This window comes from Cuculus canorus, chromosome 2 (genome assembly GCF_017976375.1).
Source record: "Cuculus canorus isolate bCucCan1 chromosome 2, bCucCan1.pri, whole genome shotgun sequence".
Lineage (NCBI taxonomy): Eukaryota > Metazoa > Chordata > Aves > Cuculiformes > Cuculidae > Cuculus > Cuculus canorus.
The window spans coordinates 126020647-126092735 of NC_071402.1; the positions used below are offsets into that span (position 1 = coordinate 126020647).

At 40.6% G+C, this 72089-nt stretch overlaps 1 long non-coding RNA gene across 2 annotated transcripts; it reads left to right on the forward strand.

The window, feature by feature from the left end:
• Positions 1-26571: 26571 nt before the first annotated feature.
• On the forward strand, positions 26572-43426 carry LOC128851093 (uncharacterized). Of its 2 annotated transcripts, none has more exons than XR_008448349.1 (3): positions 26572-26964; positions 41462-42898; positions 43014-43426. It is a non-coding gene; the product is annotated as an uncharacterized LOC128851093 (long non-coding RNA). The 2 variants fall into 2 exon arrangements; XR_008448350.1 differs by having other exon boundaries at positions 42697-42898.
• The last annotated feature ends 28663 nt before the right edge of the window (positions 43427-72089 follow it).

Genomic DNA, 72089 nt, shown 5'->3' on the forward strand with positions numbered 1-72089 from the left:
TATTATGAGATATTTTGTGAAGTATTTGCAGTATTCTGAGCATCAGAAACTAAAATTCTTTTAAAAAGAGGAAGGAAATAATGTCAGGAAAATGTATAAATAATTATTTAGATGTCATCTGGTATGAGGTCTTATGACACTGGAAACATGACATGACATTTAGCAAGAGAAGAGACCACTGTTTTAAGATAATTTGGCCCATCTCAGCCTTGTCTATAATTTCCTATGGATGTTTATAACAAGTGTTACAGTAACCTCACCATGCGAGGAATGAAATGCTGCAAAAATGAAGCAGGAAAATAATCCTGCCTTTTCTAAAAGTCAAGAATGTTTTTAAACCAGGCATTAGTCACCCATCCCAGCAATAAGTTATGGAAAAAAGTTTGTGTTGAGTTCTGAAAAGTCACCAAATGCTGCTTCTTGGAAGGCTGGAAAGAGCTGCAAATGTCTGTGCCAGGTAATACCTTGGGCTGGGAACAAGACTCAGTTTTAATCTGAAACAGCCTTATGTTTGATTTTGTGTGCCAGCTGCTGCTGGGCTGTGTTAGGCAGCAATACAAGTCCTCCTGTGCAGGGATGGGAGGGAAAAGCCTGACTTTCTGCAAGGGGCCACGGGGAGTCCAATGCTGACTCAGATGGGCAGATGCTTGGAGAGGTGGTAACCTATAAATAGAGGGTTTCACACGAGCTCTTCGGTAGTACGAAAAAAGCCAGCCTAGCCACATCCCTGTCAGGAGAGGTGAAGCCTGAACAGGTAGTGGCGTTGGGAAAAACCTTTGCCAGCTGAAGAGGAGCTGCTGTTACCTGAGCCAGGAGGCTGTGCTCTGCTGCTCTTGGCTGGAAGCTGCTTGCTATCCACATGTGGTAGTACCTTTACAATAGTTGACTTTACAAGACACTAAAGCTGACTCTCCTTATAGGTCATCAGCTCATATTGGCTAATAAAATCCACACTCTACCCACAGGCAGTCTTGGTCAGTGTGCCTCCTTGCTTATGGCTGCATAAAATGATACCATACTGTTTGGCACAGCTGTACTTAGGGGAATTACAGTTAAATTCGCCCATAAAAGAACGATTAATTTACAGCAATATTAAAAGACACCATCTATGAGTGTTAAATCTTTATTCAAATATAATCTTTTCCATGTGTTGTGTGGAAAAAGGCAGCAGTCTGTAACATAAAAAAGATATACTTAGTATGTGGGGTTTTAAAAGCACTTCCATTTTCTAGATTTTTCTTGAGGGAGGTCTGGCTTGGCTGGGAGGAGCCCAATGTCTGGCTGGCCCAACCATGCAAGAAACTCTTGATTTATTTATTTATTTGGTCCTCCAGAAGCATAATGTTAGCTGTATTTATGTGTCTGAGATCTGGCATATGAAAGAACGGAAACGAAAGGGCTGTTATGTCCACCCCTGGCCCAAATATAATCTAATACAGGGTATACGCTGTGGTCAAACAACGTGGAAGCAGATATGCTCTACCTCCCTTGCTATTTCTCTGCACTCTATGGCTTCCTTTGCTGTATGTTCATGCTGTGTTCACCATACCTGCCATGCTTTCTGATTTTTCTCCAGTACTCACATAATATAGCTTTATGTGGTGACAGCTAGTGCTCTTCTGCTGATGCTACGTAATAGGTTGTTTCAAAAGGCACCTTAAACTCATGCAAACTCCTTGCCAAAGCTGCTATATAAGTCAAGAGCTCACAGTTGTCACATCTCGAAAGAATGAACAGGATTCATCTCAGGCTGAAATCCCACCACTAAAAGGGGCAGTGGGAGGCTTGAGGATAATACAGCTGGAGAACCTGATATATACTCAATATAAGCAACGGTCCTGAGCAGCACAGCTTTCCCCTGCTGTATCCCATATTGCTCTTTCAGAAAGACTCAAGCACCCACTGCTGCTGTTTTACTCTCCTTTTCCTCCCCAGTTGCTCTGTCTACAACCTTACTAACAACTATAACTGGCCAATGTTTATTCATTAAAACTGGTTTTCAACAGGAGGCTTAGTTTGGACTTGAGTAGAAGATTCTTTGAAAAATTTTTGAGGAAACTTTCAACATTTTTGTCAAGAAAGAGGTGAAAAATCACGCAAGCCAAAAAATTTGTAAAAGGAATTCCTGAGTGTCAAAATTTTCCACAAGAAACATATTTGACCATCTCTTCTCATGAATGTAAATGCTACTGGAAGCATCCAATGAGTCCTTTACGCAGGGAAACAGAAAAAGGAAGAGCAAGAAAGATCCCTGTAGCCTTTTCATTTTTAAAGCATTGTTTCAGGAGGGTGCAGAGATTTCTTCAGAACCTGTAGTGCAAAATGGAGCAGTTGCCATATTTAGTTTGCAGATCTCCAGGACAACTGGGAAGATTTATTTCTATTGGCCCAAATAAATCATATCCCACTAATCTAATTTATACCGAACTGTTTAGAAAGCAGGTGCATCCAGCTCATCTTATTATCTATGCAAATATTGAACTAAAAATCTGTGTACAATAACAATGTCATTTTTACTTAGCAAGACAAAACTTGACAATAAACTAACCATGTTTTTTTATCTCAGCATCCATGTCTAAAGACATTTTCATTCCTTACCGGAGAGTAACAAAACATGGTAGGCAATACGAATAATAAATTGTCGCGGAAAAAACACAAGGTGGAATACAGAGAATAAAGAAAATAATTTGTGGTCTGGTGTTTATTCTGTAGTGATGCATTTGTACCGTGCGGTTTTCCATGCTTTTATTGTAGCATATTTTTTTTTGTGTTTGTATCTTTAAAATGTTACAGAAATGAAGGAAGCATGGCAGAAAGGGTGAATGTAAAGCGCTTCTCAGTTTATATACTTAGGATTGGATTAGGACATAAACATGGATTAAGCAAGCAGAAAGGAGAAAACAGTAAAGCTTGTTAAGCATTATGCTAGCTAGTACAAAGCATTTCATAATGCAGTGTTAATAAAAGCACTGTTATATTTTTCTAGGTTAAATTCTTACGCTGGAATAACCAGCTATTCCAAAGTTAGTGGCTATCTTTGAATCAGGCCCTAAATCCAGAGTGGCTCTGTCAAAATCAGTGCTGGTACTTCAGATTAACACCGCGGTAACTGAGATCAGCATCTGATCCACTGCCTTAGGTCATGTTATTCCTGGAAGAGTAAATCTTCTTAAGTCCATGGCATTTTTTTGCCTGATTTTGTGGGTTCCCTCCCATATTCCAGCCATTCTTCCTTTTGCCTCTGGTTATATGGTGATTATTCTTGTCAACAGGACACAATTGTGCTGAAAAGTGGCAGAGTAGAACAGCAGTTAAAGTTGCTCCTGCAAATGCATCCAATGACTTCAGGAAGATTAATCTGACTGAAGTACCTGAAAATCTGGAAAAGCCTCCATATACTTCTGAATGCACATATTCATTTGAAGCTGATTGCTGTTCCTCTGGTGCCCTGTAAATCCTTGAGGAATGCAGTTGAGGTCTGGGATCTTCCGCAAAGGGATTTAAGAGAGGCTGTGAACAGTAAAATGGAGGATTTGTCCGACTTTTATAAATCTGACAGTTTTAATATATTTTTGTAGAGAAATTTTTGGTCATACATATAGTATGAACACTATGCAGCTTGAGAGAATCCTCCATGAACCAACCAGTCCTATTGGCCATGGCTATATTCAAAAAAATTCACTAGAAAATTTGGGTCAATAATTTTCAGACTAGAAGTTTGTTCATGAGCTCCTTACTATTTATTATTTGTGACTGGTTAGATCGCCTGTCTTTCCCTCCTTACTGGCTTGCTGGAACTCATAAGAAGGAAAAGAAGATAGGACAATAATAAGTACAAATTGTGAATAATGGTTTTCTGTGCTCGTGTGCACCTAGTGGTCACAAAACCCCACAAAAAGGAGTCGCATTGGGATAATGCAGCTCATGTACAAGATGCACAAGTGTACTTTTTCACTTCATGCCTCCTGTGTCCTACACAGAATTATCTTCTTGGCTTTTTGATGAAATGGGTTAATTTAATTCTTATCAATCCATGTGCAGTAGTGAGTGTGATTCAAAGACAAGGGAAATCCAAATGCTCAGCTTCAAGACCCTCATATATTATTTAGGATCTCAGTCTGCCTGAGCTATTCATGTAGTCAGAAGCATTACCTGAAAAACAGGTTACGGACACCTTCAGGAAAAAAAATTGTGAATATTCTGAATTTGTTGAGTCAAATTCTTTCTCATTTTTGGGTATCAAAACAGTTGTTGATGCAGGTCTAAAGGTATTTGCTCTGTGTACCGTAGATTCCATGAATTTAATATAGATGTACAAATGATTGTGTACTTAAAACTTTCACTAGAATCTGTGTCTTATACGGTGTACTTCTCTCTGTTTCTGAAGGGTTAGTTTTCCAGTCATGACAGTGAAGCAAAACAAAAAGGGCTGAGTAATGAATCTCAAGCATAAGAAGTTCGACATTTTTTTGACAAAGTAGAGTATATTTTGGGATGATCAGTGATGATTTGCAAATGCATTCCTGTTTTGGCAAAAATGTCACAGAGAGAGAGAGAGTGCAAGTTCAGACCAGAATTCCTGGACAACACGCGGAAGAGAAGCCAGAGCACTCCGTAATCCAGAGGGCTCTCCTGAAACCTCAGAGGCACGGGGTGTCCCATATCTCTAGCTCTTGGGAGAGGATGTTTCCTGGTCTCTCCCGTGCAGGAAGTTCCATGTCATACAAATGACTCAGTATGTCCTCCAGCAGGACACCAAATCTGAGATGTTATGATTCTGGGCGAGTATCTGAATTGGTAGTGTGTCATGTCATTATTAGCAAGCATGGAAAGAAGAAGACTTCTGTCTGAAGTGGAGTGAGAACATTTTTGAAACTTTTTACTTTCTCAGAGAATGAGAGAAACATTTTTTACACATCACCAGTAATGGAGAGGTAACGTAAAAAGAGGCCATGGTCTATAAGCTGATATGAATTTGTGTCAAAAAATAAAAACGTGTATATGGGAGAACCAGTTCCTCTCCCTTTTCCATTGCAAGGTGCCTCATTGAGACAAAGAACTGCTTCTGCTCTGTTCTGTGGCTTTTCTGCACTGCATTTCTGAGCATTTCTGTATTTCAGACTACCTCTGATTCTTCTTTAGGACAATATAGGTGTTCTGCTGCATTTCTGTATAGGCTAGGTGTAAAGACAGACCTAACATCTGTGGATGATTTACCTCTTGCCAGAGGAAAAAATAGTTGTCTTCTCCTGACTTAGATATGGCTTACAGTTCAGGCTTTAAAAATAGGTCTAAGCGAGAGAAAATGTGCTGGTAGAGTTTTATTATTTAGTGCTCTGTAGAGCTTGGGCTTTCATTTAAAGATTTTTTTTTTCTTGAACTGAATATTTTAAAATTGAGTTTGACTAATGACCTTTCAGAAAAGTCTGACCATTTGTCATCTTGAATGAGAGAATGTAGCTGGTTGTAGTCAATTTTATTTAGAGATTTTTTTCGTTCCCATGCTGCTTACAGAAACCAGGTAATTTGAATCTCATTCCCTTGAGGAGAAAAAAAATAAACATACTTTTGATCACTTGCTAATATGATTATCATCCTGAGATGCAGAGGCTGACCTGCTTGGTACATATCTTTGCTTGCATACTTTTGCATGTCCTCTGACAGGATGGAAAATGCTCTCTGTACTGACTGTTTCCCAGGATGAGCCCAAGAAACAGTGAAGATTTATTGCACAAAATCATTTGTGGAAATGCTTCCTTTCTGCAGAGATAGCCAAGGCATTTTTCTTCTTGTTCTTATTGTTGCAGATGATTTGCATAATCGTTGTTATCATATCTGATAAACCCCACCATATATCACTGCATATGTGGTTTGTGCTACTGAAAGAGATGGAATGGTAGAAGCTAAAATTCTGTGGAATATTGAAGTGGTTGTGGACGTATTACTTGACCTTGGGTTACTGAAATTTTTTAGAAAAAGGCCAGCAAATCTTGGTATGTAGTGGATAAAACACTAACTTTTCTCTTTGAGTATTTTTATTAGAAATTTGGATCATGGTTCAAATCACAACTAGAGACCTAAATGAAATGAGTCCGTGTGTTCATCTCAGTCCCCCGATGAACAATAATCCAGATCATAAAATATACCACTTAAACTTTGGCAGTCTTCTGTTCTCAGTAAGCTTTATTGCTTTGTATTACCTTAACTCAAAGATAGTCCTTCCAGGACTCAGTTCAAGCTGAGGTTATTCGAAGAACAAAGTTTGTATTTCTAACTAAAGCTGGTCTGTGGATAACTGTAAGCTCTAATAGGGTCACAAAGAAAACTCACATACCTTTCTGCTGTATCTTAATGAAATTTAGCTGTTTGGCAGGAACATGTGTCAGATCACTCCCTCCCTATCTCTAACATGGAGCCAGAAGGAGGTGGGGACGCTTCAGGAAATTTATTATTTGAATCCCTAGAGCCAGAAGACTTCTGACATCATCATTGATGGCTCAGATATTTTAAAGGAATTCAGCTCAATTTGGGATTGATTAATGAAAAAGGTCACAATTTGCAGCCTATATTTTTTGATCCTGACACCTCTCCTTCTTACCTGCGTGTCTGTGGGTCACAGTATGGCAATCTGCCCTGTGTCTTAAGGGTGACCTGTGTTGTTCCTGTGATGCCTCCTGACAGTGCAGCAGCTCCCAAGCCACAGGACCCATGCTGAGGCCAGCTGCACCACGATAATGGGATCCTAAGCAACTAGAGCTCTTCTGGATTTAAGTGATGTAACTAGAGTCTCACTTCAGCCCTCAGCATTGTGTGCCAGCTGCATTTGATGTCATGAAGGTGAGCTATTTTTCATGCTTTGATAATAAAAGCTGTGCCTGGCTTCAAAGGAAATCTGGCTTGGAACATCCTGTAGCGTCTCAGAAACAAATATGTTATCAATATAGACACCTTTTCCTAATGACTGATCTAAGACATAGTAGTCTTTCCAAAATAAAAGGCATGGATGCACTGTGAATTGAAATCTGACATCTTTCCATGCCACCACAAATAATGGAAAAAAGGTTCATGCAAATGTCATGGATTATGAATGGATCTCATCCAGGTAAAATTTCTTCTGGTTATTTTAAATATAACAAAAACTGACATTAGTAGCATTTTTTTTTTTTTTTTAACCTGAAGGTGAAACACTTCTCAGGCTGTAGCTTAAAACCACCTCTCAGTTACACAAGTGTAAATCTGTGCCAAATAACTCCGGTGAGGCCAGTGGAGTTATTGGGGATTTACACGGGTGTAATACTGAGCAGAGTTTGACCCTTTGTGGATACAGATATGCACTCAATTTATTACACTATTACACTGCAAGCAGGTGTGCAGGGACATCCACTGGGGAAGGAAAAATATAAGTCCCAGCTACAGGTCACTTCATATCCCTCTCCTCAGGCTTGCTGTATTTTCAAGTCAAAACTCACAGGCAGAACAAATCAACTTGAACTACTGGGTAATAACCACTCAAGGCCATCTCAGCCTCAGCCCTATGCAAGGCAAAGGAATGTGTCTTTTCTTTTAGCACCTTCTTTTTCACTTTCTCTCCTTCCCCAGCTGCAATCTTACCTTGATCAGGGCTTTCATGGAAGGAACCAGGTAACTTATTCCATGCTGGGCTGTTATGGCATCTTGCTACGTATATATGTGTAAGTGAATGGCTAAAAGTGCAGATGCATACGCAGGGAGGGGCTGTTGTGCTTGTGATGGCACCTTTGATGATCTAAAATAATTTGCGTGCATGTAATTTTCTGGATGGGTCCTGACTGAGAGAGATATATACAAAGGCAGAGCTGTGGAGCACATTTATCACTTATCATTTGGTATTGATTCTAGATTGTGTGCTGCCACATTGGCTACTTAAGAGTGTTTCTAGGAGCAAGTGCTTTACCTGCAATGATGGGATGAATTGTAAGAAAATAACATGTGGAGACCTAAGCTGGAGTTTGACCAGCATGCCTGGGTTAAAATCCCAGTGGTCAGCAGACCTTTACTGGGTCTAAGTGATCCAGATTCTTGTTTTATGCTTCCATTGAAATGATGGCATCTCCAGCACCTCATAGCTGCTTTCTTAAACCCTGTGTTTAAATGGAAGCATGATATTTTACATCCTGACTCATCGTCATGCACACTTTTGGAGTGCTTCTTCTTCACTTTGTATTTGTCCCCTTGCAGTTCATTCTCTCTGGCTCTCTCCTCTGTTCATTACGTGTCAGAAATCTTTTCCTTCCTCACAGTCCTACAGTTTCTAGATCATTGCATTTCTGCCTTGGACAGCCTGACGCCCTCACCCAGCTACCAAAGTTCTGCATATTAAGAAAAAACAGTTGCAAATTTCCCTTTCTATGCCTTGTTGAAATCTCAGTTCATGAGGCTGAGACACAAGACTGACAAAATAAACCCAGTCGTCTTTACTTGGAGCAAGTCCTTTCCTTTCCTTCCTGCCAGTGTGCAATCATCACTAAGACCCTTCTTTCTTAACATCAGCACACTTTGGGGCAAAGATCTAGCTTTTCATAGTATTAGATACCATCATAGATCTCCAAATAGGACCTAACAATTGATGACTCCAAATATGAATAATCATTACTCCCCAGATCAGTGCTGGCTAGGTGAATGTGCAGATGGTGATCAGTTTTGAAACTCTGATCCCTGGCAATTAGAAATGACCTTTTATGTTTTGTGGATTTGAAAGAAGAACATAATTTCCTGAAACAGCTTTTGCTCTCCTGGAGCAATTGGTGATGATTTTCTCATGAGATGCTGGGTAGAACTGGGGAGATCTACATGCCCGCACTGCTGGCTGCAGGCCAGAAGCCCAACATGAATTCCATGGGAATGTCAAAAAATACAGAGTTTCCTTTTGAAACAATAAGAAGAGGTTTTTATATTTTATTTTTTTTTCAATACCTTCTTAGCAAGTTTTAGTTTAAGGATCACCTTTTAAGTATTAAAAACTAAAACATAAAACCAGAAAATATTCACATCTGTAGAGAACTGGCTTAGCTCTTTGTTGTCCCTGTGGGTGAAATATCCAGCGGCCTGTGTACGCAGAGCAGACTGCATCAACTATATTGTCGCCTTATTAAGCTAAAAGTAGTACTGTGGTGCCCAGGGCAAAAACTGCCTAATCTGTCCACAAGTCAGGTCAGTCTTATACCAAGGTGGTTAAAAATCATTAGTCTACTCAACTGAAATCTTCCCTAAGTAAATTACAGACAATTTGTTAGTGTCATGGATTATCCAGATCTATTGCCTTTAAACCTTTATAAGAAGAGGGAGATGCCATGCAAGCCTTCTCAGAGCCTGGCTTTGAACTAATCATCTTCTACCAAATGTGCATACTATTTACAGAGCTGTTCAGAAAACAGATACAGGTTACTTAAAGTTGAAAAGACTTTTTCATTAATTTTTTTTTAAATGGTCAGTTCTCAAAAATATTAAACAAAACAGTTCAGGATTTTCACCCACCTTCCCTACAATCTTGTAGATATTAATTGTTTATAATTCATCTTATAATTTTTTTCTCTTTTGTCCTTTTGTATCTCTTGCATTTCCTCTCTTCTGCTGTTTTTTGAGAGAAAACTGAGAAAAAAAAGTAACCAAGAGGAGAAAGAAGGAATGGAAAAATGAAAGAAAGCAGCTAAGGGAAAGAAGGAAGGAAGGGAGGAAGGAAGGAAGGAAGGAAGGAAGGAAGGAAGGAAGGAAGGAAGGGAGGAAGGAAGGAAGGAAGGAAGGAAGGAAGGAAGGAAGGAAGGAAGGAAGGAAGGAAGGAAGGAAGGAAGGGAGGAAGGAAGGAAGGAAGGAAGGAAGGAAGGAAGGAAGGTAGGTAAAAGTCAACCTTTGGAGACACATTTATGAAAACTGTATTTGAAAAGTCTAGTGGCTTTGTTTTTTCCCTTTTTCTCCTTTAATTGTGGACTTCTAGGGAAGGTTGGCCAAGTTTCTTCCCGGGGAGCAGACAACAAGATGGAGGTGTTACTTCCTCATGGCCAGTCCCAGCTGAGGAGAACCAAGCCGTCACGATTGCCAGCACGTGAGCAGAGTTACTTGCAAAGTCCTATGGACAACCAGGGACTGGGGCAGAACTTTTAATGACTTCTGGCAGGAGGTAGCTAATATGAAAAAATATCTAAGGTTAGAAACTGAGAGGTGTCAAGGTGTTTAATAAAAATTCTGCTGCCCATGCAGAAAGACGGTGGACCCCTGCCTGTTTTAGGCCAAAGCAACATACGAATTGGTGGTTCTGGTACATGCACAGTCTTTTCTAGTCCCGACTAAGGACCTTGCAAAACCATGTCCCGTGTCATCCAATGTCAAAGGTTACAGTTTGGCTTATTTTGGAAAATGGTCTTGCTGCAAGTGTCTGCCCCATGCAGGGCTGCCAAAGGCAATTTAATTTTTTTGGCGGAGGGATTCACTGGAACAACAAAATGCAAAAGTACTGAAGCCAGGGCACAGCATCAGACAAGCACAACGGTTGGGCCACTCTACAAGCAAATGAAAGCCAAGATCTTAAGGAAGAAGGAGGTGCGTCCTTGGAAACAGAATGTGAAGGTTGGAAGTGTGCTCCACTGCTGTGGCTCACTGACAACTCCTTCAGTGCAGTGTTTGTCTCCTGTAAACATTTCTCAGGAAGACAATTTGAAAGTGGCTTGCCAGCCCTCAGCCGTTTCATCCCCGTACCTTCACTGTGTGGCTGCTGTGGGGTTGAAGCTAATGTATCAATGACATGCATTAACTAATACCCCCATCTAACTTCATGTGTTTAGTTTACAGGTTTTACTATAGATTTTACTAGACTGTGAATCAAATCCCAAACCTGCCATAGCTGCCAGGTTTCTCCAGATGCTTACAAATGATAATAAAATGGAAATACTTAATTCTAAAGCTATTTAGTATCATGTGAGGATAGAGAACGCAAGCTGGAACACTGTGCCATGAGTGTTTTTACCTTAAGTTTGTTGTGGGATGCTTGCCTAAAACTTTACTTTATTTTATTTTATTTTATTTTATTTTATTTTGAATGGTCTCAAAGGATGGAGAGAGATGTAGAACCTGCAGAATTTCCCTTCAGTTCTTCCTGGAACACTTCATGCTTCTAACTATGAATGTCAGAAGGATTGCTAGACCCATTGTGTGAGGCAGGATACTGGGCCTGACTGGAGCAGTCTTCGGAATGTGAAATGGATTCATCTTGTGTGCCTGACAGAGTTCTGCTGCGGCCATGCCTAGATGCAGAGTATCAAGCCACTGCCTACATAGGAGAGATTTTTAAGACATTTTTTCAATGCAAGAAAAACTGCACCAGTAGTGTTCATCCACTGGTACAACATTGCCTGATAGAGCTAATGTTGCCTAAGGACATCTGCAGATTTCTCTTGAAATATTTCTGTTGACTTTTTTATTCAGAAGGGATTTTTTTACACTGTATCCTTCCCCTACCTATTAGACCTGTACAAATCAGGCTGCTCCATACCCTTATTTCAGATCCTTAAGCACACAAGAAATAATGAGAGTGTAAAATTTGGCCTGTGTTGCAAAGGACTTTAATCAACACATAGTGCAGATAACTCCCCCCACCCTTAACAGGGTTTTAAAGCTCTGCAAGGTGCGAAGGAGTTAAGGCAGTAGCAGCTGGGAAGCAGCTGGTGGGCTAGGAAGAAGAGTGCAGAAATGGCCCTTAAAGCAAGGATTCTAGGGTGCCTCTGAGATATTAGGGACTGATCCATCAGAGTGCAGCCAGCAGTGACTGGATGGAGTGAGGGATGGTGCCCAGGAGCCTAGCTGTGGGATCTTTGTCACTGCAGGTAAAACAACAAGTTGGAAGGAGCAGCTGGCAGGGTGAAGATGGCAAAGCTGATGCTTGTTATTATGCAACACAAGTGTCTGATTTTTAGGCTTGAGAAAAAGTGCTAGTACACTCCTTAGTGTCGATACCATTTCAGTGCTGATGTATAAGACTACTGGGATTTGGACAAAACAGTTTCAACTTTGTATTCTTGCATCCTTGTGTGTTCCTTGATCTCTCAGGAAGGACCTGACTGTTTACAAGGCATTAATTTCAAAATTTATGTGGCTCTGTCACCACCAGCAATGGCTCCTGAACTCTTTTTTTTTTATGATAGTGATAGTCTGAGCTGCTGTCAGACTGGAGATCCTTTTCAGGTTTGCAGCGCCTCGTCCTCAAACCTGTTGTCAGGCTCAGGACAGGGGTAATCTCTCAGCCCCTCAAAGCCCATAAGAAGACACTTAGCAAACTAGATAACCTATAAATCCTCCAACTAGCTGTAATTTGAGCTTTTGTGTTGCGGTTCCCTAGCAGTGTTTGGCTACGTGCAGGATGTGTGAAGTGATACAAGCTCCAGGATCACTTCTTAGAAGAAATGCAGTTCTTGCTCTTGGGCAGGTTACCCATGCTGGAGGGGTTTCTTTAGGTTAACTTCTTTTTACCTTCCCTAACTGCAATGGGCTCTTCTCCAGTCTGGTAAATAGATCCCAAGTTCACTTGCTTTGAGAGCTACTTTTCCATCTCTAAAGCTGACTACTAGGCATTTTGGTAACTTAGTCCCTATTGCAGAATATTTCTGGATAAATTTGGTTCCAGTGGCCATCTATGTATGCAGAGTCTTAGGGTTCAGCCAAAGTCTCTCTGCTCCTTGCTGCTGCTCTACCCTGGTCTGGCACCCTAGAGGTATTTGCAGTGTAAACACATAAACGTGCATAAAGTGGTACATGGTATAGAAAACACGTAGATTTTCAAAGAAATGGTTTCTGTAGTCTATTTACAGCTTAGAAAACAGCTGAGCCTCCAGTTCCAGTAAATTGCTCACTACTATTTCTGTTTTTATTATATATTTATAAATTTATATCTTTTTCTGCAACAAATTCCCGTGAAAGCCTTAAAAGAAGCTCTGTCAATTTGTTGTTTCAAGTCATCAAGCAAGCATGTTTTCTAGTGAGAAGGTTCATGGGGATTGGTCTGATAAACCCCAGTCCATTCGGAACTGGACAAGTGAGCAAAGCCATGTGTAGCACAGCCTCGGACCATGGAATTCCTCATGGATAATGCAGAGCATTACCTCTGGGACTTTTCGCAATGTTGAGTGCTGTAAATATTGCACTGTTTGGACATAAATGGCTAGTGTTGCACATTTAAAAACTGCAGAGCCTCCATTTGAGCTTTCTGGATAAAACGTTTGAGTTTCATTAAACAGAGGATGCTTTCCAAGGAATGTAGAGAGTAGAGGATCTCTTCCAGCCAGGCAGGAGGACTGTGCTGGAATGGGACTAACAGTGCAGGAGACCAGGTGCAAGGATTCAGGGCTCATAAATAACCTTTACCTTTGAACCCCAGGCACTTCTTGTCAGGAGGAGCAAGTATGGAGTCCAGGCTTCAGTCCTGCCATGAGCAGGGGATTTGAACTGGAGACTGAAGTTGGAATTAAACACTACAGCCAGCAATTCTCCAGTACCTAGCCATAGGAAAATGTTGCTTGTATCATTATGAAGTGTGTGTACACTTTCTGAAGGGTTTGGTTGAGAAAGAAAGCAGAAGACATCAAACACATGTTTCTATAAAGCCTTTCCCTGAGTTAAGAGATGTCAGATTTAAAATGTCATTGTTTATACTCCTAAACACAAGAGGAAATAGGCTTTGGGTTAAATTTTCAGCAAGCCAAGTTATATATCCTGCCCTGAGAGAGTCTCGCAGCTCTAGAGGAGGAGCAGCTCTCAGACAGATCAGCTTTTGGGGGCACATCAGTTGGGCATGGTGTGAAGCTAATGTGGCTGGCCAAGCTGTGCTCCTTTGGACTAGAGCTCAGTGTTGCCCATATCACACCGCAGCTTTCGTGGCACTGATAATGCAGAGCAGGCTGTAGGCTGCAGGTTGCTGCCCTCTCCTCCTGTATAGCCTTTCCTGCCCAGAAGCACACGCAGGTGGTGTGCAGCCAGTAGCTGCTGATGGTTCCTCTGTGGGACTAAAGAAAGCAGCCAGGCAGGCTGCACAGAGCTTGGTTATGCTGCCCAGGGCTGTGGGCTCACCCTGGAGCAGGGAAAGCTGACCAGACTAGGGTGTTGCTGTACCAATGATTACGGTTAAAGAAAATAAAAGTGGTTAACCTAAACTCCATAAAATTGCCCACATTCCATTTAGAAAATATTCAAGACCCAAATACACTGCTGAAATGCACTTAACCTCGTGAATCAGTATGGGAGGAAGCAGTAGGTACTTAAGATTACCTTGCTGAAGGTGTGGTTTCCAGGGCCAGCTAGGATTACACAGTCTGTGTCCAAAGCCTCCTTACAGCCCTGTTTACTCTGCTTCCAATTTAAGCTGTAATAAGGGTAAAACCAGACTGTCAATGAATATGCACTATTTGTCATACAATCTGGCTCTATTTCTTTTGCCGTCCAGCACAGGAAGTAATGAATACTTTTGAGGTAATGATCTTTTTGTTTGCAGGGTTGTTGTTAAAATACAACATATTTTATCAATCTGATTTTTGGGTATGAATGTTTTTATTAGACATGGTTGTGAAGATTTTAATGTTTCGTTCTCCGCCCTGCCTTCTCCAGCTTCTCTTTAAAATAAAGTGATACCCCACTCTGTTTGTTGGCTCATTTACAAGGCCACCTGCAATAATTCCTGAACCTGATGGCTGTCTTTAACTTCAGTAGACAAAGCAGACATGCTCACAGACATGAGCTCTTAAAACTCTGAAACCTACTAAGTGTGCAAAGAAGGAAAACCAGTTCAGGGAAAAAAAACCTGTAGGGTGTGTTCAGACATTCAGTCTTGTTCAATGTTGCAGCTTCCCAAATCAACATCTGTATGGGCTGCTCAGCCATATCATATTGTTTGGAGCCAGTCATTTGCTCAGGTTTTAATGAAGGGGAGGAGGAGGAGGGAGTTGATGGCGCTGCTGCACCAGTAGGAAGCCAGGGAAGGGAAGAGAAGGGAAGGGAAAGGAAGGGAAGAGTGAAGCCAATGAGCTGGAGACAGAGCAGGGACACAGGGTGTGTGCTTGCAAGGAAGCCAGCTTTGTTAGTTTTACTGTATTTTGTTCCATTTTGACGCAGAAAAGGCTGGTACATTGTCAGGGGAAACAAAAGTAGGAGTAAGACATGAAAACTTATCAACCCAGAGTTGAAACAATCACTTGTTTTTCCTTTTAATCTTTGGAGGGGAAAAAAGAAGTGTGAAAATGAAGATTCTGCTCTATATGCTGAATCTACAGTCATTTTTCTGTAAGTGTATCAGAACATAATTAGTTCTTGTAGAAGCATTGGTATTGATGCTGAGTAATGGGAAAACAAGACATAAACCAAAGATATTTGTAAAAATGCTATTAAAGATTTCTCCTTTAAAGAAGTGACAGATTAGCTAACAAAATAATCCATTTTGTTGGACAAATTGGTTAGAAAAGTATGGTGTCTGGCTTTCCTCCAACCCCAATAATTCTATTAACAACAGTCATGGAATTGATGCTGTATTAATGGGAGAACAGTCTGAGATCTGAGTGCCAGAAGTGGCCTTCTGCCAGGAAAGGTAAGTATGAATGCAAGAGGAACATTTTCTTCTTGTTTTTATATTTACATTTGGCATTAAGAAGTCACCTAAGGGCCGTTAACATCTGAAGTGGTATAAATCTAAACAGGTAAAGGACAGGACAGATTTTAAAGGCATTTCCCAGCAATTCGTCTTGAACACACAGCTACCAAGTATTCTCACTCTTCACAGCACCACAAAATAAATTACTGGTCCACATTTTTATTAACATTTCATTAGAAATAAAATCCAAAATGTACAACAAACCATATTTTAAAAAATCTTTTGAGGGCAGGTTTCAGGAAAGAAAGGGATTTTTGTTTAGTTTGTAAAATGACTAAAATTTGAGAGCTCTGAGGAATTCGCTTTTTTAGCACTGAAGTTCCTCCTGCTCTCCTGTTAAGCCCTTTTTTTCTTTTCCACATATATCAGAGATCTCAGTAAGGCTCTTTCTTGAGGTGAATGCTAGTCACCGTGAGGAAAGGAGGTGAAACTCAGCCATGAATAATAAAGGTTTGGGAAGCAGGTGAGAAATAACTTTTGCCTGAACAGCTGAAACTTTACCAGTCAGTGTACTTAACACCATAGATCAGATCTTCAACTGCCATAAGTTGACTTCTGTGGAGCTACCTTACTCCACAGCAGCTAAGGATCTAGCCCCATATGTCTGATTTAGCAGCGACTCTAGCCCAATCTGAGAGTAAATTATACTGTGTATTGAATGGCTGCTTTCCAGCTGTTGGCTGGACCAGACCAACAGGAGAGGCCCCAACTGCCTCTGATCTTACTTCTTCAAACTAAAAACTCTGAAAATAGTCATGGACATGGGAAACGATGACATCGTGATACATGTATTTACTTCTAATCCTCAATAATCTCTGCCTGTCATTTTACTATAAATAAGTTTGCCGGAGCGACCACTCTCATATGGAAATTTCTGAATCCAGTTCACCATTCTGACTCTGTTTTTTTTTCTCTTTCCAGAGACAGTGTTTTCACTCCCACAATTTACTTTTATTGGACTGGGTGAAAAAGAATACTTTAAAAGATGCTTGTTTCAGGGAAGAACTGCACTAAATATGGTTCTTCAAACAAAGGTCCTCAGAGACTGTCCAGCTATCCACTTATCTGTTCTGTCCTCCAAGAGAGAATTTTGAAATTAGATTTTAATTAATACTCTTTTTTTAGGAATCAAGTTCATTCTGATACTCTATTATACATGTAGTAATAGTAGAATTTTTTGAACAAGAGTAAAGAAGATTGGTTCTGATGACCTAGAAAAAGCTTAGGCTGTGTTGCTTTAAGTTTTAGGTCCCAGATTGTCTCTAAAAATACCGATGCAGATCCTGCAATGTTGTGGCTGTATGTCTTAGAATTGACAAGACCCCTAAATGCTTTGCATCTGTGCAGAACACTTGTGACATTTGAGGATTAAGGCAAATATATATGCACTAGAGTAGCTCTGAGGTTTCATAGGGGTCTCTTAACCTGAGTTGGAAGAAATACATATGTCCGTCTCTATAGATAGGATGTTTGTGCCCACATTAGGAGGCTTAACCCACAACTGCAAGAGAAGTTAGGAAGCTTGCAAGAAAAAATGGTGTGAGACAGCTGAGATGTAAGCGGTGTGTCCGTCTGTCTCTTGGACTAATGACACGTAAAATCCTGACAAATTTGCAACTGAGGAACAAATAGCTGCACACAAAATCCATATATTCACCCTCAGACATTGGTGTATGTAGAATTTGTATATTTGAAAAATCAAACCCTCAGAAGTGAGCTGAAGCCCCACTCCCGGTAACAGATCAGACCAGATCTGCAAGTTGCAAGGGAATAATTTTTCACTACTTGCAATCACTTTTATGGGTTGGTCAAAACATTTCTGTTTCAGATGTTGACAAAAATGTTGTTGAAATCGGAATACTGATAACCTAATCTCAGTTGACAAATGAGACTTATTTTTGTGAGGACCAAGTTGCTCAAAATGCTCTGTATTTGATGCATGTGCAATATCATGAATATCAGTGAGATAACAGAACGGTGGCAATTGTTTCTTCCATAAAGCCTAGAAACCAATTCCATCCATAACAAAAAGAAACAAAAATTCAACCCTGAAATCTGTTTAACTATATTAAGTCCTTTTAACTAACCACTGATTTAGTAAGCAGGCAGCTCTGCACTCAATATTTTCTTGTTCAGAGCAGGATCAGAGATGCTGATGCCAGAAGTCAACATACCATCAGAGCATCTGTTTTTTTTCTGACTGACTCAGAGGGCAGGAAGTGCTAAGGATCATACAGGAGAGCTTTCGTTGTGCTTTCCAGCCTTCTTGGATGGAAGCATCAGAAAACTTGGATAGGAACTGGGTTATACTGGCACTCTCAAACACTTTTCCAGCCCAAGTCCAGTCTCCAAACCATCTGAGTTTTGCCCATTGCTCATATGTTTAATCTGATCTAATCTGTTTTTTATTTAAACAGGGATTAATTGCATTTCTTTGTACTTTGGTGACTTGATGTTAATCACATGCAACACACTCCTTAGGATCAGTTACATGAATGCCTGAATTGCTACCTTAGATGATGAAAAACATCTGGGGGAGGAAGTCTAGTATACAGGAAAGGAAAAAATGAGGCAGATGGCTGTATCTGGGGGCTTTGAATGTGGCAGGAGCATTTGTAAAATGGTTCTGTGGGTTCCTCTCTCTGTGATTTGTGAGTGTTTTTCTGCCTTTGGTGTCGGTTCCTGAATCCTGAAATAAATCAAAGCACTGGCTTTTTGGAGCTAAACTTGGCTAGCTGGCAAATTTGCTCTCCAATCTTATTAATTCTGTTGCAGGTGATTTTCCTGCATGTCTTAGCAGTGACAAAATCCCTAAGCACCCCACAGGTGTACAGGGGGCTTGTGACATTTTAGGGTTAAGGCAAAAGCAGAAAAAGAAAGTAAATAGGACTGCAGCTTGGCCATAAGCAGAGTGGAAACTGGAGGCAGTATGATGCTGTGAAGTCCACTCCTGCCCTCTAGACTGCGTTGTTCAATGAGCAGGTAATGTTTGTACTGTTAAATATAGAGACAAAGTGTCCAACAAATCAGGACGCTGACAAATTGAACTGCAGTTCTGACATATATAAGATACATGCTTTAATGTCGTCAAGAGAACTCAATATAGCCCTAACTGAGCAGGGCCTATGTAATTTCAGCTTTTTATTGCACCTATCTTTCTCAGTGGCTAAGGGAAATGCCTTTCAACATTTTTCTGACTATGGATCTGTAATGGTTTTCCAAGGTATCCACAGAGAGAATTAAAGTCTATGCATGACAGATCAGCTTTTCGTATGTTGCCTTAGAAGTGGTCCATCTATGCTCAAGGGTCCACTAACTGTCAGTGGGGTACCTTCAGCCTAGGGAAAATCCCAGTCCTGGTAAAGCCAATGACAAAATTATGACTTTCACAGCAGTCAGACTGAAATCACAGCAACTCTTGTGGTGTTCAAGGGAAAAAGAAAACTCTTCACTTCATGACTAGATGGGAGGCTCAGCAATGTAGACAGATTGTCTTGCAAGAGTGCCAAAAATGTCACCTGCATTCTAGAGGAGTAAGCAAAGGGACTCCAACAGTCCCATCCTCAGAGAGTATCAGAGCATTCCAGGAGTTAAACTTAGATCATCTTCATAGCAATGCACAGCATCAGCTGAACTGATTGGGCATGGATTGCTTTAAAGGGATTTTGGGGGAAAATCAAAGTATCCTTCATACAAATGTCAGTAAAAAGACTGCTAAAATGTCCAGCATTGCCCATTGTCTAAAATCAAAACCAGGACTGATCTGTTTTCACATTTGAAATCAATGTTATAATCATGGTCAAAGTCTATCTTCCTTGCAAGTGTATTGACTGTCTTACAAAGCCTGAAAAAGTCTGGTTGGCATGTCTTACTTCATGTATGCCCTTGAGTACATAACATATTTAAATCACACTGTGCATGGTTAAGTATATGTTTTTCCATATGTTACTTTAGTGGAAAACTAAACTGAGGCTTACTGGCAAGAAGCAGCGTTTCAGGATATCAGCATATTCATGCCAACTGCTGCTTTTACCTTGGTCAGCAGGAACGAGCACTTAGAAAAACTCTCTTAAGGTAGGCTCTGGTGTAAAATGTATATAACAACATTTATTTAACTCCCAGAGGAGTTTATGAGACTTAACTAATGCCAGCAAATTAGTTTAAGATCTTTGGATAAACATTTATGCAAAACTGTACAGAGAGTGGCTTGTGGCTGTTTCTAGTATTTCAGAGCTGAGGGATCTTCCCAGGCTTTGGGTTTCGTTGTGGAGCAGGATGAAACATAGATGCATGAGCAAGTATAAACTCATGTCCTGTGTCCTCTGCTCATATTGGAGTTGTCCTTTGAACTCAAGGCTGAGCTCAGCTGATGGTGCCGGTACTGTAGGGACCCCATCTGCCTGTATGAAGGGAAGCTGTGCCAATTCTCCTCCCTGCCAGATACTTTTGCAGCTTGGTCTGATGTCGGCATTTCCTGACTTCTGAGCAATCCTAGTCTGGAGGGTTGGTGCAGGCTGCTCTGCTTAGCTGCGGAGACCTGCCTGCCCAAGGTCCCTGATGTAGCTGGCTCTGAAGAAGCAGCAGGAATAGGGGAATACAGCAAGAAGTGCTCATGCCCTGAGCATCAGGAGAATTTTTCCTTCCTTTTCCTTGCCTTTGCTACTCCAAAAGGCAACAAAGCTTCACAGCACCCTTTTGCTGCAGTCTACATGTACATGACAATACAGTACATTCCACAGAAATGCCACATTAAATATCTGAGAGTACAGTTATCCATGATCTTTGTGAGATTTTGCAATAAATCCTATCCAATTCTTTTATGGTACATTTAAAATCAAACAAAGCTAACAATTTAATTGAGGGTGGGCAGAGGAAGGGAAAACATCAGAAGCAAATAGCTGCAACTGGAATGTTGCTTATATTGGAATTTGTCTGGGTTTTGGCCTGAGACTTTTCAGTTAAATTTGTAAATTCTTTCTCAGGTGTTTCCCTAGGGTGGTGCTTTCCCTATAAAAAAGGTATGGACTATCCGCAGATGAAAGACTTATGGTCTTTTACCAGTGAAAGCTTGGAATAGATTTAAAAATAAGTTAATATATAGATTAAAACTACAACAACCATCCCTGTTAAAGCTGAGAACTGTTAAAAGACTGAGAAATCTAGATGGTGTGATAGGCCAGTTGAACTGGCATTTCTCAACCTGTAAAAACCAAGAAGAAGAGAAGTGCCTGATCTGAAAAACAGCACATGGTGCTGCATTCGCTTCTTTCTTACAGAACTAATTAAGGAGCTTTCTTTAGCTTGTGTGGCAGGTACTGTGTATGAGTGGTCTATAAAACTCATTAAGAACTCTCTACCTCAAGGCATATCTGAAGGCTGACACCAAGAATAGTGCTCGAGAAAGTTGGTATGTTTGGTTGAATTTCTATTAAGATAAATTGCGTATAAAGTAACTAATTGATTTTGTATCTACCCTAGGAATATTTGGACTCCTGTAGGAAGAATGAGGGGTCATTGAAAGATCAAATGGAAATAAACCTTCTAAATGTGCCCATGGGTTTAAGTTTTTGGGTTAACAAGAACAAAACTAATGGCCTGTGAAGGTTGTCCATTTACATCCGCCACAAATCTATACAGTATCAGACGCAAGCCTGAAGGTGTTCCTTGTTCATACAGACAAGTACTCAATGCCTATAGACCTCTTTCTTTACTTTGGGAGCTTTTAAACACATGCCTTACTCAGAAAACTGTTTGCATTTCTACAGAACACGAGATTAGCTGCAGATCTATGATCAGCAATTTTCTTCAACCACCATGTAAACAGGAAAGTTCCCTTAGTTAGGGGTACAGTATGTGGTGGTTAAGAATTTTGCTATCTAGCAAAGTTTCTTAATCCTCAAACTGATTCTTGAGGAATCCCAGTGGATTTCAAAGTCTGGATTTACAGGATATGCTGCTTTTTACCAAAATCTTGTAAAACCAGTTAATACACAGAACCTCAGGGAAAATGAAAAGCAACCCGGTTATAAATATTTGATCTATACTGTAAATTGTGCACCGCAGGCGAGAAAGCAGGAAATTCCCAATTCAAGAGACAAGCAAATCTAGCAAATATGAAAGGGGACACTGTGTGAATCCAGAGTGCATTTCTCCCATTCCAAGTCCAGTGGGAATGAGATCACAATTGCTTCAAAAAACCCACTCTCTATTGCTCTCTCATCAGCTCCACTCACCATTTTAAACTTTAAGGAATAAGTATTTTAAAATTCAAAATGAAACATTTTATTTTCATTTTCACTTAGTTTTGAAAATATGTTCAGTTCTTAGCTTCAATCACATAAAAAATCTGGCTTGAAGGAATTGTAACCCAATAAATCTAAGAGAACAGCAAGGATCTGTGCAAAGCTTTGTTTTCATAATTCCTGGGATATTAATCTGTTGTCCTATTCTATTGCCAGGAGCAAATACTAGTGGCTTGTTCCCAATTACGCTGTATTTGACTAGGATGAAAAGTATTTTTGCTTTTGAAGAATGATGGTTTTTTTAGTCAATGAAAACCACTATCTGGGATGATCAGCAATGATGAAAGGCTTACTGCTTTTCGTTCAGAAATCTGGGCAACATTTGAGGGGCTGTGCCAGGCACCAGAAAATGCAGGATTTGTTCCCTCAGGGCAACGGGATGCTGTTTTGGAAGAGTCTTGGGAGGTCAACCGAGCATGTTGTGTCCTGTCTCAAGCCCTGATCCATCTTCTCATACTCTTGATAGAGAGACTCTCTTTATTTGTAAGTTGAAGCCCAAATCATCTTGTTTAAAGATAGCAAATAAATTATTAAGCAAATATACCAAAGCAAAATAAATAAGTTCAGCTCAGAAAATAATACACTTTTTTTCAGCTTTTATGTCCTTTGTAATGTTGCTGACAAATGTCTTGTGCTTAACTTTCTTTATCACATTTTATTTTGAATTAGCAGCCTGGTTAGCTTAAAGATGATGTATGATTCCTTATTATTTAGAACATATTTTGTATGTCATATGTGGAACTTTTGGAGATTTTCCCCAATGAATGTGAAGTTGCCGTTGCCTCTGTGGTTTCAGTCTGGTCATAGTTGGGATTTTCCAGGCCACACACAGGCCAACTTCTTACTTTTTGCAAGAAACAGATGATTGAGCTCATAAGTTATGTTCATAAATATTTTGTGTACTCATGTGTATGCCTTTCTAAATAACAAGAAGGAAAACCAAGTCCTGAGGAAACCTGGTAATTCTGGGGGAAGAATAATTTATTTTATCAGGAAGAAAAACCTTTGACAAAATCCGTAAAACTATAATTCCTCCTGACATTTAAAATAAATCATGTTTTTATACAAGTATAATGTGAATGAAACTACTTCCATAAAGTCAGTATGGGCTTTGACCAAAAGAACTACTTGAAATATTGAACACTAGAAGTATTCAGCAATAGCGAACAGTGTAGAAGGGCATGATTTATTACACCAGGAGGCTATCTAATCATATAGATCCCATTCTCAACAGTGGGCAATGGTCTCTTTTGGCATATAGCCCTTCTCTGTTAAAAGAAAAAATGGCCTGTGATGGTTGACTTGAGGCTGATGGGAACAGTGCATGGCCCTTCTTCAGCCAGTATGACACCAAGGAAAAAAATTTCTCAGGTTCCTCCTGTGGGCTCAAGCTACCCAAACTCTTCTTAATTCTGATCAGGTCATCTTTCTTGTCTCCTGCAGAAAATACAGTAACTTTAACTCCCTATTTTTTTATTTAAACTTCTTGTGCTGATAAAAAGATATTTTTTAGGGTCCTCCTATTTTTTTTTCCCCTAATGCAGAAACAGTCTTGAGTTAACACATCTCTTTTCTGCAGCTTTGCTAACAGAATTATCACAGAGAAGAATAATAATATGAACAACACATCAGCCCACAGGTGCTGAATTGCTTTCTGTGTTTGGACCAACCTAGCTCCTGAAAAATGCCAAGTGTCATCCTAGAAAGATATAATGTGTTACTGTTATGGAATGGTTTTGGTTGGAAGGGACCTTTAAAGATCATCTAGTCCACCCCCTCCTGCCATGGGCAGGGACATCTTCCACTGATTAGCTTGTGCAAAGCTCCATCCAAACTGACCTTCAATTTCTCTTCACGTCAGGTCTGGCTTTGGTTTGGCCTTTATAAGAAGGCTTATATCGCCTCCCCAGAAGGACTAAGCTCTCTGTAGTGCTGGTTGTTTAATCTGTACTGTTTTGTCTGCCTTTGTTGCATTCTACAAAATTTTTCAGATTGGAGGAAGGAGTGACAGTTATGCCCAAGACAGGTTTGTTCCCTACAGTTTGAACATGGTCTCAGTTTTAAGTTCAGCCTAGTTTTCATGAGGCCTGCAAAGATATCTCTCCTCTCATCTTCTCTTTAAAATTCCCACTTTCTTCATATGATTACATTTCCTATTTTCTACCAAACTCTATTCTGAACTGCCCTAAACTGTTTGGTCACCCTCTATCAGTTGGATAAAATGTTTGTGAAGCAAGCTAAAAAAGGTCAGGGGAGGTATTTGTGTGTAGGACCCTGTCAGACTGTGGGAGTGGAAGAGTTCAGAAGACATATGTGACCAATTTTCATGGTTAGCTGATAGGAGATCTGTTGCCTGGGGTAAGAGCCGAGACTCATGCATCAGTGAAAATTATCCCCCCCCGAATCTCCGGCCAGATGTGCACCTCTCATCTGATCCTGTATTATTTTCAGGTGTCCATGTCTTTGCCCAGGTATTGGAGTGGAGGCTTTGAAGCATATCTTTGGAATATATTTCAGACTTAGACATCTGATAGGGCTATGAGAAACCTTTTCCTCTTCACTCCTGCCACAGTGCTGATCATTGATGAAATGTATTCAGAACATGCAAAAGGTTGGTCACCAGATTTATAGCAGTATAAACAAGAATTGGGCAGGCTGTTTTGTTACTACAAAGCTGAGGGCTAAGGTATGAGAACCATGAATAATATTGTTAACACGCATTGAAGTCAATCACTGTTGGTCCTGGCAACTCTTTGTTTTATATATACAGCCATTTGAAATATGTTTCTTCTGCAGAAAAATGACATAATCATCAGACGTGTTATCCCTCTCCTTTTAAGAGACATGTGTGCGTGTCTACTGGAAGAATATTCTGAAAAGCCTGGCTGGGTGGAAGGAGAGGGCACAGTGTACATAGTCTTCATGTTCTTTCTCTGTTTATTATAACAATGGCCATTTCAAGCACTGCTTATGAACTCCTGTGATGGACTAGTAACTTGCCTGGTGAGCGACAGGATGGAGTGAAATCCTCAGTTCCTTAAACGTTATCGTTAGGACACACTTGAAATTTGATGTAAGAATGCAAGTAAAATATTTGATAGCTTGGGGTGAACAAAGCTCTCTAGATATCCCAGTTAGGAAGGGAACCTGGGGTCAACTCAAAAGAGGATTTCCCACTGGAAGGCATGTCACTGTGGAGAGGTCAGAGGGAAGAGATGCTACCTTCGTGTATATGCCACTCAGGCAAAACCTGAATGGAATCCAGTTAACAGTAGCTATACGTTCAGAACTGTGCAGTGTTTAATAAACTTTAATGGAGATGAGATCTCTGTACTAGATGGGGGAGCATCCTTCCTGCCCAAAAGACTTGCAAAGGGATTAAGAGTGCAGAATTTGGCCTAAATTGTTATGTACCTATTTGTTTGTTTTTTTTTTTGTTGGACTATTGCTACATGATTTCTCATTAATTTCCAAGGAGCCTCTTAGATCTCTACTCTCTGTCTGCCAAGCTCAGCCTCAGGTAATTCTTTGATAGTGTTTGACAGTGACCAGTGGTACTAACGAATATGATATCCTCATATCATTTGCCCTTGTACTGTATTTACTATGTTTATGTTACCAACCCCCAATCCCCTACCCCCACTTCTGGAGTTTAAAACACTACCCTGGAAAAATGAAGAGCATGTCTTGGTGTTTCAAATGATACCTAAGGTTGATTAATAGTGAACTAGAAGGTCAACTGAAATTTAGGTCTAGAGTTTCTAGTAATGGAGGGGAAAATTACTGAAAAGCAAAAATCCTAATTTTCCCCCTTTAGACACAATAATAGCCATTGTCAAGTTTCAGAAATATAACACCGTGGAGCTGTCTACTGAAGGAAGCCGCTGAAAGGCCTATTAGTAAAGTCACAGGGAACAGGACTGAACAAATTTGTGGAAGGTACCCTGGGGAACAATCACGAGGGTGGCGAGATGATCTGAGGGTTCTTTTGATCTCTGCTATTTCTGGTTTTAAACCTTGGTAGTCCTGCATCCTCAGGAGTGAAACGGGAGAGAAGCAGCAAAATAGCTGGAGGTATTGAAGAAGACATGGAGACATCTTCTAATGTGAGAAATAAAGTCAAATAGTTTTTGGCAGGCTTTTGGATTGGAACAGGTGACTTTCTTCTGCACACCTGTGGAGAAAGCTATCTTTAGGAGTGAATACCCAGAATAATCACCCAGGGGCACAGAACATGGACAGAGGGTCATATGGCACTAAATTGGGTAGTGCTGAAAGTCATCTAATACATGGGAAGGGAGAAGGGCCCATACCTTAACCTCTGCCTGAGGTTCCCGTAAGTCTTATGCTGACTCTGCCTGCGAATACCAGAGATGAGAGGACATGAGAAGGCGGCAAGTCTTGTCACACTAGCACTCCTCATTTCATTCCCATCACAGCTGCAGCTCCTGCCTCTTGAGGACTCACACCATTCTTACAGTTTCATACCACAGGATGAGGTTGCAGATTCCGTAACTGACACCAAGGCACACAGTGGGGAGGGACAGAGTGTTGGCTATTAACCTCACTATGTTTTCATTTTCTTTGTATATTCTGTGAGTGAGCCTGCACATCTTAACTGGCGATGCTCGCAGAAAGAATAAATCAGCGTAGTGGTATTGGAGCTGCTGTGATTTATACAGCTGAAATTCTTGTGTCTGTATTTTCAGTTTGCTTCCATAATTTATTGACTTTTCTTCCTTTTGGCTTGACTGTGCCTTCTTCTAAGTATCGCACTGCCACTTTGACTTCATAGAATTTCATCACAAAAAAGAAAGTCACTTACTCTTGAGGAGCCATTTGATGCCTAAGAAGGCTTTTATATCCATGTTGCTATTCTGGGATAAGAACCATGGTGTTCTGGAGGATATTACAATCTAAAGAACATTTATACAGCAAGTATTTCATTGTCAAGTATCACCTGTTACTAAGCCTTCCCATGTGAGAGTTTCAGATCACAAAAAGGTAAGTGGAGAGAGTTCTTCCCTGCTGAAGGAAGAAAAAAACTGCTTTGGAAGAGGAGGTCTTCAAAGTGTTAAACATGGAAATTGACCCACAAATAGGAACTGGTTACATTTAGGATTCTTATGATTTTAGGATATTTCAGAAAAACCTTCTGTCTTCCGACTGAACCATGTGGCACGGCTGTGCATCTTAGTTGAGTCTATAGGCAATTCAATGAGAATTTTCTCTTTGGCATAAATATTTGCAGAAACATCAAAACGATGGGTGTTTCATCTGAAATTGGATCCAGAAAAGTAGACTGGGACTGGCATGTGAGTCAAACATGATTTTTACCTAAGTGTGACAGGAGAAAATAACATGTCAATACATCATATTATGAGATGGTATGATTACTCATATCTATTTTTTTCATCCCAAGTGGAGGAAGATACACAAGAAGGACAAGAAAGACTTGAAAGATATTTAAGGTAGACTGTAGACAAGAAAGACAGCAAGAGTGAGTGGGAAAGAGAGCGAAAGATGCAATTACTTTTGAAGATGATCGGACAGATTCAAGTTCCACCTTGCAGTAATATGAATTTTGAATAACTCCCTTGGGCTCACATGGTGCTCTTTTAAGGTTTATGCTGGTTCAACTAAAGTCAGAGGGAAGGTCATCTTTTCATGTAAATGCTGTCCCACTGAAATAAACAGTGGAATGTAACTGAAGTTTGACATTCACTTTTAGTCTCACTGTTTTTTTCATATAATGAAAAAAAAATTGAAGAATAAAGTAAGTAATGCCAGAGTTTAGCCCTGTCACATAGTCTGCATGTAATTGATTCCTCGTTCAGTAATGAATATGTGACAAATCGGAGATATTTCTCTTATTAACAGCCAGACCTCGGCTTCATTGCATCATGACCTGCATTTGCATCTTACTGTGCATCTGTCCATGTAATTGGAGAAATAACCCTACTGTGACTAATAATTGTTATATCGTTGCAATTGTGGGAAAGTGGCCTGCAAGAGAATGAAGATTTTGAAATAACATTACCACCACTGGTGTCTGTTTGTGAAACAATCATAACATTTTACAAATACTTTGTCTCCCACCTATTAGTTGTCACCATCTTTATATTTAAGTTCACCTCCTATGTTCAGGAACAAAATGGTCCGGAGCACTTTTCTGGTGTTGTTTTACCATGTGTCAGTTGAATGATGGGGCCAGAAACCTAGGAAGAGGTGCTTTTGTAAGCTGTAGTAGCTGTTTTACAAGCAAATACCTTTGGAAACTTGAGTTTTGCATGACTTCCTCAATATTCCTCCACCCATGCAGGACTAAAAGAAAGGGTTGAACACCATTTTGTGCTGCTGCAAAGCTATTTCACATCCTTTTGTAGAAACAGTATTTTCAGCTAACAACCTTCCAGTGAATAAATGTTGGAAATATTTTGAAACCAAGGCTCATATGGGCTGAAGGTACAGTTAAGTTGCCACTGCCTAATCTGATACCACTAAGAAACCATCTGTCACTATTATTACCACCATTAAAGACCAAGAACATTGTTAATATTATAATGTTATTAATCTAAAACAATTATAAGAGTAAGAATTCCGTTTTAACATAGAAATGGTACTCATACATTTATGTATCACTTAAATCCCAGTTCCTTATATTGTAGGATTTCATATCTCTGTGCTGGATTGTCACATACATCCCAGTGCTTAGGCATAGCTTCTGGTTAACCATAAGTTCGGTAGCTTCTCCTGTTTTTTAATCACAGCAGTAAAATGTTAGTAACAGTCCTAGTTGTCAAATGTTTTAAATACCAAACTACTTTAAAGTAGTTTTCTTTATGTAAAGATGTTTGTCAAATTGCAGAAGCAGGGAACATATGTGATCCATTTTACAAGAGTGAAATCTAAGGATTTACCTAAGGACACTGGAATTTTATGAGGTAATATTTATAAATGTCACAGGTGGTGTGGTAATTGTAAATTGGCAGCCTTACATCATCCTTCTCTAATTGGCTTTGGATTCTGGTCTCTGCACAGTCAACTAAATACTAATAATTTGATATCATGCTTGTAAACAGAGAGAAACTACTCTTAACTGGGGAGAAACAACCCGATTAACTGTGTCTGTGTACCTTCCACTGTGATTTTGAGATGTGAGCTGGGAGGGCAGTGCTGGGATTCTGGGGGCACTCAATTTCCATATGGGTAATGCTGGGTGGGAGTGCATTGCAGTTTACTTTCACTGCTAGCAAAATGACCTAAACTTTTGCAAGAACCAAAAACTCAAGGAATGTACAAAAGCTATCTTCTTCAGTGAGGAAATAAATCATGGTGTATAACATCCAGCTGTTGTACACTCAGTGGAAAAAAATAAGTCCTTATATTAATTAAAACGTGTGACTTAAAAATTCACAAACATCATGAAATGCAGAGTTAAGGCTCCTGTTAAGTAAGCCATAACCCTGTCCCTCATGGCTGTGTTGTGAAGGGACATAGGAAAAAGGAAAGTGGAAACGTAAGCATTGGATAAATAGAAATGTTATTTAACACCCAAGTCCAGAAAGCACATAAATGCACGTTTATCTTTAAGACTGTGATTTACCCTATCCAAGCCCAATAAAGTGAATGCATATGTATAAAAATTGAGAACATGCTGAAGGCTTTCACTGGACCAAGGATCCTCTGTCCTTTGAGATTTGTAGATAAATGTGCTCTTAAATCTGAAAGGAACTTCTGAGTCTGTTGTCAGAAGAAGATTAGATTATTTTCTAGATTTTGGGAACTGTAAAACCCTAACCCCTTCTGTATTCTTGTACAATAATTCTCTTCAATGTTAGTAAAATTCAGAAAGTTGACTGCTATCTTAGGAACCAGCCCAAAAGTTTAGAAGCCAAGATGGTAGTCTTGAGAAGCCAAGATGATAGTCTTGAGAGAGCAAGCTGTACCTGTCAAGTCAAATAAGAGGCAGTCAGAGCAGGAACAAGAAAGTATCTCCTATCACAGACTTGCACATATTTAAAAACTGTTAATTTGTTATGGCATAAAATACAATTTAGATGTGTTATAAGAAAGAAGCTGAATGCAAATCAAATTACAAATGCAGAGCTGAACAACATCATAGTGTGACTATTGCAGTTGCATTTTTTGGATAAATTAATTAAAGAAATGTAAAATTTCTTAGTGTATAATACTGGCAACAGAATAGGACATTTCATTAGCTGTGATTTGTTGCATGTCATAGAGGGAGAAGTTTCATGTACAACTGGGAGATCCAGTTAGTGTGTCTGACATCTCACATCCCCAAAAACCTGGGCATTGGTATGACAAGTTGCTCTAGAGAAATCACACACATCATGAATTGATGAACACACCTGAAGTCTGGGCATCGAATGTAGGAAAGTAACAGTTATTAGAGTTTACCTGCAAATGATCAGCAGAGAAATATGTGGTTGAGCTCTAGAGGATCTACAGTGCTGCAGGAACAAGGCAATTCAATGACTATAGGAATATATAGGAAATATAGGAAACCTGCAGTGAGCTGGTTTGTCCCTCTAGCACACTGCACAGCACGATACATGTCATAGTCCTGACAACTTGCTGTACTGTGCCATTTGCCTATCCATAGGTAACTGGAGGGTTTTGCTTTGTGTTTTGAGTGCTTTGGCTAAAGGGCTGTCTTTTTATTGACACATCAGCTAGCACATGGGTTTCCTATTACACATCACTAGCAGCTATTGGTATTGTGGTAATACAAACAGAATAGTTCACCCTAATTTTACTCAAAGTGCTGGATGTTTTTCCTAGCACTTTTTGAATACTTTTTTTTTTTTGAAAGAATTTGATTTCATGTGAACTAAAGTGTCAGACATGTTTTTCTTATTAAATAGATTTGTTTGCAGTATGCAAAAATAAATCAAGATTTCCAAACCGTTTAGCTGATTGTATCTGCAAAGGTTGGGTATATGTCACTGAGAGTTCCATGTTACTGGTAAAAAGTAAACAGTCTTCTGTGATAGATGAATTACATTGTTTGACTTGCAAATATTAAATAATTGATAGACATTCAAATCCGAAGTAAACAAAACCTGACATTATTTACTTCTGCCCTCCCTTAGAAAGGCAACGCCTATTCCCCACATTGTTTGGGAGAAGAGCGTAAATTTGTTTGACACTCTCACACCCGTATTTCAGTGCTGACACAAGGAAAGAAGAAGCCTTTCAGGACATCCTTTCTCCAGTGCTTATTTACGTCTTCAGTGCTCCTTTAATTTCTCACCACAGTTGATGACTTTCCATTTCAACAACTGGATCAAGCCTTACATGAGTGATAAAGTAGAACTCCTCTTTGTCCTCTCCTTGGCCTTGTTCTGCACTTACAGCCATGCTGATATTTTAGAATTAAAGGAGAAATCTCTGCTCCCAGCACTAATTACTTTGGCTTTGGCACGAGTTTTTCGCATGATAGAGGAGGAAGAGTTGAACAACTGGACCCTAAAAGCAGCTGAGGGAGATGAGGAGCTGTGAAAACCAGACAGCTATGAATAGACTGGGTATTGATTGATTCTCAGAGCACTTGTCTTTTGCTTGTTCATCTCTTCCTGCTCACCAAATTACAAATACATCCTGTTCTTGGATCTTCTAGTCTAGCAGTAGTGGCTGACTGAATGCGGGAAACATTGCTAGTTTTGCTGTTGTTTACCAAGTCTCACTTTTGTGACTGTGTCTTGTGGCTGTTGTTTGTAGTTTCATTGTTAAAATGAATTCAGAAGTCAACACTCAGAGTCTGTTCCCTGGCTGATGTTGTTTTCTACAGAAATGAATTTGCCAAAAATGAAGCAAATGTAATTGCATTTTATGTTGATTTCCTCCTAATAACTTTTGAGTCCACAGGCCAATTTCAACTAAATTTGACAGAAGGTAAAAGGCTCTGAGATTATAAGCTTCCTGCAAAGCTGAGGATAATCAGCATCTGGATAGAGGAGATAGAGGCCAAATGAGTGCCCCCACAGATGGAAAAGCAAACAGATTCATTCAGTCAGACAGCAGCCTGCTGGACACTGAGCAAGGGCTATCTGTGTCACTGCCTTTTTCTTGGTGAATGTGTCACACGGGATGTGGGTTCGAGAGGAGGTGATCTTGAACAGTGAAGAAATACTTATCCTTTATATAAGATGTTTTCACATACTTCTGGTCAGCAAGGATTTTGCAGAGGGGGACTGAAACCCATGAATTTTTGTGAATACTAAACAAAACTGCAGCCCTGAGCATGTAATACAGCTCAAAATCAAGCACTGGCATTGTGTTGTAGACCGCGCTATCCTAAAGCTGGCCGTGTGCATGAAGCTTTGTGTCTTTCAAATGCTGAAAAAATATCTCCTGATAAATAACTCCTAAATACTAGCATAGGTAATCCTGTAAAAACAGGATATGGAGGAAAAGTCTAGTATTCTGAAGTATTTATAGACAGTTATGTTAATCTATACATTAGCTTCACCTCTCATGGCCTGATTTTCCTGGTTCTGAATATCTGAAGCTCCCAGAAACTTGCAGACACTGGCATTCAAGTCAGTTTTTTTAGGTGGCTAGATGAATGTGGATTTAAATGAATAATTTAAAATACTTGAATTTCATTTTTTTGATCTGATTTTCAGAAATAATGAAAATATGAAACTTCCAGCTCAAGCCACAGGTACCTGATCTTTGCAAAAATAATTTAAAAAACTCCAAATATACGGCTGAAAATGACCCCTAGCTCTCAACTTGGAGAAGACATTGAAAATTGAGTTTTGATGTGCAAGGATAGCAGATTGAGAACATTTCTGGAGAAACAATGTAATCAATTGTTCTAATGGATATCTACTTTCATTAGCTAAGGAATCATCTGCAGACAGGCAATAATGATGGTATTACAGTGTTCTCATATTAGGGAAATACTCCAGGATGAATCACAGACAAATGGTTCAGCTCCTACCTCTACTGTGGCCTTAATTTTGCCATAGCCACTTATTAATTCTGTTAGGACTATTGGACCCACTAAAAATCCTGTGATTCCTTCCTCCTTTCCTCTGCTGAGGGGAGACCTTATTGCTCTCTACAACTACCTGAAAGGAGGTTGTGGAGAAGAGGGAGCTGGGCTCTTCTCCCAAGTGACGGGGGACAGGACAAAAGGGAATGGCCTCAAGCTCCGCCAGGTGAGGTTCAGGCTGGACATCAGGAAAAAAATTTTCGTTGAAAGGGTCATTGGGCACTGGCAGAGGCTGCCCAGGGAGGTGGTTGAGTCACCTTCCCTGGAGGTGTTTAAGGGACGGGTGGATGAGGTGCTGAGGGGCATGGTTTAGGGATTTTTAGGAATGGTTGGACTCCATGATCCAGTGGGTCCTTTCCAACCTGGTGATTCTGTGATTCTATGATTCTATGTGTCTGTTACGGGCAGGCTGTAACTAAGTGGTCTGTTGTTATAAGAGTACCATGGCACTTCAGGCTCTCAAAGACACAGTGCTGTAGTTGTGTTAGGAATTGTATGAACTCTTAAGATAGACGTTCTCTATCCAGAAGGACGGGCTGGGGCATGGTGTGAAGCCACACTTCTCCTGACTTCTCTTCAGGACGTTCAGGTCTGGCATTGGAAGTAAAGAGGAAATCTTAGTCTTTTCTTTAACGAGTATTTTGGACTGAGGCTATGTGGAGGACCCCACCTTAGCTCTCACAACTCATACAAAATTTGAAAAAAAATAATTGCTATAAAAGCTGCAAGCTCCTATTATCCATAGAAACAAAAAAAGCTGAGTGCTTTTGGCAGACGACCTGCTAAAGGCATGCCAAAAGGATCTAAAAATGAAAAGCACTACACAAAGCCATTTTTTTAAACTACAAGTGAACATGCTTTACGTGTACTTAGAACCAGGAAAGTATATAAATAACAACTCTGTTGTTTACCGCGGGGACACTGGCAAAGGAATAAGATCTGGCCCATTATAATTTAGTATGAAAATGACATGTAAGATAGTTTTTTTTTTTTTAGGAAACCTGTTACAGCAGTCTGTCAAATGACTTCTACACGCCCTTATTTTTGATCAAGATTTAACCGCTAAGGTCCTGACCTGCAAAGGCATTCAATACCTTTTTTCTGTTTACTGAATGGTAATTAGGAACTTGCACAGGAGGTACTCCTTTGAGGATCTAGACCTGTATTTTATCCTATTTTGGTTGGTAAGACAGCTGAATGGACTCACAGATATACAGTGTCATACTTTGCTGTGTCTCTGTTCACATTAAATCACATTTCTCACTCATTATTATCTCAAAGCAGTAGCAGATTTCATACAAGAGAATCTCTCCATATTTTCAGACTGAAATGGACTCTTGGCTCTCAGGACAGTAAGCAGCTAAATTCTTCCTCTCCACTTGGAGCTGAAATTCAGATGTACAATGTGGTAAAGGTCTTCCCCAGTTCTGATGAACCATCCCATGTAGGGATTTGCCCAGTGATTTTATATAGTGCTGTTCCTGTTGGCTCATGCTGCTCAGGTTCACTTTTCTTCTACACCATGAAAATGCATAGGGTCACAAAAAGGCAGGACTCTGACAATTCTAGGCTTAGTTACTGTACTACCTCCTAGTTTCAACAGGAAAACTATCATCACAATGATAGTATTTGCTGCTTTTCAACCCTAACAGTATTGTTTGTCAGTGTTTCTCCATGTTAGTTGAAATACATTAGAGGCAGCCTTGACAGATCTGATCTGAAGATCTCACGATGGGTTTACTACTTCTTCCTGCACCAGCACTGTCTTCTTGGTATGAATGCTAGAAGAGCAAATCAAAGCATGCCTTCCTTGCTGTGCAGAAAAGGGCACAGAGAAGAGAGATGCTTGAGTGATCATTGCCCTTCTGTCCCTGCATGCTTCTGATGTTGAAATCTGGCAACTCTGGTTTCCATTTATTTTTTAATATATGTGTGTTTGGAGACTGTCTTAATTTGCATGGTTCACTGCCAGGTGAGAAAAAGTAATGCCTGAGTGTACAGAGCAAACATAGCTGGAGTATCAGACTATAGCTTTCTGGAGGGGATTGAAATGATAGCTGCTCAAGACTTGCAGATCTTTGGCAGGTCTGTAAAAATACAAATAACAATAAAAGAAAGGAGACATTCTGACCCTACGAGCAGCAGGACACTTGTGAGTGTAAGTCCATCCAGGATCTGACTAATCATGTCCTAAGGTCCACGTGAAATGTGTGAAGATTTGCAATAATCCCTTACTGAAACAAAACAGAGGACTTAACAGCCAAAAATGGCTCATGCAGCAGGGCCTTGGCAGGGGAACAAGTGAGCGTATAGTTTCATATGGAGCAGAGCTATGATCCTTTCATGTAGCTTAGGCTTAATGCTCGTGCCTGTACTAATGCCTGCCTAAGACCCATTGACCAAACAACTGACCAAAGAGCCAGCCAAGAGAAAGAATAGAAAAGAACTGTGACCATCCAGTCATGCTGGGCAGTCCCATAGCCATTCCTCAAGGCTGGATTTTGGCTGTGATCTGGGATGCCCCCAGCCCTGCCATAAGTGTGGTGTGAGACTGGGAGGTGGTTTGCAGACCCACTCTCTCGCTCATTTAACACTTTCTTTTTCATGTCAGAGATGCTCCCTTTTTAGCAGACTGGTCTCCCAGCACTGGAGTAGCAGTCAGCCTGCTGAGCTGAAACCTGCAAGTGCAAGGACAGCAGCTGTGAACATGGCACAAAAAGGCTGAGTCTCCCATATCTTGCCTGTGCCGGCACTACCAGGCAGGACCAGTCCACACTTTGGTTTGTAGGCAGCAATTAGTTAGGTAAAATTATTTTAGCTCCCAGAGATTTTCACCTGAGCAAGCGCTGTGTGCTGTAAAGTCAGAAATTAATTTCAGCCTGAAGTCAACTGAACTGAGGTGTTTATATTGCTCTTACAGATAAAGACTTGCAGGAACAGAAAGGCTAAACCATCCTAATATTGGTCCTACCCTGATGAAGCCTACTGGTGCTTAGTGGTCTGCGACAGGGTGGAAGGAACAGCCCAAGCAGTGTGTCCTGACTGCTGCATGTCCCAGCCCTGCTTATCGCCAGGCTTCACACTTACAGCCAGTAGCCTGTTTGTGTTCTGTGCTTAACTTCTCTCTCATTATTGTCAGGATTAATAGTTTATTTGTGCAGTGGTTTGGCTGGTGAGGAATGCAGCCTCAACCACTGCACCAGCAGCCTACATACAGCCACAACCTGGCTTCTATATGTCCGCATTTATGTGTGTTCATGCACATATATATGTAAGAACAACAGCACAATGAATACTTTAGTATTATAGCAAAAGTGGAGAGGTTTAAGTGTGACAAGATTTTGCGAAAAAAGAGAGAGAGAAAAGGTTTATTAGTGTTATTTAACTAGGAATATTCCTTAAAATAAAAACCAGTTTACAATAAAAATTATCCAAGGGGCTGTGCAACTTTGGCATGATATATTCCAAGTGCAGAAGGATCAGTTTGAAGCCGTGCAGCCCTCATTCTTTGGCACCGAGTTAGTTCTTCTGCAAATACTGCCATGCAACCAAGACCCTGTTTCTTTTTATTAAGAAATTTCGGTTTGAGGGGCAAAAGGAAAATATGAATACTGCTCTGGAACAGTGCTCCTGGATTCAGTCTTCTATAATAGTCCTGGAAAAACAGGGCAGATGATGTCATGGCAGCTGCTGATTGCCTGACAGACAGTTTCCGCAGTGCAACATGAGGCCCTTTGGTCTCCCTGTCAGGGAGATTGGCAGCTGAATGGCACCAATGAGCGCTAGACTGTATTCCCTCTGGGAATGCTGCCCTTATTGATGGACAGAAAGCAAAGGGAAAGATTGTCTTTGAACCTGAAAAGAATCCCCTTTTTTCTCCCTAAAGCTCCTGCCCCCGCTCTCTGCAGCTCTTTTTTCATACCCCTTTTTTAAAGGTGTTTTGTTCTACACCAGTTACTGAGCTTAATGGAACTGAATGACTTTTCCCCTTCACAATCTGTCAGTCAAAATCTCAACCTCGGGGCTGTTAAATGAAGTCCTTTCAGAGTCAGACAGAGGAGGAATGTGTCAGTTATCCAACAAACCCTGTTGTGTTTTAATCTGTCAGAGGGGTGATAGGGGAGAGCAGCCGGGCTGGGCTGGGGCACATTCCCAGCAGCAGCTAAGAGGCCCTGACAAATCCAGGTGCCGGATCCAAAAAGTCAACCCATCATAAACATGGGTGAGGTATGGTGCTCCGAGCCCCTTGATGCTCTGCTTTGCAATCGGCTGTGAGATGTTTGGGCAAACTTTCAGCAAAGATTTCATAGTAAGCATTTCTAGCAGAAAGTCAGTCTTCAAGCACAGGATGGATCTGGGTAAGGCATGGCTTTCAAATTAATACAAGTCTTAACTAAAACACTGGAGACAGTAATCCTCGGGATGAAATGCATTTAGGTGGACTATGATTCCAAGTCATTTCTGCTGAATTACCTGATTTTTTTTTAGTTTCCTCCATTATATGACATTCCATTAATCTTACCTATTAGGTTAAGACTGATGTGCAATTTGTTCCAGGGCTGAACAGTTGGTCCTAGTCACTCAAGCACCTCTGTTTCACTACACATTATGAGGAGTGCCCGCTCTTGCACTAATGAGAATAACAATACTCTGCTTGCGTTTCAAGGCTTTGTTATTTAATCTTTCTTTTTTTCAGTGAGGGAGTAGATTTAAACAAACAGCTCCTGTTCTTATCAGATCTCATAGGGGATGTCTTTTGACTGTTTTTACAGAGACAGAAAACCATCATTGTGCACACAATGTGGTTCCGTGTTGCTGTGGCAGCTGGACTCCTGATGCACTTGAATATGCTAGTTTTCCGTCTGTAATGAAGTGGGTTTATATCCTCTCCAGCGCTGCTGTGGTTCCCCTCTGGTTTTGTGTATCAGTGGTATGATGCCAGACCCAGCAGTCCTTAGAAGGAATCCCCTACCTAGATGGGTGCTGCATGGGTGCAGCATCATGTTTCCCATTCCGTGTGTCTGCTTGTCCGCAAAGTCATGGAAAACCAGTGAACTCTCACAGCTAGTTTTGACAAAGTCTATTGTGTCAGCAATTGCTTAAATGCTACAGCAAAATGTGTTTCCTCTGCCTTCTCCCCATAAGGCCCAACAGATTTCCCTTGTATTTGCTCAGAACAATGGAGCTCTACCTGCCTGTGAAACTGTGACCAACCCTGGGAAAGGACTGTTTTGGAGTTTCAGCTACATCTAGAAAGCTGTCTTTCATGGATTCGAATAACTATAGAAAGTGTAACTGCTGTAGACAACTGCCTGTTCTGGTTATCAGACAGGTGGAACTGAAATATATGGCTTTCTTGGGCAGAGGCCTAAGAATAGCACCTGACTGATAGGTTGACAGGAGGGTTTTACAGTGTTAGCTGCTTTTACAATAAGTTTTCATGTCAGTGGGTATGTCCTAGGGTAAACAGAGTGGTTTCCTTTCACTGAACTAGAACAACAACCAGAGCAAACAGCCAGCGGGGTACAGAGCCCTGGCAGGGATCTAAAGGTGTGTAAGGAGTCACCTCCACCTGATATTGACTTGTTTACTTTCACAGTTGAAGGAAAAGATCAGAGAAACGTAAATTTTCAGAAAATTGCCCAGGTGCCCCTGTATAATTTAGTTGAGAATTAGCTTACTTGGAAGATAGCTTGTTTTCAAACTGCTGAGCTTCACAGGACATGCCTGAAAAGGATGGTGAATTCAGCCTCAGGAAACTGTCTGCGTTTGCCTGGATGAACTAGAGTTATATTCTGTTGTGTTGTGGTTTAACCCAGCAGGCAGAGAAAACAACCATATAGTGATTTACTCACTTCTCACCCAGTGGGGTGGGGGAAAGAATCAGAAAAAAAAAGGGAAAACTCATGAGTTGAGATAAATACAATTTAATAGGACAGAAAAGGAAGATGATGATGATGTTGAAAATAATAATAATAATAGTAACAACAAAAATAACAGCAATAATAATAATAATAATCATCATCATCATCATTATCAAAACAACTTATGCAAATACAATTGCCCAACAGCTGCTGGTCAATTCACAGTTAATTCCCAAGCTGAGGCACCCCCCAGTCAATTCCCCCCAGTTTATATACTGAGTATTACATAATATTCTGTGGAATATCCCTTTGGTCAGTTTGTGTCATCTGCCCTGGCTGTACCCTCTCCCAGCTTCTTGCTGACAGGGTGTGAGAAGCTGAAAAGTCCTTGACCAGTGTTAGCACTACTTAGCAACAACTCAAACATTAGTTTGTTAACCTTATTCTCATGCTGAATCCAAAACACAGCACTATATAGGCTATTGGAAGAAAATTAACTCTATTCCAGCCAGAGCCAGGACATCTAGGAACCAAGCTGCCTTGCAGAGTAACTGAATTTGTAGGGTATCATCTGCTTTGCCCTTTAGGAAGATGTTACAATGTGGTTGGGATGGCCAACACAAGTCCATACCAGGGGAGCCCATTTTAACCACGGGACTTTTGCTCCATCTGTCACTCAGGGCTAAGCTGCAGGCAGAGGGAGGTGTGGGAGGCCATGAGTGAATGGAGTCTGTTGTCATGTAGATTATTCATCCTCTAAGTGGAGGAGTAATTAGGCCCAGAGGGTAGTTCATCACTGTCCTCAGGCTGGATCAGCAGAGACCGAGTGGCTCCTCTTCCAGTGGTACTTGGAAAAAAAAAGCTGTGCTGCACACTGGGCCCCGTGTGGAGCACATGGTGATGGTGCATCTTGATGTGGTCAGAAAGGTCACCGTCCCCACTGAAAATCAAGAGAAGCCCAAGGAGCACTGGCTGAAAAAAGCGGTGGCCTCTTGTCTGTGCATGGACAGGAATGTAATTGCTGAACATAAGCTGTCCTTGTTTCACAGAGAAGGCTCAGACAGCCCCATTGGGGTTCAGCTGATCTGAGGGAAGTCTTGGCCCTTTATGTGTATTGAAAACCTCTCTGTAAAGAAAGATTCCTTTAACAGTGCCTTAACTGATAGTTGAAACAAAACCCAGCCACACTACTCGGGTTAATCTGCATCACGGTCTGTAAAAAGTGGGAAACAGAATTCCCGCAGTCTCAGAATGCGCTCAGATCCTCCCAGGCCAGTTAGCATCCTTGGTCTTTTTATTGTTGGTATTTCTTTTCAGAACAGTGAATAACTATGAACTAAACACAGTTTCCTTTGCATATAAGTCTGCTGTCCTGTGGTTTTACGTATTTATGGTATGACCCCATGCACACACAAGCAAGCAAAATATCATTCTACTGACAGGAGCAAACGATGTATCAGTTTGGATTTCTATCTACCCTATCTGCATGCTCAGCCATGGAAAATTGGGCTCTAGCAGCTTGACTCACTCTGCTAAATAAGTTTCAAGCCATATCAACATCTGCTTAAAAGTGGCCAGACTGTCACCAAATTGCAAAGGCTCAATTCAACCCATATAATTGGAAATTTTTACTATTGGCATAATAGCATTTACAAGCTGAGACATATATTATAATGGGAATGAAAATAAACCCTTAAAAAATCTGCACCCCATTTGTTCAGGCTGTGCTTGAATGTTCCCATGCTGAGAAGCACTTCTTGCCATTTATTAACTGTGTCTTTAACTAGAAAGTGAAGCTGTTCATTCAAATACAGAGCATTCCCGGGTCTCCTGCTGGAATACTGGAATAGCAGTTGTTTTGCTGAAGGGCTGTGTCTCAGAGACATGTGCCAGCAGTAGCAATTGCCTGATGATGCTGGGTCCTTGTAAACCCAATATTTCCCATTCCTTGTTATTAACGCTAAATGCAAGTCCTAAAGATTCCCTGTGAGTTTCCTTCCTGTTTCAAGAGAGACTACAAAATATTTTTAGCCAAGTATTACTATTTATTTTTCAATGTTTGTGCACTGAATTTTTCTTAACAAAAATCTGTGAACCTGGACAATCAAACAGTCATAGTAACACACATACACTTTTAAAGACAGTTGCCCCTGTCTTTACCCATCAGAATCCGCAGATGGGCAATCAGTTGGTGATGTATGGGTGGGTGGATGTTTTTTAAGGAAAAGTTGCTCAAAATTTAAAATTTTTATACGCAGAAGGATTTGTGTGCATGTGTGCCCCTGCTAACCACATAGGGGAAAAAGTGCAGGTGTTCCTGTTTGCAAAATAATGCCTACAAAATCAGAGACCAGGTCGAGAGCCCAATGAACAGGAGATCCTCCCTTCATTCATTTCCTTAAGTTAAGCCCTAAAGTGCTACAAACTTCTTCTGGTTATTGTTAAACGGGAATGGAAAGTTTCAAAAAATCTCTCTTGTAAAAAAGCTTATATTACCCCTAAAAAGAAAAAAGGAGTGGGGGAGGAAAGACCCTCATCTGTGGTATGGTGATTTCAAGAAGTGAGCTTGGAAGTCCTGCTTTTAATCCAGGCATTTAATTTCAAACAGGTGCTGTTGCCTGTCCTCCTCAGGACCTCGGGGGTGAATCCCCACCGGTGGTTTTGGGATCCTGCTTGCTCCAGAGAAGGCATGTGTGGCTTTTCCTGCTGCTTGCAGACGGCAGCTTCAGATCTCTCATGGGCAAAAGAAGAGGGAGCTTGGCATGATAGTGGGACACGGCAGGAGGCTAGAGGCCCAGGGGCCAGGGCTGGGTTTTGGTTTCTGTTAACATGTGGGTTGCAAGCCCCACTGCTGTAGGTAGATGCTTCTCACTTTTGGATGGGAGGCGAAATACTGATTTTTTTTTCTGCTGATGTTTCCCACTTGAAGGTCTTGCAGACCACGAGGTGGCATCTTCTTCTCCTGAATGATGTACACTCCTCACCCCAGCCCCTGAGGTCCTTCCCGGGGCCTCGGGCTGTGCCTGGACCCACACAACCATATCCTTTCAAGATGTTTAAGCCTCTTTTTATTAAGTTTGCCCTAGTTCTTCTGATACGGCTCTTGACCCTTTGTGGTTGAGTATTATAGCAGGATATTAAACTGACACCCTCTGTTACACGTTAAGAAAACAGCCATGAAACTGGAGAGCTTGGCGGACACACCTTCTGCAGCTTCTCAGTGAGGGCATCCTTTGAACACCAGACCACCCTCCTCCTGCTTGAGTACAATCGGATGCAAGTGGCCAGCCCCTACAGCGCCAGCCCCATCACCTTCCCACAGGCAGATGGTTTTCCCTTTGCCTTTGGAATGTGCGGCAGTTGAATCTCAGGGGCATCGCTCTCATGAGGGCAGTGAGAACTACAGGGGTAACCCAGTGCTCTTGAGCTGCCTCAGCGGGAACCCAGGAGCTGGTCTGTCCTACCAAGGGCTCTTTGTTTCTGCTATTTTTCAGACGCAAATAATTATAGGTGCAATTTAAGTGACCTCAGTGCCTAACTACTTGACTTGAAGGCACAATTAAGTGCCTAGACATATAAATAGTCTAAATTGGACCTTTCAGTTAATGGATAGAACAGCAATAAGGGCTAGGTTAGGAAACTTTGACCTTCTACCTGAAAATTAGCTATACTTGTACACTTAAACTCCCTAACTGGTTGAAATCTTACACGCCCTGGCTTCTAGTCAAACCTCTAAATGTCAACTTTGCTGGCTAGGAGTACATGTCCTCTGAGGACTGTTTATTGCACAACAAAATGCCCTTCTAAAAGGATTAATATCATGTTGTGTTTTTTTCTACTCAGTTAAATGCAGCAAAGTGCAGAAGAAACTCTCCTTTGCCCTGCACTTTTTGCTGTGAGATCACTTTGGAGGGGATATGCACCTGCCCTGTCTTGGTGGTGGGTGCACCATTCTGGTGGTATAGCCCAAGGAACATCCTGGAGACGTGGATGAGCCAGTTCTTGCTCAGGTGGTGGATAATATGAGTGAGTAACCATGAGAAAGGTGAGCGGCTATGCTAGAGTGTATCATTGCCTGAGTCACATGGAAATGTGAAGTCCTCGGCTACTATAGTACATCAGACTCTTCCTAGAATTTTCTTTTTTTTTTTTTTTTGCAGTGGGAAAACAAAAAAAGAGATCTGAACTCTGCATTTAGAGCACGTGAAAAAAGACAACTGTCCTGGATTTTGCAAGATCAAAAGGGTACTTCAGGTGTGCCAGTGGCAAAAGCAATTTCTTCTACTGGCAAAATAAGAAATGCATTGTGAACCTTTGAACTCAGTAATAATCCACAAAAATGCTTGCTGGGAATTACTGTTGTTATGAACTGTTGTAGCCATCTGGAAACATCTAGCTATTGTTAAACATGATGTTTATATGACGTCATATGTACATACGCCTCTACAAAGAAAGAAATACAGTTTTCTGCACCAATGATTCTGTATTTTGCAAATTAACATGGTCATTTTCCAACCTTTTATGATTAATGTATACTTCCTTAACAATCCTCCAACAAAATTGCGAACTCTTTTAAGAAATGTTATATGTATAGATTGCTATCTAATATTTATGAACTTATTTTCTTTCATCCACTTCCCTGGGGTCCTCAGATCAGAGGATGAAAAAGAGTGACTAGGATATACCTTTTGTACAGCCTTGGACAGACAATGGTGTGAAGCTCTTAACATTCCTTTTGAAGGGAACACCCCACTCCTCTGCCAGAAGCTGGTGAAATGCAAGGGTAGGGGCAGCATCTGCTCTGTGTTCCCTCTGCAGAGCCCGTTCCTTAAAGGACAGCAATATCATAGCAACAAATTCCAGGCAGGAAGTAGCTCTATTTTAGGGTTGACTTAGCCAACTCCATTAATAAGCAAAAGTTCAGCAAGCATTTTGCAACCAGACATGACGTGGATTGTGCTTCCTGTTATTTTCATCAGCCCTAAGGGTGCCTTGGTGTCAGCTGGGAAATACCTCTATCAGTGGGCTTAAGGCTGCAATAGGTTATTGTTTTTATTCCTGTACACACAAAATATTTGAGGCACATGTGCTCTTGACTTTGGCATGCAGGTCACTGGTTAATAAGATGTGATACCCAGGCAGGTTCTGATGTCTTCCAGGACTTGTTCGGTATCTTGGCTTTTCAGAGGAAGATCATCTTGGGAGTGATCGTGGGCAGGGTGGCACTGTGAGGCAGCCTGCACCGTCAGTATGGTTTTAATTCACTTTCCAAATTGCAGGGGCAGATTTAACTGCCTCCTCTGCTCCTTGCTGCTCAGCCCATGAAGTCACTCTTCCTTTGCAAAGACCCGTTCTTGCCTCAATAAACAGAGATTTCCACTGCCATTGTTTATTTTACTAAGGAGGGGAGTCTTTTCGTGTCACCTTTCCCTTTTTTTAATTTCAGCCTCTTATGGACTACACGCTGGTTGGCAAAACCTGCCAATCTGAATGAGTAGCCCAGGGAATACAAGTTCCTATGGGATAGATGCTCTAACTTATGACTCATGGACTAGAATAGTAAAAGCTGATGCATAAAATGCTTTGGGCACTAGCATACCGCTGATGTTTTAAATTTGTCTTCTGCAAACGAGAAAGATGTTTTTCTTCAAGACATACAAAAATATACCAGCTCAGTGCAATCTAAACGAAGTTATGTGGGAACACTACTCCGCACTGTATTGCCAATCTCTTGTGTTTATGTATAATTTTCCATGGGGCATTCCTGTCTGTAAAACTACTCAGAGTGCTTTCCTGTGGAGTCCTTGTGACTGACAGGAATACTAGCAGCCCTAAGTGTCATGTTGTTCATTTGTGCACAGTGTTTTTACAGCTATTCAATAGCATCTGTGAGTCATTTGCTGGTGTAGCCCTGGCTCTTCAGCATGCATTATGTAGAGGTCTCAGGTGGACAGGGAGAAGAAAGGAGGACATTGGGACTGGGCTCTGTGGGAAAAGGCAGCTGGCTGGCAGCTGTGGTCTGAGGGCTGAATGGGCGATGCAGCCATCCGCCTTGCTCTGCCCCTTCTGCGTGGTTTGGCCCCAGGGAAGATGTCAGAGTTCGGTCCATAAGACCCTCCAGGGCAAATAAAGTGAAAGGGAATAGTGGACTCTAGGATCCCTAATTCTGCCTTGCTGTTCCAAGACTTGTTTAGAGAAGTGACTTGCTCGCTGAAGAGGGGGTAGGTAACTTCTCTCCCAGAGCAAAATGGAGAAAAGGGCAGATATTGTTAGTCACACTTATGTATCTGGTCTACTCACGAGTGTCAGGGGCCTCTCCTGCCCTTTACTGGGGCCTACTGGAAGGTGAGCCTCACCTGGGTCTGTAGACCTGCGCATCACTTTTGCTCAGATTTATTTCCAAGGCTTGAGTATTGACTTCCACACAGTGGTATCTGCTAGAAAGGCCGTGCTTTTCAAACCCATCCCACTAGCTTCTATGCCTCAGCTCAAATATTAAGCATACGAACATATGGCTCAACTGAAGGTCCTAGTTGTACTTCCAAAGAAAAGGCTGCCCTCGGCTCTAGGTAAGATCCAGCCCGTGTTTCCTGGTGGTGAGTCGCTGTACAGGAAGGGAGAGGGAAAGAGGCAAACCTGGGTTCAGCAGTCAAATGCAGAGCTGATCAATGCATGAGCACGCAGCCTGCCTGTGTGGCAGAAACCCCTCGAAGGTTTTGGGCTGCCTCAAAAGTTTTGGGGTGGAGCACAGCAGAGATGAGCCAAGTCAGGGAGGACCTGAACATGGAATGCTCCTGTCCAGAGCTGGCAGCTGGGGCTGCAGCCCTGCCTTGGCAGCCTCCAGCAGCAGAGCCGCTGGGCTGGATGCCCTTTAGTGATGAAACTGACTTGAAACTTGGTGACTTTTAATAATGAAGATAGAGACTGGAGTCTTTTTATTTCCTTTCTGTTTTCTGAACCTCCATGTTTTTTATGATGGAGGAAAAATAAAGAGAAAGGGCTATATGCGTCTAGTTGCAATGGAGACAGTTCATCTAGTTCTTAGTCCTTTTCATATGGTTTAAAATGGAATGACAAAAAAGGAGAAAATTGCAACACTGTGCAATGATAGGCATCAATGTTCTTGTAAAAAGGATGACAAAAAGCACATTTTTTCAAGAGGTTTTTGTATCTAATTGTTCTGTGTGACCCAGTCATTCTGCTGTTTTCCTTGTCATACCTCATCCAATATCACACTGACTTCGAAGAATAACCCTCCTACAGATTTTGGGCTTTGTATAGAAAGGCCAAAGGTGAAAAAGAATAAAAGGAGTTTATAAAAAGGCACAGACTACGGAAAAAAAAATACTGCAGAACCTCCATACTGTCAAAAATATTCTAAAAATTTCCTAAAGGCCAATGTCTGCTTTCTCAGACACTCTTCCTTGTGAGATTTCAGCTGCACCAGAAATAAAATGACAACCCAGGTTGGTTTTGGATGCAGTTTACAGAACTGATATCTGTGGCAGATACAGAACTGAACATTGAAAATGAAAACTTCTTAGATTTGAAGTTCTCTTTTTTGCCACTTGTAGGATTAACTGAAGTGTTTTAGTTTTGCAGTCAAATGCACTAGAACAATACTAGTCACTTTTCATATTTAAGACCACAGCTGATGTGAATCCTGTATTAGTCTTGAAACTGTAGCCGAAAAAGAGCAAAAAGAAATGATGGAACACTCTTATCTTCTCAATTATTTATTCACTGTTTTTTTCCCCTTCATTTTCACTGCAGGGATAGTAATGAGTTTTACAAATGTAAGGTGTCAGCTATAGGTTTTTCTGTTAAAACCTCTAAATTTATGGCTCCTCTGGGCATTACAGACACGGATAATGCATAATTTACAAACAGACTTGAAACTTTCATCTTCCTTTTCCCACTCCTTTTCAGAGCTTTTTGTTCACTGAGTGATTTGTTTTGCTGTAGTGGAAACCATATGCTCTTTTAAATCTCAGTGGAGTGGGGAAATTTTGCAATGTTACCAGATGTTGCCAAAGAAACTTCACCTGACATAGAATTTCACAACCTTTTCTTCTTCAGTCAAAATCATCTTTCTGAGGGGACATATTTTCCTGCTATTTGATAGTAGGTGAGAGGAGACCAAATCACTGTCAGCTGGTGTAGAGGCAGCCTTGACATCAGCTCCTAAGGTCTTTTTCTGGTGGGGCAGAACTGGGAACTGGAGGGTTTAGTGAGCCACCTCTCGAGAAGATGGGTCAGTAGCTCTAGGTGGTAATCCTGCTTCTGGTATTGACTCTGCTTTGTCACTAAGGAATATATGACTTGCTGTATTGGATAATACCAGTCTAGTTAAGCATGGGTGTGGCCATGGCCAGACACACATGTGTGACTGGGTGCTGCAGAGGAGAGTGGAAGACACATCATAGTTGAACAGATAAATCAAGATTTACTTCAGCTGAGCTTGTCTCTGTTATTTGGCAGCAAGTGTATGGCTTGAACTAAAAGGCTTTATGTTCTCCCTAAAAACGTGTCTGTAACAGATGATAAAACACTGGATGGTCTTTTATTCTACAAATTCCCTCATTCTTGTCTATGTCTCCATGACTGCTTTTTCATGTGGCAGCAAATCAGAAGATTCAGATGCTATGGATATGAGGCTAAGGGCTGAACTTTTTCCTTCACTGAAAAGTGCGGAGAAGTGAGGACAGCCTTCAAACCCAGAGATGCTGAAGGGAGACTGCTGGAGCAGAACTGCACAAAGAGGTCTGAGTCCTTATACAGCCAATCTATTCCCAAATAACGAGGGCTTGTGTTTCCTAGGTACCTTCATGGGCTCCTTAGCTGGGGGCCGTGGATCCCCAGAAGTCTGCTAAAACCCAGCAGTTTGGTAAATACTTCAGTGACTGCCATTTAGGCTATACTAAAAGTGAGGTGTCAGTAACCTGAGAATCCTGTTAACAACATGGTTTAGCCTCCACTCCACAGTGTGATTAAAACATTAGTTCATCTCACTGTTTAACTGGGAGCTGTGTCTCAAACATTCACATGACCACGGGGAGCCATGGATATCCCAGCTGCATTACAAATGGAGTCATGCCTCTCTACACCATCTCTGGGACAGCTGGGATGCTGAAACCTGGGTGTGGCTCTTGTCACAGGGGTAAGGATGTCCCCCTTTTCCTCCCTCTGATGACTGATGGCCCGGTTGTGACACTGGCCCTCTAGCAAATCCTCAAGGTGCTTTAAACCTGCACCCAAGTATAAGCAAGTACCTCAGGTTTACACCACATCTTAAATATAATCATTCGCAGACTGTGTGGTCATACTGCCTATAGTTAACTCCCTCAGGGAAAAGACAACACCAGATAAGGTAAAATACATGCAGATTTTGTTCATTACTCAAATATGTCATGGATCTTTCTCAAGGTATTGCAGAGAAACAGAGCAGAAAACTTCCTGTAGGCAGTGCCCAGCCTCATTCTTCCCCTGGGCTTCACCAGATCTCCTTGTGCTGTGTTTCCCTTAATTTCCCAGGTATTGACAAGTAACAGCCTCCTGGATAAACTGCTGAATATGACTGAAGACTTTGTTTTGCCCCAACCTTTCAGTATGTCCAACCAGATTCATACTGGCTTCTTTGTTCAGCTTTCCATACTCTTCTCCTGCTCCACGTGTCCCTCACTCCTCCTTGCAAACAAAATCTTTCTCTTGGGTTTCAGGACTCAAGCAGTGTTCATTTCAGAATTTTCCACTGAGATTCGCCAGATGGCTGCATTTGCTGGTCTGCAGATGTGGGTCTTGGTGGCAAAGCCTCATGCTTTCATAGCAATAACTCTCAGCTCTGCTTTGACTGGTATTGACGATCAAAACTGGAACAATTTTGTTTTTCGATGTATTTAACTTATACATGTCTACCTGTTGAAACCTTTATGCTATGCTGAAGGAGCTGTTACTGCATATGACGATGTGATGGACTGTGATTTGGGCTACTCTATTGTTTGATTTATTCCGCTGAATTCTATTACACATTGTTCAAAGCCCAAGGTTTCAGCATTATAGAAAAATATAATTAATATGTAAAATGTGTCTTTTTAAATGGTGATATCTAGTTCACGTAAGGAATCTTTCTGACACATAAGACTGTTCATTATCTTTTTTTAACTTAAAACCAGGATAAATTCTGATACCTTTATTCAGCAGAGCACTTGTGGAAATGCAGCAAATCAGCATAAATGCATGGCCTCTCACAGTCTTTCTTGTATAAAATATGACCCACACTTCTGAAACATATGGTTATGCAAGTTTTAACTGAAGTGGCATCTTCTTTAGTCAGCAAAATGAAATCTGGCTTGCCTGTAGGAAGTGAAGTCAGCACCTTCACCCGCTGAAGTGAAAAGTCTCCCCCAGTGACTGTTGTGGGTTCCCATTGCTGCTATATGGCTGAATAAAATTGTGAACTTTTGTACTTGATGCACACAGGGAAATCCCAAGACCCTTCCTGTTCACTATGTGCAAGCTGCCAGAAATGCAGCTAATTTTATACCTTGAAGTCATACACCCTGTGGTCCCACTGCCTGAAAGCCCCCACCAAGTGGATGACAAGATACACCCCATACTAAAAGCAGTGACATTTCCCATTAATACTTCTTTTCGATTTTGCTTCTCACCCACAATGAGGAGAGCTCCAAACCGCTCCGTGCTGCTCAATATATATACATATATATCTCGTTGCGGATTTTACTGATGTGTTGGATAGATTTAAAAGCCTTCCCTCATCCTAGAAAGGAAATAATAATTAACACCTACATTTACATTGGGGAACTATCATCTCTCCTGGAGGAGAGGAATAGGACTTGTCCTCCCTCCCCTGACAGCTGCTGCTTGGAGAAATTTCTGGGCTGTCAGAGCCTCCTTATGAGCAGATTCCTTTGTAAGTCTCATCGCCCAGATCAACAGGTCTACACTTAGCATCTGTTTTTCCCTGTGATTATTTTTTTTCCTCACGTTTCTCAGTGTTTCCCCTATTTAATTCATTCACTGTTGCCACTTTTCTGGATATTCTTTTTTCTATTTTTTCTTGGTATTTATCTAATGATGAAAAAGATTTTGGGGCAAATGAAATGTAAATCCAATCTAGATTTTGTACCGGGCTTTCCTGGAGTTTTGGCAAAAGGCAAGTTTTCTTCGGACTGGGTAGAAAGAGTTAACCAAAGGAGGAAAACTGGATGGCCACTGAAAAGATGGTTATTTCACTGTAGACATCTTATTGTAGAGAACTGCTTGTAAATTTGAGGAGAAGTGTGTCTATAAAGAGATTGCCTATACATTCCCAGCACATTGAAGCAGAGTCATCTGACTTTGTTTAAAGTTTTTTGATCCAACGAGCAGGAGAACATTTCCCTCATAAAGAGTATCTACAACTGTGTTTGAACCTTTGACATGGGAAACTGAGGAAATGCTACCAGTTTCTCCGGAGCTAGAAAGATGTGAAGCTTGCAGAAATACAAAATGGTCTTTTTTCCTCATATTGTCATTTTCTGAAAAGAAAAAAAGAGGAAACTATTTTTGGTAGGGGAAAAATATGTCTGTTTGCATTTCTGTCTGTGATACGATGTGTGGCTGATAAGAGGCTTATGTTTTAAATTGTTATCTGAGAGAATGTGATGACTTTTGAAGCTGGAGCAGGGCTGGAATGAGACTGTCTCCTTCTGCTGCCTTTGACCTGCCCTGAGCTGTGCTCTGCCAGTGAATTGTACAGTACCTTAAAATGACCTTTCATTCTGACTCTATGGAGGTACTTTTAGTCAGCTGGTAGGAGCAAGTGACACCTGACCTCCTGATATTCAGTGAGTGCATGGAGACATTTTCTCCTGCTGATGGGTGGTCCCAGTAGACAGTGAACACAGATGTCTGCTCCTGATAAATCCAGAGTTCGGCTAATGGGAGGGGATGTGTCACTGGCTTCGCTGGAGAGTGAAATATGTAAGCTACAGGCAAGTGTTTTTGACGGCTTTTAAGGTCCATTACTGGCTGTGAAGATTGAAAACCCTTGATGGTGCCTTCTGGATAGGTTTCAGTGCCCACCTGAAGTCCTTCCACAGCTGTTCTGCTCCTATGCTTGGGAGCCAGCTGCACTGCACACTGACACCTCTGAGCTCTCTTCACCCTGATAGCTGGGAAACAGAGTCAGTTGTAGGGTACATGATTTTCCTTTTGGTTCTAGAATTTGCTTTGTGCATCTGGTGGAAATCAAACTTTATCAGTGTCTAGTCTCATAGTGAGTTAGCCTGGTTAATTTGTAGTTAGGACTTTCTTGCACTGAAAACCTTCAGCAGAGAGCCCATTCTCAGAGGCAATTTCTGTTTCTTTGCTTGTAGCAACATTTCAGAGTGGTTAGCCAAACCCATCACCATTGCTGGCTGGGGCAGCTTATTCAACTTCACTTACTCCTCTTGACCATGCCCTTCATGCTCATCTCCTTTCTTCTGGTGCCAGTAATTTCTATAAACTATTGCATGCTTCTCAGTGGCAATAAATATTAATAAAGGTATATCATTTTACTGCTGGGATAGTGGGAGAAGAGGTGAGCGAAGTATGTTTTCCTTCTTCAGAGGCCTGCTCCCTTTGGCATGCCTTTTATTCCCAGAAGAATTGCCAAATTATACCCTAGTTTCCCTTCCCAGATGAACTACATCCTCACATCTGTCTGGCTCTGTTCCAAGCTGCTCCAAGTCAGTAGGAGCTGGGAGAGAAGTTTAACATGCAAATTGAAAATGTCAAATTTTGGATTTATTTATTGCTAGTTTTGTAGAAAGGAGGAAGTAGAAAGAATTTCAGTCAGAACTGCTCACTGTTGTTTTGCTTTGAGCCAATGAATCTCTGAACTGCAGTAAAGGGAGTTTCTGTGAGGTTGCTATAGGAGTAGTCTTAGAAGTGCTGGAAGAGTGCAGCACTGGGAAATGTGCAGTGTTGTGACTGCACCCTTAGGCAGCTGAACATTTTGGACACTGGAAACTGGTGGAAAAGAGACAACTGCAGATTGGGTGTGTTATTATGCTGAGGCAGGTATAGTGAGCCTTCTGAGCTCAGAGCTGAGATTTTTCCATGTGGGTACTATATATTGCACTGACCTAGTGTTCCACTCTTTAATTACATCATTTCTCTTTGAAAGGCACAATTCTGTGATCACACATTCCATTAAAACTGAGAACATTTCTTTATATAAATTTAACACACCCTTTGGATACATGATTTCCATGAAAGGCTTTTGGGGTGCTCGAGTAGCTCTGCTGAAAATGCAACACATTATAATGACATGGAGTAAGAAGTTATGATGTTTTGATTTGGGACAAACCAGATGAAGACCAGAAATGCTTGGCTAAAGTTAAGCAACAAATATTATTAATTCTGTATCAGAGAAACTAACCCAAGAAAGCATGTGAACAGCTCATGGCAGAACCAATGCTGTCCCCTCTATTCATGCTCCTTTGGTGCAGGAAAAGATTCATATGAAGGCTCCTAACAATGGGAAAGTCATTCACGTATAAGCACTGGTGTTCAAAGGTGTCCGAAGAGCATGGGAGATAGACATTAGCTGAGTCTGAGAAATGGAGGAGGAAATGAGAAGATGTATGAAGCTAAATTGTCCATAACTGTTCCCACTGTGTGTATTTGCTCAGTTTTCCTCTGGATGTGTTGTAGAGCCAAAGATGAGCAACCTTTCTGACACAGCAGTTAAGAAAAAAATGCCACCTGCCATCTAAAATGGAATGTTAATGCACAGACAGAGAATAAGGCCATATGATAGCTCGGTGGTGTAAAGAAGTTCATGTCCTTATTTATGGAAGCTGAAATGTTATCTGAAACAGATCATAAATCAGCTGGTGCTGTTGCCAGATTAGGTCTGTCCAGCACTCTGCCTAAAACAGAGGCAATTTTTAACTACAGAGATGTGATTTGTGTATCTAATGCAAACCTGATGGAAAGGTGTTAATATCAGAACCACACTGGAGCATTTGATGAAAACGAACAGAAGTCCCTAGAACGTGTAACTCAAAAAATACCCTACAGTTTTAATGAAAACGTCCATTATAATACCTGTAGAGATTCACTGACGAAAAATGATATGAAGTCATTATCGCAAGAATAGTATTCTCCTAACTTCCCTCACCCATTTAGCAAAGCAACTTCTCATAATAAAGGGGATTTTCTCTAAAACAGCAGCAAACTTATTCATAAGGAGTTGAAGAAAATTTGTTGAAAAGATAGAAGAAGGTTACTTAGTGATGGAGCAAGAGACTGGCTAGAAATTCTGAGAAAGATAGGTGTTCAAAGCTTGTTGAATGTGTCAGAAATACACTGAACAGAATAGCAATATATTGGTGTTCCAGGGAAAAATACTTTGCTATCCATAGCTATTTAGTGGACTTGTGAAAATTGTTTGAAAAAGTCATAAAAGAAAGGCAGTTTTGCAAGACTGAATATATTTGGGCAAGAATACTTTTAATTGAACTTTTCACAAGACCTACAATTATGTTTTTAGTATTTTTCATATTTTGCCTAGATTTTTTTTCTTTATTCTTGACTTTACATGTGTTGAATTAAAGCGAAAACTGCTTTTAAAGATTGCTTATGAACATTTAACTTTAAAATAAGCTCGTCATCATTGATACAGGTGGGACTAGAAAGAAAGATTACACTGTGGATGTTGATACTGTTCTTTTAGTTAAAATGGATCTCCCAGGCAAAGAGTAGTTCCTGCAAAGCCTCTATGGGACAAAGTCTGTTGAGTTAATCACTGCACTTAACTAAATCTGCGTTTGAAATAATTGGGGAAGAGTATAATTCTGTATTTCTATGTCTGACTCTGAAGTCCTTGCTTGTGGAAGTAGTGTGAGTTAAATCAATGAGACTATTCACATGGATAAACATTAATCATGAGTAATGAAAAAAGGTTGAAGGGTCATTTTTAAAGTCGCTAGAAAATTCTGCAGCTGCTTCATATGGCCCAAATATCATTATATTTCCCCAGTTATTGCTTCTAATTCAGTAATGATTGATTAAACTAGGGTGATATTGACCCCATGTTGGCTTGTACTCTGTTCAAACCGCCTCTAAGTGGTGTCTCGAGGACTGAAGTCAGTGTGAGAGGTGCGCAGGCCAAAGCCTACAGCAGTGCCTCTGCAGGAAGTGGACTTCACCCTTCAGTGGTTTCAGATTTCCTTCCTCAAGAAAAGGTAGTTTTCACTCCCTATACCCCTGTCTGAGTATATCAGTTATCAACTCATGCAATGTCACAAAGAGTGTGGGAGAAGTATTTATGCATAACCATGGCTACCAGGAGACATTTGCAGTGCTATCTTCAGTAGTTTCACGTGTGCCTATATTAATGACTTCCTTTCCCAGCAAAACTAAGTCCACATCTTCCAAAATTGCAGCAGCCTCAAGGCGAAATGTTCTTCCAGGTGCTTTCTTCCCTCAGCATCTTCACTCAGCAGGATGTTATTTCTCTGACAGCCTGGGGACTACACCTACTTATGTGTGATACCATTACCAGATATCTCCATTAGCCTTGACGGTCAACAATCTGGCAAACAATCCGGCTTCACTTCTGAATTGGCCTTCTGATGGGACAGTCTTGGCCATATCAAAACCATCTGCTTTTCTAGTATTGGTGAATAGAGCGTATGTTGGTATGCGTTAATGGTAGGTTTTTCAGAGTCACGGGAAAATATTTGCAAGCTTCTAATTTTTTGATTTATTGTTATCCAGGGCCACATAAGAAGAACTTTGTTCTATTTGTTTGCCCTTTCAGGAGGAAACTGCCTGTTTGTCCATTTTCTTAAATATTTCACTGCTACGAGATAACTCTATTTGGTTTTGATACATTATTTTCTTGGCCATACCTTAAGAAGACCCTTAAGAGGAGTGAGACACTTTGATTTTGGAGTTTCATATATTCTTTTGCACCATTCCCAGCGACCCAGTACATAGTGCTGTCCTGCATCAAAGTGTTTGAGTTCCTACAAATCTTCGCTCATCAGCTTTTCAGATAGATTTTTCCTCCAAATGACATGTTTGGTTAATAGTTCCATGAGCTTCTACCTGCAAAAGCAAATGAGCTGCCTGAAGAAACAAATTATTAAGCAAAAGGCAAGGCAGCATAATACAAAGGAGGTAGTTCTCTAGTTTGGCTAAGCTAAAGGAGGTTATGAGTATGAATATTGATAAGAAATTAATTTTTTTTTCAAAAAAAGCAGGGATCAGAAAAAACATGGCTGAATCTAGAACTAAAAAGAAATGGGACAGTTTTCCTCATCTGTTCCCTTGGCTGTGACCCACTGCATGATAGAGCATTTCTACACAATATCAACGTTGTTTGAAAGCAAAATTCAGGCTACAGAAAGTAGATTCAGAGATCTGGGTTTGTTACATGCAAAAGAATTTTCCTGTACTTCTGGCTAGTTTCATTCAGGTAAATGAATTGTGATAACGTGCACCTCTTAATTCTACTCTAATAAATATAACACATCAGAAGACATAAGCTTATTTCAAGCCTTGCCTGTTTCGTGGAGCCAGGTGGACTCTGGACCCTTTATCACTTCTGAGTTTGTCTGCAAAGATGCTGACCACTGCTCCATGTGTGGAAGAGACTAACATCCATTACATGCTTTTCTTCTACACCCTGCTTCAGGAAAGCACTTCAAAAATGTTCAACTCTAATTGGGTACTCGTATTTATTTAAGCAGATGAATTACGAATGCTTTCCTGAATCAAAGTCTGGGTACACCAAAGTTCTGTGTTGGACAAGAAACACCAGGTTGAAGAGGGCAGGTTGAAATTTGCCATTTTGAAAAAAAATCAACAGAAAAGGGGTATTATTTCTCCCACTGTGACTTAACTCAGTTACTTCTCTTGATGAGGAAAGGCAAAATAAGTTTTAGGCCATTGTGGTAAACATATGAGACATAAGCTCAATTAGCTGATCTGGTGTGTCTCCTTGTGATTTTTGAGAGGTCAAGGTCACCAAGAGTGCATGTCAGAGCTCTCCAAGCAAATTGTCACTGAGCTTATGTGGTATGCCAGTGAAGTCAGCATAGCTGAAGAGGCTGAACAAATCAGTTAAGCTCTCATTTATCTTCCACAGAGTGAGAGTATTCACCTGCACATTTGTTGTCTTTTTATTTTATTTTATTTTATTTTATTTTATTTTATTTTATTTTATTTTATTTTATTTTTACATATTTCCCTATTATCTATGTAACGTGAATTGGCAGAAAACCAGTGTTACTAAAGAAAACAGCTGTTCAGTGCAAAGAAGTACATAGAAAAACTGTTCTTGAAGTCACATGGGGTTGGTCATTGGATCATTTGGGCATTAAAATGGAAGAAACGGAAAATGATAATAAGCATTCTTATCATGGGCAGTTAATGTATACTGCCCTAGACAATTTGCTATCCCTTTACTAATGAAAATACTCATGTCAGAAGAAAAGGAAACACAATAAATGGTGTGGAAAATTCCCACACTTGATCCTCTTCCAGTACCTCAGAAGAAGAGAGACCTCCGTCAGCATGCCCATGGAAAACATTTCCAACTGCAGATGAGTTTTTCCAGATGAAGTTTCTTACCCAAATCTGCACTTAGCCTTCTTTCCTCCTGCTTGACCTGCTTTTCTTTTGCATTTTTCATGAACAACTGCTATTAACAACGCCTATCAAGCCATTATCACACTAACACAAGTTACCTGCTTCTAACAAAGAAATGGGGAAACAAGAAAACTTCCCTTCATGGGAAAGAGCTTTTTAAAGAAAGGACCATCCCACTCAACGTAAATCAACAAAAATCGAGTGTCTTCATTTAACTACCCAGAAAGTCCTAATATGTCATTGTGTCACACACAGCATTTGGTTGCTTTAATAGTGTGATCCTTTTCTATTTTTAGCAAGGAGTTCATTTCAGTGAGCTTGTAAAGTACAGTATACTCTATTAGAAGTTTCATTATTCACAGGGACCAAAAGAAAAAAAGAAAGATCTTTCCACACATGATTACTACTTCAGCTGAATACCATGTGCTGGATGTGGGCCATCCATCAGTAATTTAACATCTATAATCTGGCCAGGGTGTGTCACTGTTAACATCATGAACAAATCATGGATGCTCTGTGGTTTTAACATAGTTTATGGGCCTTGTATGAATTGAAAGTGTGTTCAGCTTGGGGATGAAATCGGGATGGTCTAAATTAGAGGCAAAGGAAGTTATGAAAAGGAGCCTTGCCATTTATTTATTTATTAAGTAAACGTATCTGAGCACTGTTCATGAAGGTCTGGCTTTCAGCCCTTCCCAAACAGGGAAAGGTTAGGGGATGGGAACCCCTCAAATTTAACAGAAAATCAGCAATAAAGAATATTAGAAATAAAGAATAATAAACCAAAATGAGATGATCAAATACAACACACAGGCACATACTTTAACCTGTCAAGGCATGCACAGTGTTTGATGGTATATGTGGTCTTGTTTAGTCCCACCTAGTGCCATGAACTGTGAGTGTCCTTGCACCAGTGTGGTGAGCAGGGTGTAGGCTGGCCCCCACCAGCATCTCTCACCTCAAGGACAAATGACCTTTTCACACTGTGCTTGCTCAGTACTGTGGCCCCACCAGCTTTAACTCGAACAGGGACTTAATAAGTGACTAAGCAGAAGAAGCTACCCAGGGAATAATCTGACGACACTCATCTCCTGCATACGCCGATGCTCGTCTCTAGCTGCATTCATTAATTTGTCAGCAGGACACACTCCCCTACCTAGACAAATTTCCTTGTGGCATGACCCCTTCAGTCTGGGTATGCTAACACCAAGAGGCAGGTCTCCATGCTGACTCAGGTCCTGCCATTTCCATTGCCTCCTGCTCTGGCCCCAGACACCAGTGGCGATGGTCATGCTGGCAGTCTCCTAGTTTGTGTCTCTAAGGACCTCTGGGACAACTTGTTTGGGGGGAGTCTTTACCGCTAGGATACTCTGCCTTCCTGGGTCTCACAGAGGCACAATTTGTTGATCATCAGGGAGCATTGTAGAGTTCAGCTAGTCATTCAGGCATTTCTGAAGAGGAAGGTGAGTTTGTGTTGGGAGAGTCTTTTCCATTCTTTAATGGCTTGGGGAGTGTTACTGTGACTACCATCACCTTAAAGGTACTCTGTAATACACACTTAAAGACACTGATTGCTGCTGTGACTTGATTATATGGCAGTTGCATTGGCAGTGCAAGAAAACAAGCAAGTCAGCACACGGCTTGTGCTATTTGGGGGTGCAGAGCTGTGTAATTTGTAATTTTCAGTCTTTTCCATTCATAAAGAATAAATCTGACCCAATCCAGACTCCTGCTATCGTTTTATCTCTGCCATCACAACAAAACAGCACAATATCTCTGTCAGGGTAAACCAGTCAGGATCACTTCCTAAAAGCTTAGTTGAATGGCAGGTTCTTGAGGGGAACATGAATAACTTTTGTAAATCGCCTTCAAAAGCAGCACAGAATCTTTCAGTCAATTTTAAAAGAACTGTTTACTGTTGCATATGGCAGTCATTATTTGGAATAATAAACCCACTGAGAATCTGAAAGTGCATGGGCCAACAGATGTGTCATCTTACTTAACAATTTAAGCAAGTAATTTATTTCAATCACTAGGACAAAGCACGTGAAGATTACTAATTCTCTTCCAAGACATATGCAACAAACCGTCACAGCTTTCTGAATCTTACAACCATTATGGAAATGTACACCTGCTCCTTGGGATCTGGGACTACTTTTTCTTGCTTGCTTGCAGCAATTTGTTTCATATTTCTTACACCAATCCCCCTGCATTTTTTGATGCAAATCAAGGTAAGAATTGAACGGTACTAAATTTATATTGAGTATAAGGTCACCTGTATTTGGCCAGAGCTATACAAAAAGCTGAGCATAAATTAACAAGAATAGAGAAATGCTTATGTTGTTTTTAGTGATACTTATGCATCCTATTTTCCTCTGGAATGATTTAGAGCATCATCCAGGAATAATATGTAAATAAATATTTCAGTTATCTCTGTCAGCAACAAACCAGAATTTGCTACCTTTTGGTTTGCCAACTGCATGCATTAGCTGAAGTCTCCTGTTCCTCCTCTTTGAAAGCAGGTGTTCAGCTCAAAAAAGCCACTGAAGAGACGACTCTGAGAAGCACAGAGACCTAGGTACAATGGCACAAACAAGTTTCTTCTCTGACTTGGGCCTATCATCATCTGGGTGATCTCAGGTCCACAGAGTGTCCCAGAGTGCCTGTTGTCACTGGTGGAAGGGTGTAGCTAATCTCACCAGTGAGGATGGCTTGTGTAATGTTTGCTCACCAATTCAATACGAAAATCTGCTGTGAGCCACTCTGGAGCTCTAGTTAGAGAAGTGCAGCATTGCTGTTAGAGAATCAAGTGCCACTCCAAGTGGTGATCCCTCTAGGTGGGTCAGCCCTGATTCAATGGTCAAGATTTGCTGGCCTGCATGAATTTTGCAAGAAAAATAGAGCTTCTTTGGGCAGAACCTGTCTTTGGAATAAAACCCCACCTCATGGGGTTTCACGGTGTTAGAATGCTTGATGTATGTGGTTGTGAAACAATGCTACTAGAGGAGGTTGCAAAACAATGTGAGTGGTTTTGGCTACCATGCCAGAGTTACTGCACACCATTTCCACAAAACCTTCCTACAAGTCTTTTCACCTTGTATGTCACTGACGGCATTATTATGTTGCTGAACTGATCTAGGTCATGCTGAGCCTGGTGATCAATCAGATAAGAGAAGTCAGAAGAGCTCGGTGGGCTGTGGTGGGGGCTGAGGCATGCAGCGAGCATGGTGGTTCCCTGTGTAGAGGCAGAGCTGCCATGCCTCTCCTCATGAGCCGGCTCAACCTGTGGCAAAGGCAGTCAGATACATTTATCTAAGCTGTACTTCATTTAAACCTCTTCTCAGCCATCAAGGAGCTCATTAAACCTACTCGACTCGATTGTGTGCCTGAGTTTTAAGAAATAGCAAGCTTTTGTAAATTCATAGTGTGCTTCCCTAAACCCCTGCGGTATGATCAATGTTGTCGTATAAAATTTAGCTATTGATAGTTCATTTTGAGGCATAAACATTGAATGAATTATTAAAATGAATTCCAAAGTTGCAATATTTACTCATTAGCCAATGTCCCATGTGAGCAGAAATAAAACTTCTCACCAGTAGGCATTCCTAGGGATTTAAAAAATTGTGAGAGAGTAGTGAAGAGAACATCCTCCCTCTGCAGAGAAATCTAGTTTTGAGAAAACAAGATGGTTAGTTTTGAGAAAATATTACAGAGTGCTAAATGTCCTTATGAAGCAGTAATAACCCCCAAAGATGGACAAACAGCAAAATTTTAACCATTAGAAAAACTAAATAACAATGCACGTCCCAGTGCATACTGGTCTTAATGGCTACTTCTTGTCAGAAAAAAAACCTGCCGCCAAGCTTTTAAAAATAATAATATTTTACTTAGACACTTTCAAAATGACTTTTTGGTGTATAATTTCACAACAACTTTTTCATCGAGAGACAATTGAATTGAAAAAACTTGGAGACAGTCTTTTTTTTTTATTGTCCAGAACTAGAATGAATTTCATTTTTTTCACCAAGAATGATGAAGCATGATGGATTTTGGATACGAAACTCATTTCTTCCAAAATTCTGCTGCTTTTTTTCTCCCTCTCTGCTGAGTCCCTAAGCCTTTTGCCAGATACTCAACCTCTTTTCTCTGCTTTGTGCCCCCAGTCTGACCGCTTTCCTTGTGCCAGGCACAGAGGGCAATGGGGTTTGGCATTTAGCTTGTGCAGCCTGACCAAGCCCCTTCAAAGCCAAAATGGGAAACCCTGCTGGGACCCGCCTGGTTTTGGGTGAGTTAATGGCTTAGCTCTACTTTCTCTTTTATCTCTATTATTTCAGCCCCGCCACTGTGGTTCCTAAACTCTTTGGTTTCAGCACACACTGCATCGCCCTGCCTGTCACCTTCAGAGCCTGCTAACACTTTCAGTGTGCTCAGAGAGCAAATCTTAATGAATTTAGGAAAGAAAATGTTCCAGATGTTTAACAAACTATCAAAATACACTGGCTTTTCTTTTTGCAAGAGACTTTTCACAATCTGATAGAAGCCGATTTTCTTAGCAAACAGATTATATGTCAACCAGAGGTGTGATACCTTAATAGAAAAGAACCATATGCCAGTTCATGAGAGAATAAAATGAAGTCTCCAAGTATCCTTACAAGCCTTCTAACTATCTCTCTTAAAAAAATTCAATATCTAAGAAGAAAATTAAAACAAGTGTCACTTAAAAAAAGATAAAGACAAAACAGAAGTCCAAATGTAATATCTAACACATTGACACAGTTTTCTAGTTACCTTTTTTCCTTTAGACAGAAAAATATGCAGTTTACAACTGTCAGGGTCTTTCAAACTTACGCTTAAACTTAGTCTTTATAGGGAGTGGATGAATTGAGCTTCATTTACAGAAGTGGTGAGCATGAATCCCATTAAGCGACCAAAACTCAGTGTTACAGTAGTACATTTCCTGCATGTGGTATTATAAATGTTGAAAGGCTGGTAAATTGCTTCAGAAGAAAATTTTTCTGCATGAACATCTTGTTTCATGTCATGACAGACAGAAAACATTTCATAGGTATGACGCCTAGTAAAATACTTTTCATCAGCAAAGTTTAGAGTGCTCTGTGGAGAAGATACCAGGTACTATATTTCACAGGTGTGGAAACAGAGATGCAGCAGCTTCCCAGAGCAGAGCTGCAGTGAACAGAAATCTCCTTTGGTATGAGACTTCACTCTAGCTACCACCCACTACTGAAAGGGAATAGAGATACTGGAGATGTGCCTTGAGATAGAGTGGTATAGCAGTAGGGAAAACTGTCACCTTTGCCTGACACAACTTTTGATGTTTCCAACTTTTGATCTGTTTCCTCACCACAGATTTGTGTTTTCTCTCCCCTTCAACTCTTTCTCAGTTGCAAGCTTTATGCTGCCCCAGACAACATTTGTTTCTGTGCTTTTGCAAGAGTGTGAAGGAGTTGCAGGTCTGGTGAAGGAGTCTTTCCACACTATGTTGGCTGCTGCAGGTTGGAGGTGGAGTGCTTTCTTGGAAAATGGAATTTCAGATGACGTTGCCTCTGAAATTGCTGGGTGCCATATTACAGATGCTGCCTGGTTGGCTGGGCTCCCTCCTGTCCTTACACAGTCTGCAAGGGAAGAGACTGATGGTTTTGCCCAGAGTATGGGCATGGTGCTAACATTCACCAGTTCGCAGCTGGTAGTGAGCCCAGCAAGCACAGCCCCATGGGCAAGGGTGCCTGCTAGGAATTAGGGGAATAATGAATAGACCCACTTGCAGACCACACATGCTGCTTTGATGCCTAGTCTCTTGCTAATAGACAGGCTTTCTGCCAGGAGCGAAATTCCTTGGTATGTATGGTTCTGCCATGTTACAGGGATTAAAGTCACCTGCTGTATTTGAAGTTGTCAGGATGAAAGGTTTACTGACCTATGTGGAAGATAGTGCCTCACGAAGGGCTGGTGGTTGCTGATCTCTTTTTGCTGAGTTAAATATCAGGTACAATTTTTCTTCTTAATTTTAGGCAGTGGGTTTTCCTTCAGAAGCGTACTTATTATGTCTCTTTAGGTCTATATTTCAATACATTTTTTGGCATGATTGTGAGTTCCTGTTTCCTACCATTGGTGTGAACAGTAGTAGGCAGTTCAAAAAATACTGGAGTATATTAAAATTATAAGTGCATGCACTGAAAAACTTAGAGTGCAGACAGACCCACTAACCACTTCAGATTAGAACTGCAGCTTATTTTTTGGAAACTAAACACCAGAGAAGGCTTTGGGGAGTTTTGCCAACAGTGACATCCACCATCTGTTGTGCCTTGTTCATCTTTCTCCTCCCATTTCTGCTCATGCACATGGTGAAGTGCACTGCAAGTGTAGAGACAGCAGGGATTTGTACTTTCTTCCCCTTGCCATATCCCCATCCTAAGGGACATCTATCCCCGTTACGCACTTTCCTTTGGCCAGGGCAGTGAAGGACAAAAGCCAAAGGAACAGTCAGTCACAGAGGAGAGGCGTCTAAGAGCAGAATTGGTTCATAAGGGCAAGGAAGAGCTCTGAGCATCTGCAGCCTCCCCTCCATACAAGCTTCCCTGCAAGCTCTGGAGGTAAGTGGGTACAACTGACAAAAACCTCTCTTAGGTCTAAAATGTGGCCTACGGGAAGCAGACAGTGTGCACACTATGGAGATGATAAAGAATCAAGGATTGAGCGAGACAGAAGATTTGAAGTAGAAAAGCATAAATAAGTCAAGCAGAGTTACATAGAGTACACATTGAACTGCATGAGCTGTGGCAAAAAGCACAAAGCAAAGCATGGGGGAGATTACCTCATTTTGTAACAGGTTATAAGGAGTGTGCATATAAAACCAAGTGACAGCAGGGTTCCTGCCTTGAGTACAGTGTCATAATAGAAAATGAATGGACCTGTAAGGGCAAAAAGAGGTCATCTTGTTTAGTTGGAGCTGGCAGTGGAACACGGTCTGGCGTGGTGCTAGAAAGAGTGATATAATCATTCCTTTGGTGCTCCTTTGGCAGTGAAGCAAACAGAAAGTAGAATATAGGAATTAGAACAGTAGTGTTTTCTATGTGGAGAGGCAGTATGTTGGCTGAATGTTGATATGACACAAATCATAAGAAAAGACACCTACAACATCTTTAATTATAGCAAAGTTAGATGGATCCATTAATGGGGTAAAAGCACACCTGTTTTTTGATGTCAGCAAAAAGAGCCCAGTTCCCTGGAAAAGCAGAGACCACATTTTCTGAGAAAAAGGTGAAGCCTGTATTTTAAAGATGGCAGAAACTCAGAAAGAAAAGCTGGAAGAGCACAAACTTTCCACAACTCAAGTCTGAAGACAAGTTCCTTTTGCACTGCAGAGGAGAAGGGCTGGCTTTTGATTTCATAGCCATAAGTAAACCTCTCAGACTCTGGTCAAGGTAAAAAAAGGACACATTCTCTTACCCAAGTATAAGCCCTATGGAAAAAAATTCGATGTGTAGAAGGATCATATTCCATTACTTCTGAGTGGAGGCCTTACTGAAACCAAATATTTTTAATGTGTGATGCATCAGTGGGGTTCTGGCAGTCTCCTTAGGAGGAACACAGAACACATTTGTTCAGATTTAACACCTTATGTGTGCAAAGGAAACTATTTCCTCTCCCTATGGGCTGGATTGTGCTTGGCACCTACAGCAGCTCACATGGAAACACAACAGATTTGTGATGATCTATGGGTAACTAGAGTCTACCTAGGTGACACTTTGCTTTTGGGAGAAAAACATGAGGGGCGTGAGCCTATTTGTTCCTAGCAACTCTGAACTGAGCCACATCTGCTAAATGAAAGCTAAACAAACACCACCAGCATCATGGAAATAGCACATGTGGCAGAGCAAGTAACAGGATGCAATGTCCTGAGAGATCACAGCAAGGCTGCAACCATGACCAACATAGCTTCTAAACAGGCAAAAATATGTCACAAAGGTTATGAATCAAGCAGGGAAATGCAGGTCTTAATTAACTGCCTGAAGGAACAATCCAGTATCATAAGGATGGGGAGCTGATAGAAAATTTGCAACAGATCTGGCAGTAATGAAGGACTTACAGAGACCCTAGCTCTGAAACTTTCTGATGACAAGCACAAAATTAAGATGTCCCCACTCACTTTCAGAGCAAGGGCACAAAAAATATGGGTGGTCTTTTTGGAGCCTATAACCATTGCTGCTGCCGCCTCAGGGAAGACCCACCTGGGCACAGAGCAGTGCAGAGGCTAATCGAGCATCACTAATCACAGCCAGTAGCGCACGCTTAGGGTCCAACTCTGCCTTTGTTTTCTATTGAGGCCAGCTTGAATAGCCATGCTGACTCTAAATTTTATCAGTGTACGTAAGTACCTGAAGGAAGGGTATAAAGAAGACAGAAGTGAAGCTGTTAGTTAAAGGGTGCGCACTTTCAAACTGTGAATTTTCTTTATCATTCACAGGCAGGCATGCTGGGTGAGTGCACTAATTTCTGGGGGCTTGTAAGGAGCTCTGTTCTGCTTTGGTTTTGTAGGTGCTGCCTGGGTGTGCTCACCTGCCTTCCAGTAAAATGCTGCTCTGTGATAGGACCATTCTCTCCTGACTAATGGTCTCTGGCAGCTGAATTAGGCCAACATGAAATATTGTGAAATAGCTGAAAAAATATCAAGACTTAGCAGCACTTCCTCTTTCTGCTTTATCTAAGGTAACTGGAGCACCTCTTAGGAAAATATAGTAATATGTGCTGCAGATTGGAAGGAATCATTCTTTGACCCATCCGCAAGATGAAGAAGCTGATGAAAGAAGCTGTTGGTCTTCTTACAGTAACTGCTAGCAGGTAATTGAGTTTGCTACTCATGCACAAAAAGCTAGGGTGAACCTAGATATAAAAACCTACTGTTCTCGCAAGCTCCTACAAGAGGAAACTTTATTAAGAAAGCTTTTAGGGATAATGCACTTTGTATGGATAAAAGCATCAGGTGTGCTTCAGGTGAGGGAGAAGGCAACAACACAGGGAACCATTAGGAAGTAATTAGGAGATAAGATTTGACATGGAAAGCTGGGCTTTCATTGGATGCATTCAGACAAAAGAGTGGACAATAGAGAAGGGAGAGCTGATTGATGTAGGGTCAGAATACGATCCTGCAAAACTGGATCTGCTGACTAACTTTTAAGTCAGTATGAGCATGGCCTTTTTTCCTGCCTTTCACTGATGGATATCAATACAAGTGGCATACAGTGATGTAGTGTTAACACTCAGCAAAGAACTGTGTCGCGTCTTTGTGTGATTATTCTTTCTGCAAGCTATCCCATTTTATTCCTTTGACTTTAGTAGATACATGCTTAAGCTGTGGCACATAATTTCCAAGGTGATGATACCCTTTCCTTTACCTTTCACAGAATGTCCCAGGAATGACCTAGGAATTTCTTTTAGGATACCTGATACATCCCTGTTTTAATTTCAGTCATCAAACATTAGTTTTCTGTATTTTTTTCAAGATATGCAGTTCTAGAAAGCAGAGTTGTGTCCTTTGGTTACCAGGAACAAACAGACCAGCAAAGTGAGAAATAACTGTGATAAACACAATGGAAAGAAGAAAAAAATAAAGGATGCAGGACTATAAAAACCAGTGAAGCTGTTTATATACTCAAGGTGACCATTAGCAATACTTGTTTAAAGTTTCATGACAAACTTATTCATAATGCTTATTTCTGGCAAAAATTCTTCACTCTGTGGAATATGCAAAGTCACTTTTCAGCTAGAAGCTGATATATAAACCAGCAGACATAGGTCCTTTCATGTTTTTTAAAACAATTCTTTTATATGACAATTTCGTGATTCTGGAAATGTCATTGCCAAATATCTTCATGTTTTCATCTGGAGTGGAAAAACCAAAAGGCAGTCTATGGTTTTATACTGGAGAAGCTAAGGCATTTCACAAGAAGACCAGCTTCACAATTGCTAACAAATTTTCCAACGGCCAAAGCAGATGGCATAGATTATTGTACACAATAAACCCTTCATAAGGATATACCACAGCTGGACTCGAATTAACTTTCTTTTCTTAAAAGGAATCTGCAATTTGAGATGAATTGTGGGAAGGAATTCTATAATTTTTCTGACCACCAAAAAGCACTTGATTTCTTGTTGTGTAATTCTAGTGAGATGAAACATTTTGATATAAATAATTTCCAGTATTCCAGATGTTAAAAATAATTCTCTTCAACAGGGTTACAAGCATGTTCGCCAAGATTCAGTGACAGATTTCTTCCTACAGACTTTGAGGTTGTTTTTCAAGTTTTACTGGTGAGCGCTTTCTAGAAACCTGCGACCTGAGGGTGGAAAACAGAGCAAGTGTCTTTTCATCAGAGTCTTGGCTGCCTCTTCATCCTCTTCATTTTAAGAGACTGTTCGCATTACCTGAAGAGAGAGATACAACTGACTATTCTTTTTGAAAGTCTCTAGTAGGGACCAGCTATGCCTTTTAAAAGTAGATACTAGTTCTTCTTTGAAAGCAGTTGAAAAAAGGACCAAGGTTCACTGCTGGAGAAGGAAACAGAATTTGAAACAGAAGGTTTTGATGGCTGGTATTGCCAGCCTGTGTGGATCTAGTTGGTCTTGAAAGGTTATAGGAGACTTACCATTACATGCTGATGTAAGCAGTTATATCCTTTTTATTTTTGTTACTATGTGCTTGGTAAAAATATTTGACTCTATTTTCAGAGCTGGTAAAGTGATCAACAAAAGCGTACAAGTTTTTTTTTTTGTAATGAAATCCAGGTAGATTCAGAATGGTGGATAGATATTTCTAAAGGTCTACTTCAAATTGTGATATTCTACAGTGGTGTGCAAATTTAGGGACAAAAATGTTTATGGACAGATCAACAAATCTCTCCCTGTTTTACCTTATTACAACAGTTTAGTAGGCAATAACCAGGATGACACAGTCTTTTTTTTCCAGGGTCTTAGGCAGTTGCTTTCTTCCTTCACTCTCTGTAAGAACCTTTAAATAAGTCTTAGACACTTATTTTTCCATATATGTAAAATAATATAGCACTTAGAAAGTTATAGGTCATTATTAAAGACATTCTTGCAAGCCTGCAGAATTTTCTATTTTTATTCAGGATTGTTTTTAGAAGCTGAGAGAAATTATTCAATATCGTTTTAGATTATTCTGTAAGACTTAAACTATTTTCCACGACATCTTCTTGAGCACTTGAAGTGCTCCCTCTACTCCTACTTCTAGACCACTGGTGGATTGTGACCCTTTAAGGCAGTAATGAGGTGTGACTGGATAGCTATTTCCTGTTCTAGGCATTTTTAAATGAAGATTCAGCAACTGATTGAGTCAAATAAAATATATAGCAGAACTGCTATTTATTTTAAGCTTTTAACCAAGGGCTATTTGTTTTGATATTTCTAAAAATAATTATTTTATTGGCATTATTAATTGCCCCTGTGAGAATAATACAGTTATTTATCATGAATGTGCACTCAAATTTTAAACAGAATTTGTTCTGATTGTATTTATATTCTTTTGGTGTTTGCTTTCTACCAACCACATTTAGTCCCAGCATAACTGATGGCAAGTGAATTAAGTTCACATGCTTCACCATTTGTATTGGAAGTGATGGATTTTATAGGGGAAGAGACATCAATAGATCAGGTTTCCTCAAGTCACTTAACAGAGCACAGGCACAGAATCAATTAAATAAAACATACACAGATCTGACTACATTCTTCTAAGTTAGGAACCAGATATGCAAGCCACTATGTGCTGCCAGTCACAAAGGTGCTGACAAAAATTACAATCAACAATGCAATAATGTATCAAGCACAGTTTATATGGGATCAGACACTATTTATTAACAAGCACAGAAGCAGCAAGGTCATACACAGTAAGAGAAGGAATACATTTAAACTCTGTTCCCAGCTAATAAATTTTATAGTAGCTTTAATATTTTTAGGTATGTTGCTGAAGGCAAGTGTTATGAGACCCAAAAAGAAAGATTTAAAATGCTCTAAAATTCTATAATCCTGTTTATTGGAACTTAGTTGTAGCAGGCTGCTCTCTCTGAAGTAGTCAGGCTCAAAATTATGCCTCCTTGTAATGTGAATTAAAAGCATCTATCTGATTAGGGAAAAGAAGTGTTAAATTAGGACCACTCACATCAATATCACTCACATTTCAGAAATAATTTAGCAAATTATTTTGTTATTTTTCACAAACTGTACTTGAAGTGAAGAAGAAAAATCAAGCAAGATCTATTAGCTGTGATGCTGAATTAAAAATCTGAGAAGTCTCCATCAGAAATACAGGTTAAATTCATTGGAGGCTTTTTTCCTCCCTGGGTCCCGCTGCTTACCCAGCTCCAGGAACTGGCTGGGATTCCTGTGAAATGGAGATATGGTGCCCCAGACATTGGGTCTCCAGTTCCTGCCCAACACCAGGGCACTCAGCAGCATCTGTTCCACCATCACAGCAATCATCAAGGAAACCTGGTTAGTTGGTCTTGATTCCTGTGGTTTTGATGGATAGCCAGATGCTTCCAGTGACTCTGGCCATCCACGCATACACAAATTACTTCTTCCCTTTGGCCTGGAAGGAAGTGTCCTTGTGCTTTATCCAGATTAGAAAATGCCTTTGGATCAAGATGTACCTGGCAAATATTAAGAGTTGCACATTTTTATTGTTTCAGTTCTCTAGTTATTAAAATGCTCTGATGTCATTAAGACTTACATATAAGCATTTCCTTTTAGGATTATATTTATCTGCACGATAATGCCCAGCATGTTGTTGTTTTTCTGTATTCTTAGCTCTGTTACAGCTACCTGACAAATTGTTTCACTTCCTGTTCATTGTGTGCTCTGCTGTGGGAGTTCAAAAAATGGTAATGAATTCTCTTAAATTCAAATTAAATATGGTTTTCAGTTTAACCTTATAAAATGAACTTCTGAAATTCTTTTGTTGATTTGTTTTCTTTAAGCCTATTTTTAACCAAAATTTGAATTTGTGTCCTTTTAAACATTTTTTTTGCAAGCTAGCTGCTTGCAAGCAAGAGCATATCCTCCAAGTTAAGAAAAAAAGTTTTTAATTTTTTAAATGTTTTAAAAAATTTTAAATTTTTTTTAAAAATTATTTTTTTTTAAATTTTTTTCCCCCTGAGGCTTGCTAGGTTTGATTTTTAGATATGTTTGATTTTTAGAAGTACTGAATTGCCTTTCTTTGAATTGCTCGACCTACAGATCCATTGCCTTTATTTTAAAATTAATCCCCTACACCCCTCAGGCTTTGGAAATACAGAAGCTTGGGCTCCAGAGATGGGGATTTTTTATATTCAATAGCTGGTTCTTGGAGCTGATGGGCTACAAAAGCCCTCTTCTGAGATCTGTACCACTGGGAGATTGCTTAGCTGTGGTCCGAGTAGGACTCCTCTAATTGCGCTGTGTTGCTGTTCAAAAGCATGAGCATATTTGTATGAAAAAGAAATAATGCTATATTATTTATCCTTACTTTTTTTTTTAAGTTCTGGTCTTACCACAATGTCCAGGTGATCAGAAGCATGTAATTAAATAGTTTACATAGCTCTGTCTGCTCTTTCTGCTTTTGTATAATAGCATTTCAAACACAAAATGCGTGCATGTTTGTATATCATATGTGCATGTAACAATGAGCTATGTCAACGTGTGTTACGCACCGTAGCTATACTGAAAGAATATTAAACTTTCAAATCCAATCACTATAAAATTGAGAAGTGCCTGAAAAAAATGCACTTTGCTAATGCCTTTCACAGGTTTTTGCAAACAGCGGAGGAATGCAGAGACAGAGGACTGCTTGGATCCATTTCAGCTCTGTCGGGACCTGGCCTCATCCACTCCTTCCCTCCTGACCTGAAACACCAGTAATTCTCTCCAAGTCTCCCTGCCCTGCTACTCCTTGCCTTGTTTCACCTTTCGTGGTCCCTTGGTCCCTGCTTTTGAGTTCTTTGTGTCAGGTTCAGCACTGACCGCAGCTCTATCTCCCCCTCCACCAACTACTGCTGCTGTTCTGCTCAGTCCTATCGCCCTTGATGGGACTGGCCAGCCTCTGCTCACCCTTCCCAAGTGGCTCTGAAGGAACATTCAGCTCCATACTGAGCTGGAGAGATGCAGCAGGCATAGCAAGGACATAAGCCTTTTGCAGTCTTTGCCATTGATCACCAGCTCTCTCCGGAGCAAACGTGATCGACAATCATTTAGAGTCTCACAATGTACCGGATTTGCAGAGATTTTCACAGGACACTCAGAAGGCACGTCCTGAGAGGGAGGACACATCTTAATTGTCCTGCTCCAAAGTTAGGTCCACAAGAGCTTCTCAGAGAAAGTTTTTTTTGAGATTTTTTAGTGTTCCATTGCAAGCTCTTTCAACGGCTTTATTTGCAGGGATGCCAAACTGTTGTTGATAAAGCTGACACATGAACACAAATCTGAATGTGAACCTGTCACTGAGAATTGCAGTTTAATTTATTATAGTTTACTGAGGATTTAAGGCACTGAAAATGGGATCTTATAGAAGGAATTAGTAGATGCCATTAATAATATGCTTTCTATCCTCTAAAAAATACCAAAATAGATTTGTTCCATCTTGAGAAATTTTTTCAATGGTTTATGTGGCTTCAGTTGGGTGAGGATCACTTATAGTCAATTACAAACAGAAGTGACTTGGAATTAAAAATAGTCCAAGATATTTTACATTCTCCTTGAGTGAACACTTGAAATCAAACTCATGCTTGATGCAGATTTAGGATTTGAGTGAAAAAAGCACCCCAAACTTGAAACTTAGCTGGGAAATGGGAGTAAAACTTTAACAGGGTATTGGAGCTAAAATGAACCATCAGAAGGCAACACTTTAAACAACTACCTAGAAAAGAATGCGTCATCCACATATTAAAACATCCAGCTGAAGAGAAAAGGATGTTTGTAAGAAACAAACACTGGTAAGAAAAGGGGCAAAAATATACTAATGCAGTATTGATATGAAGAGGCTAACTATAGTATGCATAGATTATAGTTTGCTATTCTATATTTATTTATCTGTAATTGCCTCAAGTCCAACATTCTTGATGTTTCTATTTGTAACACAATAAAGTCTATCATTCCAGTGTGGGCTTTGGTAGCAGTAATTTTCTAAGCTTCATTTGGTTAAGTGTATGAGTAGATTATTCTGTGGATTTGTCCAGATTTATGGTGGTAACTTTTTATGTTTTCTTTGACAGAGTCAATAGCATGGGCAGGCACCAGAAATAAACCAGTTTTCACGTCTTAGTAAGCATGCATTAAAAAGTTTGGTTCATCAGCCTGCACAGAGTTCGTTCATATCTTACCATTGTTTGACTCTGACGGCTCATATATTTACTAGGTGGCTCATACTGCTGCAATCCCCATGGCTTTCAGGCAGCGGAGGTCTGCAGGTTTTATTTAGCTTTAAAAGTTATTGCTTGCCAAATTCAGACTGGCCACTTTTTACCCTTTGTGAGAGGAGAATGTTGTGGGAGGTTGTCATCTTTTTCTGTGGGCACCTCTCC